Source organism: Lissotriton vulgaris, chromosome 6 (assembly GCF_964263255.1).
Source record: "Lissotriton vulgaris chromosome 6, aLisVul1.2, whole genome shotgun sequence".
Lineage (NCBI taxonomy): Eukaryota > Metazoa > Chordata > Amphibia > Caudata > Salamandridae > Lissotriton > Lissotriton vulgaris.
Window position 1 is genome coordinate 823,678,896 of NC_141694.1, and position 72,089 is coordinate 823,750,984.

The following is a 72,089-nucleotide window of genomic DNA, read 5'->3' on the forward strand; positions in this document are numbered from 1 at the left end:
TTGCTGGTGGCCTGATGACCTAGGCCCTCTACCTGTAGTTAAGGATAAGGTTAAAAACGCAGGCAACTGGTTTGATGTTAAGTTATCCTTTGATTCTCAGATCTCTGCCCTTGCTGGGAAATGGTTTGGGATATTGAGATCCCAAAGGAAAAGCCTCCAGTTGCTCCCAGAGTGAACCCAGAAAGCTGTGACCAAGCATGGGTGATATCCAGACTTGATTTTTGCAATATCCTATATCTGGGTGTGGCCCAGACCCGTTTTAATAGATTACAACTGGTTCAAAATCTGGCTGCTCGAGCACTGGTGAAGCTCCCCAGACAGGTTCTATGCAACTCGTGTTGCGGAAACTACACTGGCTCCCGATAAGGCATAGAATCCATTTTAAAACTCTTTGATATTGCTTTAGGGCTCTCTCCTCCCAGGGTGCACACTACCCTCAATCTCATGTTTCCTATGTGCCCACCAGAAACATGAGATCAGAAGCAGCTAAACTGGCCATTGTTCCAAAATTCAAAAAGGTAAGAGTGGGAGGTAACTCTTTTGGCCATTTAGCCCCTAAAGCATGGAAGGCCCTTCTTGTGAAAATTTGACAATCACCTGCTGAACTCCTATTCCAAAAGAGACTAATAACGTGGCTTTTTAGGTTAGAGTGAGCTTTCCATCAGACTAGCTGGTCTAGTGTTCATTGTTCAGCACCTTAGCTCTTAGACACTCTGTTGGGAGTACCCATGCAATTTATACATCCAATTACCACTACTACATAGTAATTCACACTTGACAGACAAGTTTAGATATGCATACCAGTAACGCACCCTATAACTCGTGGAAAAATGAGCAATTCTATAAAAATCCATAATAGGTTGATGCCATTGCTGGGGAGTATTTGGAAATGCTATGCGTTTTCAGGTCTCGGCTAGTAACGCGCTGAAAGCGCGTTCTCACCGAGAACTATAGTCGGCGTCTCAGCAGTCTGAGAACGCCGAAGTGAGACAAGACCTGGCCGCGCGCAGCGTTTCCCCATAGGATAACGTTGTGCGCGCGGCCAGGTCTTGTCTGTACAGCATTGCTTTGCTGACCGGATCGCGTCGCGCGCCTCTCTGGAATGCAGGGGGAGTCTGCAGAGGGGCGCGCTGCACTGTTCACGAGGCGCGCGGCGTTCATAAACAAGCTGGCTGCCTCTTCTCTCACCCGCCCTCCCGACTTTAAGGGGATTCTGTTAATGTAATTTGTAGGAATTCTTTGACGGTGCTCTGGTAGTCAATGTATTATTTTTATTTAAAACGGATCTCCCTGCGAGTGTCAAAAGGAAGTCCTTGCTTTCCTCCATTTACATTTTGACTTTCTCATTCTTTGACCGGCAAGCATCGCCGTGAGGGCAACGGCTCTGTTACTTACCCACCTGTTGACCAGCGAGCGCCGTGAGGGAAACGGCCGGTCCACCAGCAGTCCACGCCACCAGCAGACCACAGTTCCCAGGTGCCCCAGCGACAGAGGCGCACCCGGGACGTCAGAGGCGGCGCCCGGAGGCGCAAATAAAGACCGGAGCGCCGAGCGCTCTGTGGGGGGCATTCTTTGACCGGCAAGCATCGCCGTGAGGGCAACGGCTCTGTTACTTACCCACCTGTTGACCAGCGAGCGCCGTGAGGGAAACGGCCGGTCCACCAGCAGTCCACGCCACCAGCAGACCACAGTTCCCAGGTGCCCCAGCGACAGAGGCGCACCCGGGACGTCAGAGGCGGCGCCCGGAGGCGCAAATAAAGACCGGAGCGCCGAGCGCTCTGTGGGGGGCATTCTTTGACCGGCAAGCATCGCCGTGAGGGCAACGGCTCTGTTACTTACCCACCTGTTGACCAGCGAGCGCCGTGAGGGAAACGGCCGGTCCACCAGCAGTCCACGCCACCAGCAGACCACAGTTCCCAGGTGCCCCAGCGACAGAGGCGCACCCGGGACGTCAGAGGCGGCGCCCGGAGGCGCAAATAAAGACCGGAACGCCTCCCGTCCCGCGGGACGCGCGCGGGGCTAAGCCCGGGCAAAGGGCGGGCCCTCTGTGGCCCTCCGAGGCCTGAGGAGTCTGGTCTGGGCCAGAAACGCTGCTTGGACTGGGTAGGCCCCTTTTTGTTGTTTGTTGATTCCCAGTAGCAATTGAGACATTTTAAACATTGTGCCTACAACTGGTATGGTTCTGAATTAGCACTGTTTATCTTCTTATTGTGTGTATTTTACTAGCTCAATGTCAAAGGCTAAAGTAGGCAACATGCCACTGGGACAGATTGCCATTGATAACTATATGGTTAAAAAGGTCGCCCAGATAAATAGCGATCGACGTGCCTCATTGGGGAGAGGTGACACCACAGTATGTACACAGGATGATCCCCTGATTGAGGTACAAGACACAGAGGCTATTAACAGGGCTAGTCTGTCCAATATAGAAATGCCCCCTCTGAGGGCACATGACCAGCCACCAGCCATCCCACCAACATGTATGCTGACACAAACACCCAACACTATAAATGTTGTGGCAATGGTACATTCAGGAGAGAGGGAGCAACCCGATATAAATAGTGAAGCGAGCGAGGGGGTATCACCCAAGAAGAGGCCATTCAGGCCGTGTAGAAAGACGGCATCACGTAAAGGGGCACAACCAACTAGCAATTTAGCGGTAGCAAACCCTACCCACACTACTGACAACATCTGGGCAGCAGCTAACAATCCCTTTGTGTTCACGGGAGCTGATTCAGGCCCCCCCAAGCAGAATGCCAGTATTAACATTACTAATGAGCAGTTTACTGCCTTAATCTCAATTATGGAGACCAGCTTGGGGATGAAGATAGAGGAGGCCCTCAAACCACTAGTGGAAAAAATAGATTCCCTTGTAAAAGAAGTAGATAGGCTTGGGGGGCTTCTCTCCGCGCAGCAAAAGGCCGCTGGAGATACTAGCACTATACTTAAAGAAATAAGGTCCACCCAAGCTGTACAGGGGAAAAATGTGCCACCAGTAGTCAATCCGGCAGGTGCACAGAATACACTAGGGAATAGACCCCAGCGGCCAGCCCCTGTTAGTCTCCCCCAACCTAAAACAGGAATCCCGCAGCCACGGGTAGGCTCACCTCCAATTACAAGTAACAAGATAGACTCTAGACCTGACAGAAGAAACCGCTATTTAAATCTTCCTCCGGATTGTGCGCCTTTTGTGGTGGTCCTAACAAATGTCCCTGCAGTTGGCACCCATCCGGCATCTCCATATGGCGAGTCATATGACTCACTAAAAAACAAGACAGTCTCATGGCTAAATAAGAACTGTGGTTTCCCTGTTGGGTACTCAGATCAGATAACGCTAGTTAGAAGGGTAAACTGGGTAGGGCCTTCTAACAAAGTGGGAAATGGGGATTGCATTGTGGTTAATTTTAGACACCCCCAACATGTGGCAACTGTGCTGCTGAGAGCTGCATCCTTGGTTTACAATGAGGGTAGTATTTGTGTTCGTCCACTGGGCTATTGTTATGCTCACCTTTGTACGGCATCCCCACAACTGAGTAGGCCAACATCTCGGTTTGATACTCTGACCCCGAACATTGGGAATAATGGGTTGCAATTTACATACAATGTAGTTAATTCTGGCGGGCTAGGTTTTCCATCTAACCCAGGGAACAGACTTGATATTGGTGGGCAACGCCAGATGGCCTATAATGTCAACACACATAACAGATACAAACTCTTGTCCGGTCTTGATATGTGTGACTGACATAAAGTACCTGTGGGCAAGGATGGATTAAATGTAGCTGAACTTACATGCAATATTGACTCTACCAACCCACAGGAGCCCAATAAATGTATGAACATTGTGTCTTGGAACGTTGCGGGTCTAGCAACTAAAATGGCAGATGAAAAATGGGTTTCCTTCATTAAACAATTTAAGGTTATCTGTCTCCAAGAGACTTGGGATGTGGAGTGTGAAATGTTCTTAGAAGGTTATAAAGCGTTCTCTGTGCCAGCAACTTCATCTAATAGAGGAAGACCAAAGGGAGGATTGGTGATCTTTGTTTCTGTTCTGATAACCTCAAGTATCCTCACCATTAATGTCCAACGTTTATGTGTCCAGGGTATTGTTTTGTCTGCCAAAAGTAATAGGGTTGGACTGGTTAACTTTTACAATGCTACTAATACCACCCTAGCACTTAACGAACTGACTGTACTAGATGAATATATTAATGTCTCCATGAAGAAACACAGTCTTAATCTAATGGTCATGGGAGATTTCAATGTGCACCTCTGTGGCGATCCCCTTAGGAAATGTATACGGGATCTAAACTGCAATAGAGCAGATGGGCTACATTTTGCTCATACAGCAGAGGGTGAATTTTGTAATTCCATGATGAATGATTTAGTTTTAACAATGGGCATGGAAATTAGAGATCCCGGTAAAAGCTTCGACACTCCGACTTTTAAGGGGCATGGTAGAGGCACCTTTATTGACCACATGCTATTTTCTGAAGTTTTGTTGCCTTTCTTAGAATCCTTTGATATTAGCAAAAGTGAGTTTAGTGATCATAACCCCCTTGTGGTATGTCTCAGGGGTTTTGGCCTCTCAGATGTCATGCCCTTACGCCTTGAAAGCAATCTGACTACGACTGAGGGGAGGCGGCGCTTAAAGTGGTCAACTATCACCCCAGACCTTCTGTATAAAACTATAGAGGAATCCTGTGCAGATGAAATTGTTAACTGTACAGGGACAGATCCGGTGGGGGTCCTTAATGCGTATCAAGCTCTGGCTGGGAAAGTGTCAGGGTTACTCACGAAACCATCTAAGGGAAACTTAGAGAAATGCGGGCCAAGGTGGTTTAACCAAGAGTGCTCAAAAGCTGCCCGTAACCTGAAGGCAGCATTGGCAGATGTACCACGGAACCAGGAGAATATCCGACTCTGCCGCAAAGTTTATAAGTCCTCCCTTAAAACACATAAGGAGACTTTGCGTGTGGAGGCCTGGAATGAGCTTTTGGACCCAGAAACTTTAAATAGTAGCACGAAGTTCTGGCAGTTAGTAAAAAAACCATTCCTGTCAGAACAACCGGGGGATGGGTTGGAGTGCTGTATAATGAAAGAGGACTGGTTTCGTCACTTTGAATCTCTGTATTTTTCAGCCGTCCCTGGTACTGGTGAGAGCTATCCCAGTGAATCTAAAGGAGTACTTAGGTTTGAGTGTGGCGAAGTTTTTGAAGCCATAGAAGGTCTGACATCAAACAAAGCTCCCGGCCCAGATGGCATACCCCTGACTTATTTAAGTCCAGACCACACTTCTGGGCCCCTATCCTGTTGGCGGTTTTTAATGCTGCCACAGTGGTAGGATGCCCAGTGACCTGGGGGGTGTCAACCATTGTCCCGGTTTTCAAAAAGGGAGACAGGGGTAGCCCATCGTGCTACCGTCCAATCTCCCTAATTGATTCAAAGATTAAAGTTATCGGGAGAGTTCTGTTGAGGAGAATCACTAGTTGGGCAACTGCAAATAATGTCATGTCTATATCTCAATATGGATTCTGTGAGGGCAGATCTACGATTACTCAGTGTCTTAATTTATTCCTCATACTCAGCAAATACACGGTGGCCCAGAAGGGCACGATCCACCTCGCCTTCATGGACCTGTCGTCAGCCTTCGACTGTGTTAACAGGGGGAGGCTGTGGCAATACATGAGGGCGAGGGGAGTCGACATTGGGATTGTCGACTTCCTGGTGGATATGCACCATCAAACTAGTGCCAATGTAAGATATTCATCTAATGGGGACACCACTGACAAGTTTATGATAAATAAAGGAGTACGTCAGGGATGTATTCTTGCCCCTTTTCTTTTTAATTTTTATATTAACGATTTGGATGCAGCTCTACAATCTATACAGGCTGACTGCCCTAGAGTAGGAAGAAGGGGCATCCCTGTGCTGTTATACGCGGATGACGCGGTTTTAATTTCGCGTACGGAGAAGGGGCTTCAGGCACTTTTAACTGCTTTTAATGTTTTCATGTCTGATAGGGATTTAATGGTCAATAATTCCAAGTCCTATATAATGCAGGTTGGCCAACGCCCAAGAAAGAACTTTGTATTTAAGCTTGATGACAGCCCCATTCCGGTAACAGAGACTTTTTCCTATCTGGGTGTGCTATTTGACTCGAAGTTAAGTTGGGCCCCTCATCTGGTGAAGAAGAAAAATGATATGTTGAGGGTTAATGGAACTATCCTTAATCTTGCGAAAAAGATAGGAAAGAAACCAATAACTGCAATGATTAAGTTATATAATGCCAAGTCTGTAGCGACGGCAGTATACGGTAGTGAACTGTGGGGCTATGTGTCAAATACTCAATTACAGGTTATCGAAAACACCTTTTTTAAACGATTACTATGTGTTCCCACGAGTACCCCGAACCTTGTTGTGCATGAGGAGTTAGGGACACCGTTTTTATGCGATAATCTTGCACTGAAGCCCCTGACCTGCTGGGTCTCTCTGTGGCTTAACAAAGAGATACCACTCACTCACCAGATTGTACGGGATGTAACATCTCAGGATAGCTGTATGCGCATCCCCTGGCTAAAATACTTGAAATCTTGCTTTGAAATGCTGGGGTGCCCTAAACTGTTCTCCGATCCGAGTGGCATTGTGAAGGGGGACATAACAGCGGTCAAAAGAGCCTTTCTCAAGTTCAAATTGGCGGACAGAGAAAGTGTGGAAGTGCTGAAACCAAGTGTCAGAAAGTTTATCATGCTAAAGTCGTGTGGTGGAATGGAGCCCTACCTGGCTTGCGCCTTTAGCTCACATGAAAAGTTCTTGCTGACCAGGTTCAGATTTAACACTTTTCAGCAGCTTTTAATAAGACCCAAATCAGACATTTTTAGCAAACTTGTAGCTCCCTGTGGCTGCGACGGGAAGTCTCCTCAGGACATGCTACATTTTATATTTTTATGTAGGTTTTATGATTATCCCAGACGTTACTTTCTTGTTGATTTGCTGAGAACATTGGATTTTAAACAAATTAGACCTGCCCTCATGTATTTGCAGCTCCTGCATCAGGATTGTGTACTCCATATTTTGTCGTTTTTAAAACTTGCACTGAGAATAAGAACTTGCTTAGATCTATGATCAGGACCAGTAGGACACTTTTGCTACCTAACAATCATGATGATTTTTAACGATATTTGTGTATAATGTTTTTAATAATGTATTGTTGTGCAATTTTGAAAATGTAATCAATGCATGTACTTTTTATGGTTTGAAATATTAACCGAAATAAAGTCTTATTTATTTGACTTTCTCCGTGTCCACGCACACTACATACCTAATATGTTAGAGTGAGTTCAGTTTTAAACATGCAGGCAGTCTGTTTGTTGTTTTATTATGCAACATTTAATCTAGAAAGGTGCAGAAAAACCTAGAAACTGAGCTCTTTGAAACCTCTCCTACTGTTACTACAATTACCTGATAACTGCCTAATTCCAGAAGGTGAAAGTAGCACAGGATATGAACATGTGTGGGTATAGAATCCTTTCAGTGTGTGTGTGCCCATCCAAAAATGGTGCTAACTCAGCTATGGGATCAAAGCTCCAAACTAACATTACTGCTATCTCTGTATTTTCGTATAAATCTCCTTCTCAGTCTGTTGAAATAAAGTTTTTCTAACTCCGAAAATTCTTGCCTGTCTTGTTTGCTGTGGTTAAAACCCCTCATCCTACATTGAAAGGCGTACAGAGCAGCTGTTGCAGGAGAAAAAAAAAAGTTTTTCTTCTCCATTTCTACTTTGCATGTGATTACTATTTGGCTCCACCTGATGCTAATGTGCAAATGCGAAATACTGGTTTTGTGAGCCTTCGTAATTTACGAACACTTTGTACAGGATTTAGGAATGGCAAGTAGGTCATCACTATTTCTATTCGCAAAAATCGCATATTGGATACTGTTTGCTTCAAAGTGTTTGCAAATGGAGAGTCTAAGCACATTCATATAGGGCAAATACACATTTTGCCTGTCACAAAGCATTCTACAAATTATTTGTGAGTTGGAAAACATTTGTAGATATGGCCCAGAGATTGGCGAGGTGGGTGCAGACTGGAAGAAAGAGCACACATTTACTGAACTCTGTAAATTACAAATCCCCTCCATCCCTAAAGGAAGCTCTTCACCGCCCACATTTAAGACCAGAGGATTTCACTGAAAAAGCAATATTTCCATGAGTTATTCTTGCTACTGCTCTATGGGAAGTAAATGTGAGGACCTGCCACTTCAATTTGCCTTGTGCTTTGACGATCTGCTGGAAAAGAAAGGAAGGCATTTGCTTACTGTAAACCTCAGTGGACATTGGCGGCATCGGAAATTATCAAAATAACCGAACATTCAGTTGAAAGACACAAAACAATCTACACTAATACAAAATATTTACATAATAAAATAGTATGATATAAAGGGCGGAATGAGAAAAAATATTGTAACACAGTAATATCACATCAGAAATATTGTCAACAAAAATATCGAGTTCCCATCCTTTGCATATAAACAACAAAAATATTCTAAAAATATTGTGAAACAAAATATCGAAAAGGTAAGTATGTTCAACCGCCTCTGCCACAGTCACATCTGGGTCGGTCCTCTGGTGTGTCACGAGCAAGAATTCCGGCATGTACAGCAGGGTGGAGGGTCTTCACACGCCCCCCTAACATCTCAGGAAAGCCAGTCAATTCAGAAACATCCCTGTGACTAAGTGTAAAGATCTTCCAGAATCTGCCATCCATGATCTGATAGTGACAAGCATTGCTGTCAAGTACACCCAGTCCACTCTGTCTGCTATGCCAAGGATGGACAGGTGGTTGGCATTGGAGCAGGGCAGCAGTCTTGTATCCACTGCACAAGGTTAGCAGGGGACAAGGCCAATAATTGGTGGCTGAGACATCACCCACGGGTCCTTCACATGAAGTTCGAAGCTGGTGTGAAGAGGACATATATATCCAATGCCATTGGCCATCATGTCACTGGTACCATTGGTAAGGATGCTGATTTATTCCAATCAGGGCGGACTGGGACCCAAAACCTAGGCTCTGGAAAAGTGCTCGCCCCCCCCCGGCGGGGGGGGGGGGGGGGTGGAGTGTTTGGGGGTGCCGCCGATCTCTTTGCCAGGGCCGGTTTTCTGCTGATTTTGTTACAGGGACAATTTTGCAGCTATGCTGCAAAAACGGCCCTGTAACAAACGGCCCCCAGGGGCCCAAAACCGCCCCCCACCCGTGCAGGTATTCCGAGCAGAATACATGCTTGCAGTGAGAAAAGCAGGGGTGCAGTTCATCCCTGCACCCAGTGGCCGGCACCTCAAGGTGCCTGCCACCGGGTGCAGGGATCCACAGAGGGACACTATTGGTGCCCCTAGGCTGTCATTCGGCAGCCTTGCACCAATGGGGGTCCTCCTGGGGGCCCCCAAAGGCAGTTTCCGACTACCTTTTTGTGCCGGACAGACCGGCACAAAAAGTCAGTGATAAACTGCCATCATACTCCCTCGGTCGTATAGAGACGACCGGGGGAGTACTGAAGGATTTCCGGATGGCAGACGGGCTCTCCAAGTCCGTCGTAGGCCATCCGGAAATCCGAGTCGGATTCCATTCCGACCGAGCCCATCGGAATGGCTCTGTCGGAATGGAATCCATCCGGCACTGGCCGATTCGGTCAGAAGGGCTCCGAACATGGTTCGGAGCCCTTCCGGCCCGAATCGGAATCAGCCCCTAAATGTAAAGTTATACATCATAATACTAATATCTAGTAATAATATATTAACTAATATATATTACATTAATTAATAAATAATATGTCATACAAGTATATTCAAGAACCAATATTATATACCATAACATTTAAAAAGACAATACTACACCTAAAAAACTATGTTCTTCCTTTCTATATTTTTTCCTAATACATTTTGAGTTGATGATATTTTTAATATGATATTCTTGTATCACAATAGTTTTTCGTCAATATTTTGGTGTAATATCAAAATTGAGAATGGTTAGTCCAGTTTTGGAGAAGTTGCCAAATGAGGTCCACTATGAAGAGCACAAATCATATATAGATTTCTGATAATTGGAGCATAGAATAATTAAAAACTCAGAGGGCCCTAACCACAGCCTACTTTTGGCCAAAACTCTGTGATACACTAAATTGTAGGCTTAGTGTTCACAAAAAGTCAATGGCAAGGATGAGGGGCATGAATATGCCTTTACTCCTTTGTAAATCGAAATGACATGTACCAATGCTCTGAGACTGCAACTGTAGCAACTAAGCATTGAAAGGTTACTGACCTCTCAGACAGTCCTTAGAGATTTGCTAAATGATAGCTGCCTGTGATGGACTGCTTCCGCTCTGTAAATCACAGCGGGGGTTTAAGAATTATTAGACGGCAGTTCATGGCACCACTGCGGCTGTTAAATTCATGTTTGCTCAGAATAGGACAACTTTAGGGCATATTCACAAGCAATCGCTGAACTAACAGCACTTTATTGCAGCAAAAGTCATGATAAATGTAACTCCCCATTCACAAGCAGGTGCTAACAGTCCACAGCACCAGTTTTCTCACGATAGCAGCCGCAAAAAACATCGCCACAGAGGACCCCCGCAACTATCGCTAATGAAATGCAGAGTAGGCGTTCCCGTGCAAAAACCGGTGACAACACCACACCTCAACATTCACAACAACTAGACAGAGCGGCGATAATAACACAAAACACGCTATAAGGCGCGTTAGCAGCAGGAAATGTACACCTGCTCTGACCTGGTGTAAAGTCAGACGGCAGCCTGCACCACAATAGAGACCCCACCCCAGGGCGTCATTGGAAGGGCAACAGATGCCATGGAGCAACTGTTTATGCCCGCCGGACACCCAAGAAAGCCACAATACCGACCGCCACCACACCCAGGACCCGCCCCCCGTGCCTGCCCAGGCAAAGACATGCCACATCAGCTACACCTAAACATGTACCAAATAATCCGTCTGATGTCGCACTATCACAATGGTGACATGCATGTGTTGGCACAGAAATCACCGTCACACATTCACTATCAAAGCAAACAATTAAATGTTATTGAAACAACACAGAAATCAAATTAAGACACATGGCAGCTCCCCTCGACACATTCCGTAGGTCACAGCCTGCAAGACAAAAAACATGATGAGAAGGAGTGTCCTGCGTACATCAAAGGACAGGGGAAGAGCAAAGGAGAGCAAAGAAGAGATGGGGAGAGAGAGAGTGAAGAGAGGGGGAGAGAGAGAGAGAGAGAGTAGAAGAGAGGAGGAGAGACAGAGAGAGAAGAAGAGAGAGGGAGAGAGAGAGACAGAAGGAGAAAGTAGAAGAGAAGGGGAGAAAGAGATAGAGAAGAAGAGAGGGGCAGAGAGAAATAGCCCACCCTGTGCACCCAGGCCACACAGCTCACCTGCTGCCACCGGTGTGTCTCCAACTACTTGCTGGTATGCATAGCAGCACCCCAGGTCCTACATCTGAGACAGAGCCATCATCTGACACAGAGTCCAGAGACATGACTGGCACAGTACACACTTGCACAAGACAACATTGCCCGCCCACCCATGCACACCCAGGCAGAGGCTTCCCAGCCCCTCCTGCCACCCATCGGAGCATGCCCGCTTATGCACACCCAGGCAGAGGCAACCCAGCCCCTCCCGCTGCCCATCGAAGCATGCCCACCCATGCCCACCTGGGCCACACTGCTCACCTTCTGCCAATGGTGTGTAGACTGCAGGTCATGCCGCTGCAAGCCACAAGGCCGGGGCCCACAGACATGGCACCGTCCGCACCATGCATCCATGCTGTGCTGGCCACCAGGTAATATGTCTGGTGCTGGGATAATAGTACACCATGGCATGGTGTGAACCAGGACACCCGGCAACATCGCAGCCTGCACAGCCGCTCAGCCCAATGAGTGCCACTAACTCTGTGACCCCGGAAGCAGGGCCACGTTGCGGTAGGCCCACGCAGGACGCTGGTGCGGCCTACAGTGCGGTCCAGCATGGCACACAAATCCTGGGCAGTCCGAACCGCCAGGATGGGCCATCATCGCTGGCTGCACTTCCGCTCCGCAGCTCAAGGTGCCAATGACTCCGTGCACCCTAAGACATCGTCCCATGGCGGGGTGCCTGTGCCGGCTGCAATGCAGCATCTGCCACAAACCCTGTGCACACCCAGTCAACGCCACGTGGTGGCAGGCCCGTGCAAGCCCCAAGGCCTCTGGTCCGCCATCCAGTCACCACCGGCAGAGGGGTATGTGATGTCATCGGCCCCTTATATTTGCGGGGTCACATGGCCTGTGACACCCGTGCTGGGTAGGTGTAGTGTGTGTGCAGATCTGACCTCAGGGAGTGGCTGTGACATGCTGAAAACTAGACCAGTGACCTGCACACCACCAGCGAGTACGCCTGTGACGGGTAGCAAGGAGGCCGCCCCTGGGAGCGTGAGCGGAGTGGTCTGGCCTGCCGTACACCAAAACAGGGCAGGGCTTGCAAATATGACGTGTGGGCACTGGGTGGGTCCATGTCGGAACAAGAAAGTGGCTGATGTGTGTGTTCCTGTTGTGGTGTCCACGGGACCCGTAACACAAATTGCCATGTTGCACCCTCTGACTGCCATCCCACAGGATGTGCATCATTGACGCAAGGGAAATCACTGTCCCTACATTCATCCACACATACATACATGAATGAGAAAAGACATGACACAACAGTGCGTCACTGGATCTTTATTGCAAATCCAGTGCTTTTCCACAGCAGGAGTGGTGCAGGGCACTGCCGAATACACCACACTACCTGGGCCCGTGGAGGGCCAGCCAGAGTCCATCCGTGGAAGACAAGTACTGTGGAAGAGGAGGGGTGCAGTCTGCAATCTGGTCGCCCTGTCATTGGTCATCAAACAGGATGTGGCGGTCCATGTCATTGTCCAAGGTGAGTGTATCTGAGTGAATCGGGGGTCAATGAAAGGTCATGAGGCCACATGTGGGACCAACCAGGAACAGGCCATATGGCGGAAATGAATGCTACTGAGCCCTTCTGATCACAAGCCCAGCCATGTACTCATCCCCGGATATGTGCCCTGCTCCACCTGAGAGTGTTGCTGTGCCGGCTGCGGCACAGGGAGTCACTGACACCTCAGGTGCCAGAGGTGGTCTATCTGCCGCACTGTATGTCACTGGCACCTCAGGTGCCGGAGTGGTTAGGCCTGCCGCACAGGGAGGCATGGCCACACCAGGGGGCGGAGATGTGGATGGCGTGGGGGCAGCAGCATTCAACATCACCCCGCCTTGTGGCAGCAATGCCATGATGAGGATCACTGGGCATGGTACATCCCAGCTACATTCCGCGGTGACTGCCATCCTTTCCGCCTCCATTCGCACCATGTCCTCCATGAGCCTCCACATCTGTGGCAGCTCACGGCAGGTATCGCTGGAGCCACTCTGATCGGACAGGTGTTTTTCACTCTAGGTCATGACTCCAGCGATGACAGTCAGGGCTCGTTGGAGACCATGTAGCGGAGATACACACCCATGGATGGCATCAAGTTTGGTTGTCATATTGCTGAAGCCAAACCACACCTGCTCTGCGGTATCCCTCTGGCACTGCAGCACACGGAGTTGGAAGGCCATGTGTAGTTCCGGATGAGGTCCAGGATGTCTTGGATGGCTTGGGTGTCGATGCTGGTGTTGTCCTACTCGTCATCAGTAACTGTGGCTGGGATTGCTCTGCAAGAGGTGTTTGATGGTGCCCCTGTGATGTGAAGGCGAGATGGTGTAATACGATGTGTCCACATGTATGTAACCACATGGTACATGTTGACATTCAGACAGCATGACATTGTGCATTGTGACAGTCTGTAGATCTGGGTGAGGACCCAGAGTCATTGTGGGTGTGCACTGTGCTCTGCTTCATTGTTCATGTGTGCCATTGTGCCCATCTCCACCCGTCCCCCCAGTACCTGGTGGTCACTCACCCTGTTGTGGTTGTGTTGTGTCCTGATGAGCAGTGTCCGATCCCCCGACTCTGTCCACAGTCTCCACACTGATGACTGTCAACACCAGCTCCTCCATGTCATCCAGCTTGAGCTGCGGCGAAGTACCCCCACCTCCAGTCTGCGTTGCTGTCTTCTGGTTGAGGCGGAGAGTTTCTCCTTGGTCTGCCGCTTGATGTCATTCCATTGCCTCTTGACCCTGTCCATTATCCTCTTGTGCTCCCCGACGGCATTCAACTTGTCCACGATGTCCCGCCATATTCTGTTTTTGGTGCCCAATGACACTTTGGAGGTGACGAACTGTTGTTGGTGGTGTTCCATCACCTCCGTGACTATGATCCTGTCCGCCTGCGGACTGAACTTCGTCTTCCTCTTCTTCTTGTCCTTGCCCTTCCCTATCCCCGAGCTTGTGGGGTTGCGCTCATCCTCTATGCCTGCTCCGGCTGCCTCCATGGTGCTTGGGTGTTAGTCAGTTTGTGTTTTCTCTACTTTTATGGTGATTTTTCCCGCCTGCCAGGTGTGTGTTGCAGGCCTGGCGCTGCTTATCGCTGGTTTCCTCATTGCGCTTGGGCCCATCGCAGGATTTTTGGCGTTGTGGTTTGTGTCTTTGTCTCCATCGAGGTGGTTGTTTCGCGGACATTGTCTGCGGTTTCGGCAGACTATCGCATGCTACCGCCATGTTGTGAATTCCACGCTGACACTGGGTTATTTTCCCGTGATGGGCTGCGATGTTGAAAGTTGTGTTACGCTACTCCTGCGGTAGTTATCACACCTTCTTGTGAATATACCCCTTTATTTGTACATGGCAGGTCCTGCCCCTTTTAGGGACAGAAACGTCCATTTTGGACTCTACAAAGTCATTTGCGTGTATGGAGGTCTTACTCCCCTCGCAGGCCTCTATTTCTGCATTTGCAGGCATGTGTAATTATTCACAAAAGGATTCATAGGCTTATTAATATTAATGGACAGGGATTCTTTGATTCCCACCGCGTGCCATTTTTGTCCCTTTGATATCTCGGCACATTCATAGAAATACAACAAAAATTGTGGTTTGCAACATAGATGCTGTGTGAATAGGGCGAGACACAGAGCTAACGTTTCACACATTCAACATATTTCGTGAAATGTATTTTTTCATCAGCGAAGGATCTGACATGAACACGCTTACATCAAACAGTTCCCGTGATTGGAGAAAAATTTCAAAATTCTGGCATGCTCAGACAAGATGGACCATTCCATTCACATTCAGAAGTGACATATCTTCACAGTTGGAAATACCATTTCAAGTGCTTTTTTTATAAGTAATGGCTAAAATGGGAGTCATGCTTTCTAATGTGCCAGGATTATGTCACTTCCCCATTGTATTGCACGCATCTTTAAATGCGTGGTCATGTGTGCCCATCAAGTGGAAAGTCAAAGTGGGCATGTAACTAACACATAACACTGGTCAGTGGCCAGCACTAACTGAATGATTTAAGTAAATTCTTATTTTCCAAAAATGGAGGGAAATCCACAGAAATGTATGGTCGCTTTCAAATGTAAAGTTGCCTGGTGCAATTTTCAAATCATAAACCGCAATGTATTGTTGTTAGTGGAGAGAAGAGGTGGTCTTACAAGGAAAAGAAGCATTGGAAATGCAATAGGTCTCGCCTTTGTGTAAGTTAAAGCAATTTGTTTTGCGAATGGTATTGTTTTTTTGCTTTGTTTTAATTTGTTTATGTTGTTATGTTATGTTGTTAGAATTGTATCTGTTAGCTGTGTTGTAGGTAAAGCATACTTTTATACGAGAGTAGAAGTGTTGAAGATTTGTGAGGGGAATGATTAGAAAAATAGCATGAGGGTGAATGAAGTATAGTAAGGAGTAGAATATTATTATGGAGAACAAATGTTTGGGGGTAGAATAAATATTGTGAAGGAAGGAAGTGTGGAGGAGTATAATGTTGTTTGGAATGTTGAATAGTATGGACAGTAGTAAAGTGTATAAGAAAGGATAGAGTAGTATTAGAGCAGTAGGTGTGTTATGAACGGAATGTGACATGTAGGAGAATAGTGTGAGTGAGTTTGAAGCAAGGTAAGATTTTTTTCTTAACATTAGATATAAGGAAGTATATAGGTGTAGAAGAGCACTGTGAGGGAGTTTGTAGGAGTTGGAGCAGGAGAAGAGAATAAATCTTACGTTGCTAAACATTCTTTGTAAACCTAACACAAGAAGCTCCAAACTTATAAGAATAATTCAGACTTTGTTAAACAGTATTTATAAAACGTGGGCTTTCTTGGGACGACAACATGCTTCTTCAAAAAGGTTATTTCAGATCGTATACTGCGAGAAGTCTGAGTCAAGCCGGATATTTACGATTGCTACTGGAGACAGTCAATCCAAGGTTTGGGGGGTGGCGGAGCGACAAAAGGCCACAGCTATCTTTGGTGGGAAGAATCCTATCGTGTTATGCCTCAGTCGGGGTGGGCACGGCCTGCATCTGGCTCCCTGATACTCTGCTAAGCCAGGCATGTCCTCTGCCTGCCCATTGTGCTCCCCGTGGTCCAAGGGAAGTGGCGGGGACGGGGAGATGCGCACTTCTCGCATGACACGAGCTGAGAGAACCTCAGCATACGGGCATGTAAGGGGTGCAATTATGCATCAATTCTATAGATTAGACACTTGAAATGCCAATAGATGGCATGTAAATGCTGCGCTTCATGCAAAGAATGTATTGATTTTCTACGTGTGGAAAAGAGATTACGTCTGTTACATAATAATAAACGGGATCTTGTTTCACAATAAGTCATGTATAGGTGTTGTACACACACGGCATAATAAACATATTATGCACGCACTATTTGCCAATAACCCCATTATGGGATATATTATCACAAGGCTTCCTATACACGAAGCATGCATATTCACCATGTAACTCATGTTCTTTACCTTTCATCAACACTTCTGCAGGAAATACGTGTTTATTCAGGGGTTAAATGCGCGATGGATAACCTAATCCTATGACACATTTAAATGTCAGAGGCAATTAATGACATTAAGGGACTAGGCTTGGTTGACCGTATTTTCCCCTCAAAGGCTGCGCACCTTCACTTGGTATTTAAGTGAAGTGACCGTCAAGGTTTTAAAATAAACATCGACTCCATAAACGGCCACATTAGATTACTTAGCAGTGAATGTCTACAGTAAGGACGGACAAGAAACCCTCCTCAGACGTGTAATCGCCACAAGAAGAGAGGTCTTATTGGACTAAGGGCATAACAAGATTTTAATAATGGACACACAATAGGTTTAATGTACTAAACATGCAACAGTTGTAGGTAGCCATCACAAGTGCATGCAAAAGGTGGAGAGCTGGCTGCAAGTACTAAGCAGGCCCATCCATTTCACAGCACAGACTCCAATGGAGGTAGTACAGCCTTCTTACACACTTGTACATGCAAGTAAACGAGGCGCTGCATCCGTGTTCACGCACCGCACAAGAACCAAGCCTCATCGCACACGAGTCCGCTAGTGGTCTGTACACGGTTGATTTTCGCAAGATATTCCGACAGATTCCGCTTTCACAGCACATTGGTTGACGTTTCAAGAGGTCATCTCTTTTTTACAAATGCAAAGTGAGCAACTTGCATGGCCTCGATTCCCAATTAGAAGCCCTCATATATCACGGTAACAAATATGGCGTCAGCCTTTTGAAATGGCTGTACTAAAAGAGGACAAGGCGATAACAAAATAGCGCAATTGCCAATCACGTGCCAGCATTTAACATAAATGTTGGCGCAAAATAATCAAAAAGAATGGTGTGGCATAAAGACCCCTTCTCAAATCGTATCGATTCCAAAAGGTTCTCGCATGGCGAGAGTAGCGAATGCGCGCTGCTAATGCCTGGCGAGACCTAAAAAGGAGGCACTGGGATGTACAATCACCTCTCCACAGTGGATATGCAAGTACAAGCTGTGGGCTGCACGTGCCTAGCATTGCTAGAGTGTTTGATAGAAGCCCTTCCTAATAGTAGAGCATACAAATGATAGCTGCACATTAAGAAGGGCCACTGGAATTAGGCCATTTTACAGAGCAGTGTTTTCAGCATAATTATAGATTTGCAGCTCTTGACATAATCCGTCCTCTTCTGCATAGTTGGCAAACTTTAAAAAAATTATTTCTAGCTCAAATGGATCAGAAAAGTGCTTGAAATGCTACCACATGTGTTGGCTCTCAGTGGTAGGCCTTATTTCTATCAGGGTAGATACACCATTCAGTTACTGATTGCTGTATTTTGGTGTTAAATAGGTCTTGGCGGTGAACTCTGCTCTGTTCGCAGATTTTTCTGCACTCTGCGCTATGCGTAGCTCGCAAAGTGCTATGCGGAGCAGAGTTTTTTCCCCACCCGCGCTCACCAACGGTAAGTTGGTGAGCGCAAGCTGCCGCTCGGTTGAATTTCTACCCGAGCAGCAGGAAGATCAGTGTGAACTGGAGTTTGCGCCGCATCCTGCCACTACCAGAACTGTGCAGAGTTTTTTGTCACTATGTGGATTTCTGCGGAACTCCACGAACTCCGTCAAGGCAAAGTTTCAAACTGCTTTTAATGAAATGAAATGTTTTGTCCATGCATTGTTGATGTGTAAATATGACAAAATAGTGAAGTAATACTGCTTCAAATGTGCCACCTTATGCTTCATAATTTGCTTTAAATTGCCGCATAATTAGGTCGTCTGCAGTTGTATAATTCGAGTGGCTCTAACTATAAGTAAAGAATGCATTTCCAGATTCTCTCAAAGATGTCTATGCAGTAGGCCTGGGCGGAGTTCGCAGAGTTTTGCTGCACGGAACTCTGCAAAGTGAACAAAAAATGAAGCCATGCTACGTGGAGTTCCACGAGAGGCAGAGTGCATTACCTTGTGATGTTTGTGCTGATTTTTAGTGCTGGGTGTTTGTCCCGTGCTGTAAAATCCATGCGAGCGGCAGAACGTGCAGCGCAAGAGGGCACTGCTTCTTTATGCTGCTTGAGTAGAAATTCTACTAGAGCAGCAGCATCCTCAACGAGAAAGGAAGGTTTCACAACTCGAGTGGTAGAGACCATCCACGACCACCCACATTAAGAAATCTCACTGGAAAACAGTTTAGCGTTGGATTTTGCTCTGTTCACCGAGTTTACAGAGTCCTGAAAAACTCCACTACGCATAGCGGAGCAGAGTTTTTTCCTCGCTCGCCAATGGTAAGTTGGCAAGTGCGAGCCAGGAAAAAACTCTGCTCCTCTATGCGTAGTGGAGTTTTTCAGGACTCCGTGAGCTCGGCGAACAGAGCGGAGGTCACCGCCCTGTCCTACTATGCAGCCCCACCAAATGCTGCGTGGTGTATACTTTGGAGTATGATACGGAAATGGATTTTTCCACAACTCAGCTCCATGCTCCATGCTCCATGCTCCATGCTCTGTCGGAAGCCAACATGTTCACCACACCCTTGGCATCCTTTAAAACCTATATCAGTAAAATGCCCGAGAAGCAGGAGCAGCACATTTGATTGACAAAGGTTTTCAATTGTGCTTGCATTACCTTTTTAATGCATACCCAAGGCAAAATCCTTTTTGGTATTTACAAAGCAATGCAAATGACTATTAACTTGATTACTAAAATAGTAACGCATCACAGCATTGCACTGCCTTGAGATACTTTGCGTCATTGAGGTGTTCCATGGGTGGTGCACGGGCAACCCCATGCATCCACTCATGAATTTTAGTACAAATCCATATCTACAAAGACTTGTAGACATGAATGTGTGCCAATATCCTGCACCCCCTCTGTGGTTGCATTTTAGACATGAATATATTAATGAATGAATGCTTGTTTTTATGTTAGGTTAGGTTTAATAGAGATAGTAAATAAGATGATTGTAGTTGAAACGATTTCAATTGAATGTGCAGAAGTGTATTTATTAATGTAGTTTAATTGTGCTACATTTTCATAAATTTGTCATATTAGTTCATATGGATGCTGTTTGATGCTGCACATTACCCTACTGTTCCCCCCCATCCACCGTATAACCCTGGGATTTTGTCAATCTCTAAAATTTCCGGCAAACAATAGACAATCTGATATTCAATTGTATTTTTCCAATGTGCATGAATTGGTCGTGAACTTTCTACTGTTTGTTAGAATTTGTAACACGTCAAGGTCTTTCCGTTTTTCCATAGTACTGTTACTGGCTCTATCACTCTTTGGTTGGTGTATGATGATGTACCCTGAAGCTGCCCGATATATCCTTAAAAAATGGGATATTGCTAATGTGCAATGTTTTTACTTGGATTTTTCTGATTTGTCAAAAGCAATGATGCATGAGATCACACCACGCTGAAACTGATTTTGCTAATTTCATATGCAGACTTTACGTATATGAACTGATTGAGTATGGGGTGGGCTAGATATCTTTCCTGTTCTATTAGGGACGGTATTTAGGAGAGCTTCCTGAACATCTATTCTTATATCATATCTTCCAGGTGTTTGAAAGCTCAGCCGTCTCTTCAAGCAGGCCGTTGGGCTGTGGGGTGCCGCAGGGCTCTTCGTTGAGCCCTACACTTTTTAATGCATATATGAGGCCACTGGCTGGGATTGTCCGTCCGCATGGTATTAACATCATTACCTACGCGGATGATACCCAGCTAGTGGTCTCCCTTGTGCGAGGGAAAGACTGTCAACCACAGACCAACCTAACGACTTGCCTGGAGGAGGTTAAGAGTTGGATGACGATGTCTTGTCTGAAACTCAACGATGATAAAACGGAGCTCATGCTCCTAGGCCCTGCAGCCCCCACCACCTTGGAGCTGTTATGGCCTCTGAGCATGGGTGCTCCCCCCTCTCCCAGAGATAACATAAAAAGTCTGGGAGTGTGGTTGGACAAATCGTTGACCTTCAACACTCAGGCAACCAAGGTATCGGCAGTCTGCTTTGGCCTCCTTAGGACGATCAAAAAAATCCTTCCTCTTCTTCCCATTGAGGCCAAGCAGATAGTGATTCAAGGCTTAATTCAATCTCGCCTTGACTTCAGCAACTCCCTGTACCTCGGGGCCCCGGAGTACAGTCTGCAAAAACTACAGCGGACACAAAACTGTGCAGCCCGCACATTGCTGGGAGTCCCACGTAGAGTTTCGATAAGGCCTGGCCTAAGAACTCTACACTGGCTCCCCATTAGGGATAGAATTAAGTTCAAGACACTGTGTATTGCTCACCAAGCCTTTTGGAAAACTGGTCCAGAGATTAATCACGCCCTGATTCTACCCTACCAGCCTAATAAATCACTCCGCTCATCAAATGCCTTTCTGGCTAAAGTCCCTAGGATCTATAGAGCTAGATCAGGAGGCCGCTCTTTTGCCTATAATGCTTCCAATTTTTGGAATACTCTTCCTTGTCATCTGAGAAGCAATTCCAATCTGGCGAGCTTTCGTAAACAGCTTAAGACCTTTCTGTTCAACTAAACCTTGACTTTCCCTTGATCGTCTCCCTGGAAGACACTGTTCTAGTCCTAGCGCCTGGACGCCTCAGGGCAGCTGTAGCGCTCAATAAAAACGCTTTTCATTTCATTTCATTTCATTTCATTCATTTCATCTATTAACTAGAAATACTGCTGTTTCTCATGTGATTCTTGCTTTAAATTGGGATTCTGGTTTCTTGGCTATCTACTTTGTATTTGAACCTTCATGGCCTATATTTTGCATTTCTCTGAATTGCTTTACTGAGATTTTGTAATAAAACCCATTATCTTTCCCTAATCTAGAACCTTCCCTGCTGCTATTTTCCTTTGGAATCCTGGACCTAGCACTTTGGTCTAGGGAACTGAAAGGCACTCTGGAAGTACTTGAAATTAACTGCAGTTTGCACATAACCACCTCCCTGCTGCTATTCTCCTTTGGAATCCTGAGAGTAGCACTTTACACTTTGGTCTAGGGAACTGAAAGGCACTCTGGAACTTAGTACTTTGTATGTTGTACTTTGTATTGGGCATCCTGTGGGGTTCTAAGGGCCTAAGGATCTTTGATAAGTGAGAGTGCATAATTGTATTGTTTAGTTAGGCCAAAGGGCTGTACATTGTGACGCTAAGGCCCTGCTAACTACTGGAAGGGGAAACATGGGGAAAAGGAAGCAAGCAGACTGTGAGCCAGACACCCAAAGTACCTAGCAAACATAGGAAATTAAATATGACACTTTTAAATTATTTAACTGTGGCTGTTGGAGATATCGAGCGACAGATTAATAGCGTAGAGGAAACAATAAATAATGAATGTGTAACTCCCCTTCCCTCCCAATCACAGGATCAGGCTAGCAGATTGAGTAGCGATGCTAATGATATCATTCTCGTAGGGAAAGAACTGCCGATTAATGTTTCTCACACGCAACCCTATAACGGAGGCGTGCAGGAAATTGCCGATAAAATCCTAAATGATTATGAAGAAAGTAACAAAATTCCACCCTAGAAGAAAAGTTGTAATTCCTTAAAACTCCTGGCTGCTAAAAAACCTAGTAGAGAAACTGCAATAGTACATCAGGCTCCGGCAAATTCCCCCAGATTTTCCAAGACCCAGGTAAAAAAGACGGTCGGGATTGGACAGGGGAGCAAGAGTAACACACAAAGGAGTCAGGCCCCTCGGAAGGGCAAGAAAGTGTTAACTGATACACAATGAATTTGTAGAGGTCTGTAATGCCATAAAAGATCTAAAGGAGTATGTGATGCAATCCATTAATACTCTTGGTTTAAGACTGGAAAAAATCGAACTTAGCATAGAGACTTTCTCGGGGGAAAATTACAATCATATATCATGTCAAGATGGGGTAAACCGGTACTCCCCGGCTGGACATCTCCACTCTGCTAGGTCCAACGCAGAACCTATCCCAGTCGTGAAAAAAAAAAACAGGAGGATACCGGGCGGAGCGTGCACCAGGAACAGTGAATCAAAGCCTCTAACCCCTCTGACAAAAGACATATCCAGCGCGAGGCCCTTGTAGGATTACATGTACCAGACAGAGAGATTGAGGAGTCAAGGGATAAAAGACATATCCAGCGTGAAGCTCATGTAGGATCATATGCACTAGATAGAGAGATCGAGAAGTCAAGGGTAGAACAAAGGGTTGGAGCCAATAGTAATAAGGGAGGCAAACACGGTCATAGAGAAAAACCTGATGTTCAAATTTGAAACCTCCCTCCAGCAGTGACACCTTACACTATTGTTTTAGTCAATACCCCACAAATCAATAATGCAACGGTGGAAAATTGGCCTGCACTAAGAAATAAGACCATTAATTGGTTAGGAAATAGGACGGGCCTTACAACCGCCCTTTTTAAAGAATTTAAGATGGTGAGGAGGGTGACATGGGTGGGAAATAGTACTAAATCATATGAAAGAGACTGCATAGTCCTATCCTTGGGCTAACCACAGCTAGTCAGGGAAGTCCTGTTACGAATGCATAATACAAATTCATTTAACCCTGGCATTCAAGTGCGGCCGCTGGGATTTTTCTATAAACCATATTTTGTTAACAACCCAGGGCTTCATAATGAACCAGGACGGAATCAAAAAGGGTTACATTATAGAGTGTCTGTGTCAAATAGTTTTGCCCCCCTCTCGTTTTTAGACGAGAATGATTGACATCAAATCGAAGGGGGCCAACATCCACATGATAAAAACACCTACAATGCGGATGTCGTGGCAGACACTATCCTACAGACTTCTGCTTTAGAGGCACGGATTGATGGTAATATAGGAACCCTCAGTAATCCTAACATCTATGGAGGTGGTAATATGAACCCAATTGAAAATCAAACTGGTCTATGGAGAATTCTTTTTTGGAATGTGGTGGGTTTAAAGAACAAGGCTAATGACCAAGTTTGGCTGACTATTATTAATAATTTTGACGTCCTGTGTCTCCAAGAGATCTGGGCGATAGATAGTATCCATATAAATAGGTATAAGACTTTCCATACCCCTGCCATTCAATCATCTAGTGGTAGGTCCAAAGGAGGGCTATGCGTGTACATATCTAACCTATTAGCCACACATAGGAGTAAGATGGTTAGTTCAGAAATATTTTTTCAGAGTGTTTTACTGCAGTTGGATTGTAATTATGCCCTGTTATTGGTTAATTTATATAACAATACTGAAAAGTCCAATTTGGGAGTTCTAACAGAGAAGTTAAGTAAAGATATCGCCTATTCAGGTCCAAATTCAAATTTAGAAATCATACCTATTTAGGGAGGGGATTTTAACACTAATTTGTGTCAAGCGGTGGAAACTGAGAACTGTGGCTTAACCGTGGACGGTGACAATTCATCATTCTACTTCCAACATTCCATCAAGGGTGAGCTCCTAAACGAAGTCACGTTTAGGAACGACATGGGATTCTCAAACCATATGTGTACGCCCGCTGTGGATTTTGGATATACTTTTATAGGGAGAGGGGCCAATACCACTATAGATTTTATTATTATCCCAAACCGATTTGCAGGCCTCCTGAAAGTTCATGACATTCACCCTAATGAGATGAGTGATCATCTGGCCCAGAGTGTGAACATAACAGTCCCTAGTGGGGCGACGAAGAGAAATGGCAATAAATTAGCATGGTTACAAGACATTACACTGGGAAGGAGGAATGGGTATGCTGTTCGCTGGGGGGCTAGGGACCCGAAGAAGCTAAGTACCAAAATAGTGGTTAAGGCATTAGATCCTATTTTAATATGCCTAAGCAAAAGCCCTATGCATGATGAGGTTTTAGTTGCTTTTAATAGTATCATAGGGATTGTCAGAGACATTCTGTTCAAAAAAATCGAAAGGCCCGCCCAGCAGCACGAAAGGTTGGTTTGATAAGAACTGCACACTTAGCTATAAAAAATAAAAAACTGCCTGAGGTGAGAGATACGCCCATGATTAGAGCATATAGGAAAACGTATGAAGAAGCTAGGAAACATAGGATTATAGAGTTGAAAGATACGGCTTGGAAGGATCTAATGTAAGCCGCAGAGTCCAAGGACAGTGCCAAAACCTGGGTGGCGGTAAATGCTCCATTTCTTGTGAGCATAATGGATGTACCAACCGTCGAGTTAGCGATTAGCGAACAGATCTGGATTAATTTTTTCTCTAGCGTATATGCAAAACAGAAATCCAATGAGGGCACCCCAGAGAGGTTAGAGTCCTTGAATACCGAACAACCATTTGTCCCTATTAAGCTTGACATCTCATTGCAGGACGTTGATGCCGCAGTAAAAGCCAGTAAAAGTGGGAAGACGGCCTTTCCTGATGGGACACCGATTGACCTCTACAAGTCAAACTTGGAGGTCTGGGGTCCCATTTTAACCAGCGTATTGCAAGGATGTTGCGAGAGAGGATTCATTAAAACATGGTCCGAATCAATTATAGTCCCTATTTTCAAAAAGGGAGATCGAAATCATCCTGCCTGCTACCGTCCGATATCCTTGTTGGACTCTTTGCTGAAGGTTGCAGGCAGGATCATTTTAGGTCGTTTGCAGGGATGGACCGAAGAAAATGAAATTTCAAGTGATGTCAATACGGTTTTAGGGCAGGCTTAGGCACAAACGAGCAGATTTTAAATTTAAGTATTTTAATTGGAAAATATACCAAAGCAAAATCCGAGCAGTTTTATCTGGCCTTTGTAGACCTCTCCGCAGCTTTTGACTGCGTAGTTCACAAAAGGTTATGGGGGGTGCTAGAGGAACTAAAAGTTGACTCCGTTTTAATTCAATTTTTAAAGTATCTTTACACTGTAGCTAGGGCAAAGGTCCGCTATGGAAGCACGAGAGAGTGCACTGCCCCTTTTAAAATTGAAAAAGGCGTGAGGCAGGGATGTGTGTTGGCACCACTCCTGTTTTCTTTATATACCAACGCTTTAGAGCAGGAGTTGGTGTCACAAACTAGGGACCCGCCCTATGTAAATCCCCCCCTTCTTTACGCCGATGATGCAGTGCTTATGGCCCGTAGTCAAATTGGACTACAGAGGGCGCTTTCCTTTCTACTCCATTTTTTTGGACAGGCTTGGCCTGAGATTGAACGCCAAGAAAAGCTTTATAATGTCCTGTGGAACAACTAAAAATAATTTAAGAAAATTTCAGGCGGGGGGGAGCGAAGTTGAAACCACTAATTCATTTAATTATTTGGGTGTTCTTATTGATAGGACATGATCCTGGGCACCAGCAGTTAGAGCAAGGAAATTTTTATACATGAAGTCTATAGCGGCCCTTTTTAACTTCTCAAAAAAGCTGGGGAAAAGGCCCTTGGAAATCATGCTGAGTATTAACCGCGCAAAATGCGTGAGTATAGCCCTTTACGGGGCAGGAATTTGGGGATTCCAAGATTGTACCCCAATCCAGCGTACTGAAAATGCTTTTTTGAGGTCCCTATTGAGCGTCCCAATTAGGGCATCTGTTTTTAACTGCCACTCTGAGCTGGAAGTTATATACATCTCTGACTTGATTAGGGCCCAGCCAGTCCTTTTAGACCACGGAGAATGCCACTTTAAACAGGGAGATAATGAGGGGTGCCATGAAGCTAGATAATACTCGTAATATTCCATGGCTAAAATACATGGAAGATTTTATGCATGATATCGGCCACAATATTGTTGTCTCAAATATCGTTATCAATATTATAATTTTAGGTGTTGTATTTAATATTGATGTATGTAATACTGATGTAGCTCATATTGTTGTTAATATCCTTTTTTAGTGGCAAATAGGGTTAATATATTATATTTTTCTTTTTATGATTTTCCATTTATAGTAAATGTTGATATTTTTTTGTAATTTTTTATAAGAATTTCTTTTGTAATTTAAATTGTGCACTTTTTTATCATTGAGTATAATTTCATTTTTTAGTATTGGGATGTTGGGTTTATAGGGGATAAGGGAAAGGAGTATTAAAAAAATTGAGTAATGTGCATTTTGGTTATTTTAAAAAGGGAAGTATTTTAGAAAAAAAGACATTTTAGGAGAGGGATGTTGGGTTTATAGGTGGTTATGGGTGGGGAGTATTTTAAATAATTAGGAATATTTTTTTATTTTTGATGTGTATTCATTCAATATAAAAAATAAAAATGTAAACTTTTTTGGAGTGATGTGTTGGATTTAAAGTGGATAATGGTGTGGACATTTCTAAATACTATTTGCAGAATTTTATTTATTTAAAAAAAAAATGAAGGGGCTGATTATGATGCCGGTCGGACCGACTTCGGGTTTCCTGTCGCAGTTGATTGGACCACTGTGGCCACGTGAAAAGCAGTAGTGCTGACTGACGAATTAGAATACACGTGAATGCACTGAAATACGACTGCTGCGGTCCCTCCAACTACTGCAAAAAATTCCACCCGCCGGAAAGGCCGGAAAGGCCCATCAATACTAATTGGAGAGTTGAACAGCCCGCCCAATTACAATGCCCATTTCCGACGAGGTGGCCGAGGCAGTCCAACCACATCGGGTGAGCTGATGGAAAAGGAGGAACATAAGGGCAAAAATCACCTCCACACAGGTGTGCATTTGCTCTGTCGACATCGATCCTGCATCACACGTCCTGATGCTGCTGTATCTGCTTGATGATGAGGAAAACCAACAACGTCGCAGACACAACTGCTGGTAAGTGACATACCGATCCCTTCACTGAGATCCCATAGCAAATCGATGGGCCAACCTCAAAAAGCTGGAGCCCACCCGTGTCTGCCTGTTGTTTTTGTTATGTGACTAACATGTGTCCCAGTCATCATGCAGGAACACCTTGAAAATCTATTTGTGTAGTGAAGATGCACATGAGAGGGCTTCAGGCCCGGGTTGTGCCGGTAACAGGAAAAATGTTGTGGTTAGATGGATATCCATAGGGCTCTCCTTTCTAGCCTTCACCATATGGATTCACAACTACACAACTGACGTCAGCAGCATTACCACCTGCAGTACCTGAGAAGTCACTCCCAAAAGACTCTTCATGACACACTTACAGTTTCATCAGCTCTGAACATAGGCACTTCCAAAATACACAACAAAGCCATAAGTACAAAGACAGAGACCAGTGTTGCACCACATGTGAATGAAATGACAATGTTAACACATGAATTTCTTGTAATTATAACAATCATTCATGAATGGTCCAGTGATACTCTTTGTTTATCAAAGCTTCATATAGAAGTTCAAAAAAGACCAGCCAACATGTTTCGTCCAATAGAAAATGAACTTCTTCAGGGCAGAAAATCACTGGCATCAATTGATTCCAGTTATATCCTCATACTAATGAGAAATGCATCCTGTATGTGAGCCATCTCTGAAGCGATATTTCTTTAGTGTATATTAGTATTTGCACAATTTATGGACAGGGTTTTCAAGTAGCCATCCAAATGTCGGGCTTGAAATATGAAACAAGCATTTCAAAAGGGGAGTATCCACCATATTTCGGGCAATTAGATGGGTGCCGGGATATCGAGAGAGCTAAAAGTTGCCTCCAAAGTTCGGCGTCCAAAAAAATACACAACAAAGCCATAGGTGTTGTACATTGTTCCTATGCAACTCACAATTCATCATAAAGCCAAGATTCCTAGATTGGCCCATGTGTGAGGCTACTTGTATCAGATATCTTGTACACGTGACAGAAGCTTACAAATGCGTGTCAGGTGGCACCCTAAGATAAGTACAGATGCACATCAAAGGTGTCATAAGACACAGTCACAATTACATAAGGCACGCCCTACTCACAGACCCCCCCAGGTAGAATCTACCCACTGCAAGCCCTACGTGGCCTGAAGGCTACTTAAGAAAACAGCGATTAGTGTGAGTTGGGTAGCAGGTTTTTAAGTGCCCCGTGGAATGTCCTTCAGCAGTCCTGGTAGGTCACCAAAGCAGATGCTCATAATGCCCTCAATGCACCGTACATATGTTACACATACTGAAGGTGTTAAAAAACAAAAATATGCCCAGTAACACCTTTTACAGCCGCAGATGGTACAACAAACACACTGATGGCAGTTCATCCTTACTGTTCGCAGGTCAGAACTGCATCATCACCAAAAGTAAATGGAAGTAGGTCAGAGTATGGTCTTGAACAACTAATGCAACTAACAACCATTGGAAAAGGCAACTTTCCTTGCCACCTGTCGATGAAAAGTTGTATTCTCAGATAACAAGATGTAGTGGCTCTTTTGGAGCATGGGAGTAACAGATACAAACCTACAAATCCACAGCACTGTACATGACCATCACAACATAGAAGCCAGACAGAATGTGTATATGACAGTGGGTAGCACAAACATCCCAGTTGCACATCTACAGACACTGTAGGTCACCTGACTGAAGGCAGTCAACACCAACTCTGTCACCCAGTAAACATCAATAAAGGTGAGGGGACACTACATCCCACCCCCCAGGAGCCACAACACAGTAGACAAGGTTAGTGCCATTGTATCACTGGTGATAAACAATCTTTTGTAGCCCTGTACACAACATTCCGTAGAGTCTGTTCCCATCACACCTAACTGGTTACTCATGTGTTCAGATCAGTGACTCTGTGCAGGCACACATTTTAAAATCATACATGTGTGAACATCCCAGAAGCTGATGTAATGCTGTATGCCATAAACATTGCCAACACACTGGACAGTCACACAATTTACATATCAAACATCACCTGTGACAGCCTCTAATACTTCATGAGCTACGTTATGGTGTCACCTACATTAAACATCATTGAGACTGTTTCTGAGAAAGACAATTTTCCTCTACTGATGAACTGTATTGGGCTAACACACAGCACCCACATGGAAATGAAAAGGCTGCTAAATGTGTTCCTTTAAAGTTATAGTCATAGACATTTGGCTCCCACATTTTCAATACTCCCTGCTGATTATGGTCATCGCATGCTGGTAGACTCTTGAAAGACAAGGCCCCACTGCACATAGCACCTGCATCAATTTCTCTATTTGCATAGGATCTGAGGCATGTTGAACAATAGGTACAACCAATCATCTTTCCAAGAGACGTACACATGTGGCTAATGTGTAAATGCAAGAAATTTTGTTTGAAAGAACACACATGGAAATGCTCACGTGTCTCCAAAGTAACACATTGCATGAACAGGACCACATCCCCATCTGTGCTGTTACAAAAGACCTATTGTGCACACATTAAACACATTTTATTACTACATATTGGGTAGGACTGCAAGCTAGCAGACATGGACATTAGCTGAAAACAAAATGCCATTTTTACCATAGCAGCCACATCAATGCAGTGCACCAACAGTAACTCTTTACAAAAAGGGGGTGGTGATGAACAGAGTGTCTGAGTTAAACAGACCACTCTTACCCAGTCCAAAGATCAGGGCTTGATCCATCACCGTTATTTATCTCACTGCCCCATCCCAGCTCAGAACCTGGCTATATGCAAATCAGTCTGTCCCTGGCCCAGTGCATCATGGGAACAGGGCAGACTAAACTACCAAGCCAATTCTTCACCAGAAAGGAGACAAGCTACCGGGGACCGGTTTCTGGCATTTCAGCCTTCTTCGGCCCGGCTTGCTTGAATCCTGATGGAGCAGTGAGAAAGGGACTCATGTCTGAGTATACCCTGCCACACCTATAGTGGCCAATAACGATTTACAAAAAGGGGGTGGTGATGAACAACAGTAACTCAGCTCAGATATGCATCCACTGAACATTGATCCCCGCCCTCTGTAATTCCATTATCTGACCAAAGGGCAGAACGTACTTACCACTGCAAATGGATCATCAAGCATGGTGAAGCATACACAACTAAACTCTCACAAGCCTACAGATACATTAACAACAGTCTGCAGCATTAACAAGGGCAGGACACAGAGCTACCCAGAAATAATAAAGAATTTTATTACAACAAATGCATTACTGTGTAAAGATAAAGGCCAATGGCTAGTCCAAAGGAGGAAACATGTGGTCCAACACACTGCTGTGCCATGAAATTTGCCAGTCAGAGTGCTGCCAGGGAAACCTGGATTGGAGCATCAAATGAGCAGGCCAGGCACCTCTGAGAAAACGAATGGGTGGTATGGATTTTGGTGGGTGGGCTGGATTACTTGTTGGGCGAACTGGCCTCAGGTTTGGGAGGGTAGGTTTGCGCTGTGAGAAGGGCGGTCTCAGATTTGGGAAGGCTGGTCTGGGATGTGGGAGGTGCGGGTTCGGGCTGCAGGAGGTTCAGCTTTGGGGTTGGGAGGGCTTGGGCTCACTATCCTTGTAATTTTGTACTCCGTAAGGGTGCTGGGGGGTATAGACGGGATGGAGCCATCTGTGGACCTCTTGGTCAGATGCTTTGCTTATTTGGGGCAGGATTGTGAATCGCTCCTTTTTCTTTTGGGAGGTCTTTTGGGATCACAGCAGGTGGATCTCCTACCCTTGCCCCCTTATGGTATAGTAGTTGTAGTAGTATGTTGCTGGACACGTTTTGAGGTTTTTGGGTCGGAAGTGGTAGGATAGGGTATTGGTGGGAAACCAACCTTCTTGAGTTTGTGAAGAGGATGGGCATCTATGGCAGGGAAGAGGTCAAGGGCAATCATGATAAGGGTACTGGGAGATTTTGGAGAAGGTGGGTGAGAGGTTGGGAGTGGGTGGTATAGGAATTTGAGATGTGACGTGGGGATGCAAGTTTTGCACAGCCATGTCTATGAGTGTCTGTCTGTTTGGCTGGTGTATGTGTGTGTGGCTTGTTCCTGTGTGTAGCATCTGTCTCTGGTGTTGTGGGTGTTCCATCTGGATGTAAGAGGATGGTGTTATAGGTGTTGTCTCTGGCTGTGCATTGTCGTGTGTGTGTTGGTGGTGTGGTGGCTGCTGTGTTTTTTGCGTGTCTTTGGGAGGGTATGTGGCCAGGACTGTGGGTATGGTTCCTGTGTGTGTCAGTGGATGTTGTGGGGATTGTAGGGAGTGACTTGTGTGTGCCTTTGCTGTGTTTTTGTCTCTTATCTCTGTTGGGGTGTGCTGTGTGTGGTATGTGATGTTGATGTGTACTCAGGTGTGCGTGTGCGTTGGGCAGGTATGGAGCTATCAATGCTGGATAGAGAATGGACAGGAGGTGTGGTGGAAGATTGGAAGGCCTGGAAGGCTGCTGTGAGTGTGGATGAGAGAGACTGAAACAATCTCACTAGCTGAGTTATACCACAGTGAATGCCCTCCAGGTAGGCAACTGCCTGGGTCAGCTTGTTACCATGCTCCTGGAAGACATTCAGCACTGCTGTTTCACTAACATAGATCTGTCTCAGGCCATCTATTGTCTTCACACTCAGGGCAGCAGGGGAGACAGTGGGAGGGGCTTAGGTGTCTGGCTCAAAGGAGATTCTCCTCTGCTTAGAGGACTGGGCCCGGACACCAGGTTGGGGAGCAGCAGGAAGGATGGATATGGAGGGGGTGGCAGACAGAGATATAGCTGTTGGTGTTTGAGCTTGGTCTGCCACTACTAACAAGGTGCCACTGGATGGTGGCGAAGTAGATGACGTTGATGTGTGGTCATCTTGATCCTCTAGGGCACTCGAGAGGGGCCATGCTGTGTGGAGTAGGAGGTTGGGGTGGGGTACACAGGTGGTGGGGTGAAAAAAGAAAAAAATATTGAAGTTGTTGGTGGTGTTATTTTCTGTGGGGTTGAGGGGTTTCTTCACCATATATCGGTACCAAGAGAAAAGCTGTTCGGACAGAATTTGCGTATAATTGTTGAAATGTTTATCTTAAATGTTTATAATTTCAAATGTCTATTAGTAGGGGCCTTAAAATAATTTCTTTCAATGTTAATGGTCTAAATAACAATAAAAAATGCGAGCAATTGAGTCATGGATCAAAACTGAAAATCTTGCGGTAATAATGCTGCAGGAGACCCATATTTCAGCCTCCAAAATTGATGATTTTTCCATGTTTAAGATATGGGCCTTATTTCGGGGGTTTTCGTCCTCTACAGTATCTCAACAGGGGGTTGCGCTCTTCTTAAATAAGAATTTGAATGCTGAAATTATACAGTCAGAAGAGGGGGTCTCAGGACGATAGTGTTGGGTTACATGTTTAGTTAAGAACAGACATAGGCCGATAACCTTTGTTTGTTTTTATGCCCCAGTGGACGATAACCCTCAGATTTATGAGGATTTGTTTCAATCATTGCTAATGGTGGGAGGGGTTATCGTTATTGGCGGGGATTTTATTATTGTCGTGAATACAAAATCAGATTCTACTACGTCCTCAAAAAAACAGCCTAAACCTAAATCTCAGAGATCAATCACTAATAATATGACAATACTTGATCTGTGTGACCCATGGCGTTTACAAAATCCACAAAAAAAAGATTTCACCTGCTGGTCGGGCAGGTTTATGTCCTCCTCCCGCATTGACTTTTTTTGGCCTCTAGGCAATTACATTTTTCCTATCAGAGATTTTTTCATAATGGCTTTTCGGATCATGCGATGTTAGCCATTGATATCAATTTGGGAGAAGATATGAGAGTCCCTAAGCGATGGTTATTTAATAAGACCTATTTACAAGACGAAAACTGGGTCACTTCACTTAAATTGGAGATTATAGATTTTATTGCTCGAAATTCTGGTAGGGCTCCTCTTCATATTATTTGGGATTCCTTGAAAGCTTTTATTCGGGGTATAGTGATAGGTAAGGATGCAGCTGATTGGTCTGCCGCCAGGAAATCTAGGAATTCATTACAACAAAAAAATTCAGGCTTTAACTTTGCAACGACAATCTAATCCCTCGAGTAATGTCCAAAATCGATTAAATGAAGCAAAACGGGAACTTAGTTCTAACCAATTCGCACAAAGCGAAGAAATTTTCCGTAGACAATTACAAAAAATCTATGAGGAAAGTAATTTTACCGGTAAACTCTTAGCCTGGCAGGTTAAAGAGCAAGCCGCTGCAAATCAGATCCGTTTTTTAAAATGCCTGTTACACATAGTGAGATATCACAGTCCGTGGCAATTGGCTCCATAATGCTCTCTCATTATCAAAAGATCTATAGCAAACATCACGACATAAACCATCAAAAGCTCTCTGATTTTTTGGGTAGATATGCGATGCCCTTTCTCTCACATGTAGATCAGGAGACAATGATGAGTCTATTCTCTAAGGAAGAATTGGAATTGGTGGTTAAGGACCTTCCAATTGGTAAGGCTTGTGGCCCGGACGGGCTCCCTGCCGAATTTTTTAAGGTCCTTTTTAGTTCTTTTTCTGATTTGTTTTTGCAATTGTTAACTTCTATGCTGGATGGTGGGCAAGCCCCAGATTCTTTTCGTGAAGGTACGGTAGTGAGCTTTCTGAAGAAGGGAAAAGAATCTAAAGATCCCAATTCATATAGACCCATTACATTATTGAATTCAGATTACAAAATTACTACAAAACTACTGTCAACTCGTTTTAACACTATTGCTGCCGATTTAATTCATCCGGATCAAAATGGCTTTATCGCAGGTCGTCAATTATTACGAACACACATTATTTGACTGAGGCGTTAGACTACTTTGAGACACGGGGTGTTTCAGCTTTAATTTTACTGTTAGACGCAGAAAAAGCTTTTGGTTTGGTGGTCTGGGCAACACTTTTTATTATTTTAGAGCACTTTAGAATACCGCGACAAATTATCAGTTTAAATCAGAATTTGTACACCGGCGCTAAAGCCAATATGATTATTAATTCTGTTATGGTGGGGTCATTTCCAGTTAAACGAGGCACGCGGCAAGGATGCCCTTTGTCACCTATTCTTTTTGCTTTTTTTATTGAGCCACTAGCCGTCGCTATTAGGAACTGTGTGAATGTTGCTCCCCCGATTATTTCTATGGCCAAAATCAAATTATATGCCGATGATATTATGTTATTAATTAAACCCAACTTGCAATCTCAATCTCATGCTTTACAGATTTTTGAAGAATTTGAGGCCTTAGGTGGCTATCGCATTAATAAAAAAAAGACTGAAATTTTGGTTTGCGGGGGCTCAGACCCAAAACTACATCCAGACTTAAGCGGCTGTATCAATTCAAGACCCAAACGATATCTGGGGGTCCTGTTCTCTGCTTCAGTATTAGATTTATATACACTTAACTTTGATCCTCTTCTTCAGAAAGTTCGCTCCATGTTTTTCCAGGTGAAACCCATTGCCATTATCCATCTTGGGCCAGGTTGCACTGATTAAAATGTCCGTACTTCGGCTTTTTAATTTTTTTTTTTCCACCATTCCTTGCTTTTTGCCCTGCACTTTCTTTTAAAAAGTAGAATCTCTGTTTTCAGGATTTGTGTGGCGTAAAAAAAGTCCTCGTATTTCAATAGGTACACTTTATGCAGATACAGAGCAAGGAGGTCTTTCGCTACCAAATCTTAAAGACTACTATAATGCATACTTTGCACAATATATATATATATTTTTTTAACTTTATTTATACGTTTTTCAGTATACAGGGAATATCTAAACCCAACAGAGTAAAACAAAAAAAAACATAGAATTGGGGAATTATACAGGCATTACAAATAAGACATTCAAAATAAGCATTAGGGGTCAGTGAGGCATTGAGGTAAAGTCAGAACATCTGCTGTACACAGTATGCTAATTATTAAACAGCAATATTACAATGACATGAATACGGGACCAATAAGAAATTAGACTCGTTTGTCCATTACATCCGAGACTTAAAACATAGCATCGCTTTCCAACATTTCCACCATATCAAACAGCAAGATGTGTAATTTCCGCTGGCAATGATAATGTATACACCGTCACAGAGCAATCAGTCATTCCTTACTCATGAGACTGTACTATAACTTATGTCGTTTATGCTTGCACCATCAAGTGTAGGCTACAGCCATTTGATTTCTAATTATATCACTTCTTACACTGTCAGGGAGGAGATAGTTTCTGCACCCGGTGTCACTTCCCTGTCATTGGAAGTATCCGCATTGCTCAATAGATACATCTGAAGGGGCCCCCACATACCTTTAGGTCTGCATTTCAATGGTAACGTATCAGCATATATCGCGTGTTGCTCTTCGCAGTGTACGATGTCTGCCAGCCAATCCTTAAGTTTTGATGCCCTACCACGCCCCCATCGACATGCCACTCTGCTCTTGGCGAGCAATAGTGCTATATCAAAAAGTTTACGATGTTGTTTGGGTATCTGCATAGTGTATCCCAACAACATAATCAGTGGGTCTTTATCGAAGGGACATCCAGTTATTGCCAGCAGAGCCGTATGAACTTCCGTCCAATAGTCCCACACCCCAGGGCATTCCCACGCTAAATGTATAAACCCTGCTACCTCCGCCTTGCATCTTAGACATCGATCGTCCTCTGACAACTGAAATCTGAGCTTCAGCACCGGCGTATAATACAGCTGTTGCAGGAACTTGTAATGTATAACTTTAAGCCGACAGCTCGCCGATATGCGGGCAGTCATAGCACAGCAATAGCACCACTGTTCCTCTGTAATTTCATTACCAATATCCATCCCCCATCTCATGCGAGCCGGGCTATCGGCCTCTTGGCTATATGCTCTTATGTTCCTATATAGTCTTGACACTAAGTGCCCGTCTGCACCTGAGCTCAGCATCCTGTCCAATGGGGTGGCTATCTCGGGTTCAGCAGGGTAATTCGGAATTAACCTTCTCAATCCCTGCAAGAGGCGTATGTAATAGAATACGTTGAGTGGAGTGGGCTGAAGTTCTTGGAACAATTGTTCCTTCTTTCGAATTTTCCCATCTTGGAATAGATCTCCCCACTTAACGATCCCTAGACATCTGCACATTGCTCGAAATCCCGATTCCTGTAACAATGGCATCTGAGGGTGATATGTGAGTGGCATCTGTGGGAAGTATATCAGCTGCACCTGTAATTTACGTGCTATGCGTTGCCAGGCGTCTATTGTGCACGATACAGTGGTGTGTTTAGTGTCTATCGCTGTAACTGGACCATGTATAAGGCCAGATAGTGGGAGTGGGTGTGCCACCCAGTCCTCTGCCGCCAGTTGCGGCATGTATGGTGGAGGGACCATCCAGTGATATGCATATTGCGCCTGTGCACTTAGATAATACACCTCAAAATCTGGTACGTCAAACCCGCCTTTATCGTATGGCAGTGTTACCGTAGTCCATTTTAGGCGCGGGCGCTTTCCTCCCCAGAACAGTCGCAATAATTCTGACCGCAGTGTTGCGAAGAAGAATGCACCCGGATAATAGGGTATATTTAAGAATAGATAAAGAAATCGTAGTAAAACGACCATCTTTATAAGTGATGCTCTACCCGCTAAGGAAATCGGTAATGAGATCCAGCGTGTTATATTATCTGTCAATTTGGTGATCGCCGTCCCATAATTTAATCTTATCCTCTCATCCTTATCTGCAGATACTTGTATTCCCAAGTATCGGAGGTCCGAGCCACACCATTCAAGTGGGTAATCTAGCTGAAATTCCTTAACAGCTGCAGTGAGTGGAAAAAATTGTGATTTGTTCCAATTTATCTGTATGCCTGACAACCTCTCATACACCAAGAGCTCTCTTAGCAGTGAGTTGAGGTTCGTTTGGGGGTCTTTAACGTACAACGTTAAGTCATCTGCATATAATGACACCCCTATTTGCCTCTGGAAGCAGTTAAAAGTGCTTTCCTTATGTAATTGTCTTATCCGACAAGCTAGGGGTTCTATCACCATGGCGAACAGTAGGGGGGAAAGAGGGCACCCCTGTCGAGTTCCTCGTGTGATCGAGAGGTGTGTGGACAGCCGCCCATTAATTAGAGCTCTAGCTGTGGGTTGCATGTATAACAACCGGAGCCATGACACAAACAATTTGGGGAATCCCATTCTATATAGGACAGCAAACCAAAAATACCACTCAACCGAGTCGAATGCCTTTGTGGCATCTAGGAATACTGCAGCGACCGGTAGTTCGGGCGCTATGGTTTGTATCAGTGAAAAAAGGGTTTGAAAATTGTGACTTGTGGAGCGTCCCGGGACAAATCCCGCCTGGTCCGGGAGCACTATTTTGGTCATAAGAAGGGAAAGGCCCGTTGCCAATACCTTGGCCAATATTTTGGCGTCGCAATTGATAAGGGACAGCGGACGATAAGAATCGCAGTCCGCGGGATCTTTCCCTGGCTTCATCGAGCAAGGCAATTTTCCAATCTCCAATGATTCTTCGTAAACTTCCCTAAGGACTGGGGCCATGATGCCTATATAGTGCTTGTAAAATTCAGCCGGCAGTCCATCGCTGCCTGGTGCCTTGCCATTTTTTAATGACATAATCACCTCCCTAATCTCATCCAACTCTAAGGGGGCCGCTAGAAACTGTCTGTGCACGTCGCTTAACCAGCATAGCGCTATATCGTCAAAAAATTCTTCGATGCCCTCTGTTGTGTGCCCATGAGTCGTATAAAGCGTTCTGTATTGTGTGTGAAATGCTTGGAGAATTCCTTCCGTGTCTCGGTGTCGCCCATCATCCCGCGTAATGACCTCTTGTACAGTGTTTCCAAACCGAGGATGTCTAATGATTTCCGCTAGTGCTCGTCCTGGTCTTTTCCCCTTGCAGTACTTTCGGGATACCCAGTGTTTTCCCCTAAACTTCATCTCTCTGTCAGCTTCAGCTTCAAATTCTGACAATTTTTGTCTAAATTCCTTATGGAGTCTACCATCATCAGTCCCAACCATCCGTGCTTCCAAAGCCTCCAACTCTTTCTCCAATTTGTGTATAGTGCCCCTGATGTCTCTTAATATCCCGAAGCTCTTAGCTATACAGAACCCTCTCACTGTCAGATAAAAAACGCCTCCCATATCATCTCCACACTATCCACTGATCCTTTATTCTGAGGGAAAAAACTGGCAATTTAATCCCCCAATTCCATACTGAAGGCACTGTCCAGCAGGGCTGTGGGTTGAAATCTCCATGATGGTCTGACTCCATCATATCCGGGAAGCCTCAGTTGCACTAGTACAGGACAGTGATCCGAGTAAGTCCTGGCCAGATGTAGGGCCTTACCCATGTCTATGCTCAGACCTTTAGAAAGGAGGCAGTAATCTAGTCGGGCAGTGTTGGTGTGTGATGTGAAATGCGTACCCTCTTTCTTCCCAGGGTGTAAGTATCGCCAGCTATCAATCAATCCTCCTTCTTCTAATATACCACACATAACATCTTTGGATTTCATATTATATTGCATACATCCATCCACTCTGTCCAATGCAGGTACCAGTGCCACATTGAAATCCCCACCCCATAGTATGTGCATTGATCCGATATCAACAACTCTCCCCCACAATGTTGTAAAAAAACTCTGGCGTATCTACATTTGGTTCATAACAGTTTACAATGGTAATTGTATCAGTACCAAGCCTACCCCATAGTATAGTGTACCTTCCGTCTGCATCATTGAATTCTCCCTGTTTTGTAAAGTGGAGGGTCTTTTTAATCAAAATAACAGTACCTCTGGAATAGGATGAATAGGAAGAAAACACCCTAACAACCGCCCATTTACTCGCAAAGGTATGATTCAGACGAGGTGCAAGGTGGGTCTCTTGCAATAGTGCTATGTCCACCTGTTGGCGGTCTAAATAAGCTAAAACATATCTGCCTTTTCTTGCATCGTTTAATCCTCAGATATTCCAGAAAAGCACGGTTTTGTAATATCTTCCATTATTGTCAGCCATAGCCTTTTAGTATCATATTAAGCATGTCGATGAAGGACTCCTCCTGTGCCCCATCTTTATGACCCCTCGAATACTTGTAAACATGGATTTGTGTCATGCCTATTCCCTCAGAATATCTGTCACTCCCTATCTCCTCACTCACTGGCTGATTTACCTCAGTCATAGTGGCATTTAGGCAAGTATGCCTTGGAAGGTGTGTGGTCTGCCCTGCCTCATCCGATAGCATCTTTCCTCTTGCTAGTAAGTTATGTAACCCATTGGCGATGCCTCTGTGACTATATCTGTCTCGAAAGTAAACTCCGTAACTTTTCACAGCAGCATGCAATGCCATGCAATTCCTGATGAATCCTTTCCCTCCCCCTCCCACTGAAGCCTCCCCAACTTGCCAGAATTCCCATCCCTCCCCCCTCCCCCAACATTAATTAAACACCCCAACATCTGCAGTGTAACAAACATGAACATTGGGGTATTCCCTAAGGGAGACATCCAAGGTATGCACATATCCACCCCCTTCGCCTTTGCCCTTCGTCCTGTTCCGCCCTATGTGGGCTTAGTCAAGGGAGGGGGGTGTTGCCTGGAATACGTTACCACCAGCAGTCCAATATTCGTCCATGGCACTCCCGCCCACAGCGCCATCTGCTCCCAATAGAGGTCCATCTGTGGATCGCGAATTATATGGTACTGGGGCATCACGGTACCCCGTCAATCAGTGAGTCAATTCAGAGATCATCATCCAACAACTGCTCGCCCTCCTGCCCGTCCTCATCTTGGTTCCTGTTACCTTGCCTTGCTCGCCGCAAAGTTTTCAATAAATCTTCCACTTGTTGCGGATTTACGAAAAAGTGTTGTTTGCCTTGGTGGGTTACTCTCAGCTTCTCTGGGTATAAGAGTGCATAGTCAATCTTTAGAGCGCTGAATTTCTTCTTAACCTCCAGGAACTTACGTCTCTGTTCTTGTACTATTGGCGTAGAGTCAGGGTAAATGGAGAAACTAACGCCCTCACAGGATAGTGTTTGTTTCGTGCGTGATGTCCTCAACGCCACATCGCGGTCCCGATAGTTGAGGAGTCGTGCAATGATGGGTCTTGGTGGGGCCCCAGGTTTAGGCCGCGGCCCAAGTGAGCGGTGCGCTCTCGACTATGAATTGCTTGGAGAACGCCTCAGGCCCGATTGCAGTAAGGAATATCTTTTCCACATATTCCTCCATTCGTCCCGTGTTGGTGGACTCCGGAACGCCTATTACGCGGATGTTATTGTGCTGGCTGCGCGCTTCTAACTCCTCGTTCTTGGCAGCAATTACTCTGAGGATATTGTCCATTCTTGTGAGTTGTGTAGTATGTGAGGCCGTGGCGTCATCATTATCAGAAATCCGTCTTTCTGTTTCTGTGATCCGCTCTTCATGTACATCTAATTTTTGTGCGATAGCGTCCATCCTAGATGACATGCGGTCTACTTTATCCACAACTGTGGCGAATCCCTGTCTTATTTCCTGTACCAGCTGCTGTATATCCGTGGTCGAAGAGCTAGAACCTGATCCCGCCGTGGATGGGCTTTGTGATCCTCCCATATCTGGTACGTTCCTTGTCCCTTTTTTGGCAGTCGTGGATTCAAAGGGCAATTTAGATTGCCGATTGTCAGATTTACCCATGCTGATTCTGTTGCTGGGACTAGCTGCGCTCGATGGTGTTCGTTTTTGACGCGCTTCGCGGGGTAGGCCAGAGCCTATATTCATGTGTACAACGCAGTCCGCCTATAGACCCTCGATTAGGGTGCACTCGGAGTTCCTGATTAGATGACACCAGAATCTATGTCCAGGCTGAAGGATTCCGTCACGTATCACTGCTATCTATAGAATTTTCGCACTGTTCAGACCTGCGTTATCTGCGATATCGTTGTCGTGAAGGCGAGGACGCAGGAGCAGCCAGTGTTCTGTCCACCTCTACCGTAGCAGACCCGGGGGAAGATAACTGGTATATCAACCGCAGTAGGAGTAGCATATATGTGTGATCCGCCAATGACGGTTCACTGCGCAGTTTCTCAATGAGTATCAGTGAAGGGGGCATCCCGGTGCTTTACGTTTAGGAGACGTCTTGCCTTCAATTGTGTGTATGGATGCTGGTTGTCTATAATCCGTGCCCCCTTAGGCCGCACTTTCCTGAGACTGAGTGTAGTGCCTCTACATGTCCTGTAAATGAGATGTCTTATGGCAGGCCGGCGCCACCACACGTTAATCGTAGCCTCCGCTCAAATGTAGTGGCACTCCGCACGTTTCTCCGCAAGTTTCACCAGCTCTGCAGGGCCGCCACAACCGCAAGCCGTATTATTAGACAGCGGACCGTTCCGCCACAAAGCGTAATATCCCCAGTAGTCCTATTGTATGTTCTGGGCATCACCTGCACATTAGCCTTTATGAGCCCTGCCAGCGGTCTATTGACTTCAACCATGCACCACACAGTCTCTTCCCACGGTCTATAATTACGATCGAGTCAGGTATCTGCCCCACGAGAGATCACAAGTCAGGCAACACAGTTCACACCGGGTCGAATTCTGCAGCGGGCCAGACGCGGAGCGGGTCAGCAGCTTCTCCACTATATGTGACTCTCTCGAGTCGTGCATGCGGGTACAAGTGTGTGCAGTCCCTACATTACGGGCTCAGCTAGCTCCCCACTCGATGGCGGCACGGATAAAGCCAGCACAGCTTTCGGTCGCGCTTTGTGCCCCAGTCTCGCTGCTTTACCTTTCTTTTGTTTTAGTCGGCAAATTTCTTCCTGAAGTATTGAACAGCAGGGTACTACTTTTCGTGCCTCTTCGGTACCGTTTATGCTGTGGTATTGGGAGAGGTTATCTGTCCCGAGTTCACTGCGACGTCTTCTTCCACCGGGCCTGCACTTCCGTCGAGGAGCCTTGGTGTATCGTAGCTCCCGGCTGCCGCCCCCTCGCACTTTCACTTTGTGGCGTTGCTGTCGGTCAGAAGTTCCTCTGCTGCTTCCTCCGTATTGCCACGTCGGATCTTCGTCAAACTTCCACCGAGTCTAGAGATCTGTATACTCGCCCCTTTCATGTGCTCCGATCAGGCTGCAATGCTGGTTTTTAAGGATAAGTGAAGGATTATTATTCCAGGCTTGCAGGAGCCTCACTCACGTGCGGCCATTCTGCATGTGTGCCCTCTAGCGCCCCTACTTTGCACAATATTTGGATAGATTTAAAATTGAAATTCACGGGCAGGATATATTTATTAATTTCTTTTTTGATCAAATTTGTCGTGAGGTTCAAATTCCCTCCCCCCTTCAGGTACCTAAATCACCTAAACTTGTTCGATATAAGATTATGAGTTTGTTTTTTAAAAGACGGGATGCCATGCTTAAAAGATACTCTCTCCCGCAGATTAATTTAATGACTCCTTTAATGAATGTTTTCATCTTTACAGGGATTAGAATTGGATCAGAAATAGTTGTAAATTGGGAATGTGCTGGGTTCAATATATTATCAGATTTTTCAAGGGAGGGAACGTGGATAACTCAGGGAGAGATGTCACGTTTAATCCAGGGCAATTTTTTGTTAATAGGTTCTTATAGTTTGATTCATAAAACATTGGCGTAATTGGACCCAAGGTACATTAGCACCCCCACTCAGTTATGGAACGATCTTTTTTTGACTGTACGGGTTAGAAAACCCGGTGAATGGAAACGGTGCTTAGCACAGAGTAGGGAGGAGGATTTGAGTTTAAAAGCAATTAAAAAATGGCAGGAACAAGAGCACCATGGACTATCCCTTGACACCTGGAAGACCATTATTAAATTCAATTTCAGTATATTGACAGTGGCCAACTGGCGCAGAATGCTATTTTTTAGCAAATGGCTTTTATATAGTACTCCGGCGGCCATCGCCAAAATGTATACTAATACTTCAGCCAACTGTTTTAGATGCCTGCAAGTGGCTCCAGCCAATTGGTCTCACATAATTGCACATTGCCTTAAAATTAAGCCATTTTGGAATGAGATTTTCTTTTATCTTCAAACGTATTATAAGATTAGGATTACTTACAATATTAAATTAATGTTGTACGGTTATGACCCCGATCTCAAACTTGCAGACCACTTGGTAAAATTGATGTATATAGTGATGGCAGTGGCAAGATCATTGATATTACGGAATTGGCGGTCAACACAGGTTCCCTTGCTCCCGGAATGGTTTAAAAAAATGAAGAAAGTTAGAAAGAGTGAATTACTTTATGCAGAACGAATAGGAGGGGTGAGAAAGTTTGATAAAATTTGGAGATCATATTTTGATTAATTATGGACAACAGTATTAAGATCAAAAAGTATGTTTTTTTCCCTTTTTTTTCGTAAATTTTGCCATATGTTAACATTTTGTAGTTTATGCCTGTATGCTCTGTTTCAATGACCCCAAGAACTTCAATAAAAAATTTTAAAAAAAAAAAAGATCCTCCAGGGCACTCCCCTCATCCTCAGGACCAGTGGTTAACTCCTAGTCACTGTAGCGTTGGAAACCACTGTGACAAGCTGCAACCCCAACAGTCTTGAGCCGATCTCCTTCACTGCCTTCTGTAGATGCTGGAATAGGAGTACAAACAGGTGTTAAACAAATGCTTTAGACCAACATGCAGGCATATCGTCACAACACAAATTTCACATAACCACAGACAACTAGTAGTACAAGGGTCAGTATATCAACTGTTCCTTTGGCAGGAGAACATGCATTAATACCACTTTACCTGAGCAAAGGCAATCATCAGGGTGTCAGGACCACTGTCAGCTCCAATACCACTTGTCAGACTGTCCAAATTTACCCTTCATGTGTATAGCAAGAGTCAACATTACCCTCCCAGCAGTCCAGCCTGAACTGCCAAGCCAGGTCTTCCCTTGACCGGAAACAAGCATCCTGAGATTCAACCCAGATAAGTGACTGGGGATGACTGTCTTAAACGTTTCAGTGCTCCAATCCATCATCTCCTTGTGTTTGCTTTGTTTTCTCTAATTTGGCAGAGTATGCCCAGACGCGGATCCCTTTCTCAGTTTGCCACTGTATTCAAGCTAGCCTTGCTGATGAGGGGTGTTACCCAGAAACTGGTCCCAGGATGCCTGTTTCGAGTCCTGAGAAGACCTGGGTTGCCAGTGCGGGCTGGATTGTTCCCATGAGGAACAGGGTCAAGACTGTTAGGCATATCGTTGGGTCTGAACTGGGGTGGCGAAGTGAGCTTAAGAACGATGATGGATTCAACCCAGATCAGTGACTGGGGTGAGTGTCTGCAAGGTTTCAGTGCTCCATCCTTCATCTCCTTGTGTTTGCTTTTTCCCCCTTAAGTTGGTAGGGCATGCCCAGACGTGAGTCCCTTGCTCACTTTGCCACTGGATTCAAGCTAGCCTGGCTGATGAAAGGTGTTACCCCGAAATTGGTCCCAGGATGCTTGTTTCCGGTCCAGGGAAAACCTGGCTGGGCTGTTCGGGCTGGACTGTTTCCATGAGGAACAGGGTCAAGATTGATTCGTATATGGCTGGGCCTGAACTGGGGTGGAGGAGTGAGCTAAAAAACGATGATGGATTCAACTCAGATCAGTAAATGGAAGAGAGTGTCTGAAAAGTTTCAGAGCTTTGTCAATCATCTCCTTGTGTTTGCTTTGTTCACCCTAAGTTGGCATGGAATGCCCAGACGTGGGACCCTTGCTCACTTTGCCACTGGATTCTAGCTAGCCTGGCTGATGAGGGTTGTTACCCCAAAACCGGTCCCAGGTTACTTGTTTCCGGTCCCAAAAAGACCTGGTTTGACAGTGTCAAGGCTGATTTGCATGTGGGTGGGTCTGGACTGGGGTGGCGAAGTGAGAACAATGATGGATTCAACCCAGATCAGTGACTGAAGGTGAATGTCTGAAAAGTTTCAACGCTTCATCCATCATCTCCTTGTGTTTGCTATGCAATGATCAATAGACAGAAGCAAAGTTATAATGTGTGTGAACACAGTGAATAAAACAAAGAGTTTCACCATCTTGTTGAGATAGGTTATGTATGCATACAAATAAAAGATTATAACAATTGAGAGTACGCCTAGGATGCTAACCCTAACCTACGTGTCTAGGGTGTGAATGCATGATCTGCAAAGAAAACCCCTAGCTTGATGCAAGTTGCAACACTGACCTGCTAACACCATTAAGTTGTTTAAATATTTGCAATCACCCGGTTGTTTTACCATAGCCTGATTTAAGGAATATCTGTTGAGAATACTATTTCTCACTGGTCGAACTTGGCTAGTGTACACTTTTTCTACACAATACCCCACGTTTTTCTTGTCCTTCCATGGTTTGGGGTCTTTTTGTTCATATTTAACACCGATCGGGTGTGGTGACGGGTACCTTAACAAAAGTACTCAAGACAATCGTGCAGTTTCTCACATGTCCTTTCTTTTTTTTTTTCTTTTGGTTGTAAGACCTTTATTGCAGAAAAGTGCAAATTAACACAGCGTTGTGCCTACAACTTTGGAGACCGGCCGCAATATACAAATACATCAAACAGCGTTTTACAGGGTGATACAGTGGGATGGCCGACAACCTGGGGTGCAGAAGCGTTATAAGGATTGCATAGATAGGACGTAAGCATTACAGCATAGTTGGTGTCTCACAATTTTTTGAAGAAAAAAAAAACTTTTAATTGCATATATCCTGTAACAACAACAGAGAAAGGAGGCAAAAATAGCCTAAAAAATTAAAAAAATTAATTAAAGAGAATTACATTCACAGTACCACAGCATTCTCCCTCCTATCAACTGTGCTATTATAACTGTAGCCTAGTTGCATTTCAATCTACAGATCGTCCGTACTTTGCGTATTTTGTTCCAGTGAGTGTGTGGTAAGGTAGTTGCGTAAGTATGACCAATAATCTTTAGGGCGGGACCTGAGTGGAAGTTCTTCTTCATATGTCGTCAGCGTATCCTGACAGTAAACCAGGTCCTCCAGCCAACGCCGCATTGTTTGGCATCAGGAGAGCAACAACACAAAATTTCCGCTTTTTTGCTCTGATATGTGGCACCAGGCCCAGCAAACACACCTTTAATGTGCAGTCAATTTGTGTCTCTAGCAGATCACTTAGTGCATTAGTCACCTGCATCCAATAGTCTGCAATTTTCAAGCACTGCCACGCCAGGTGTATGAAATCAGCACCTTCCTGCCTGCATCGCTTACATCTAGAGTCTGTATTCAGTCCACATTTATATAGCCTATATGGTGTATAATACATTTGATGTAAGTATTTATAATGTATGATCCTCAAATTTCCATTCGGGGTCAACATGGTAGTTAGCATACATGTGGTTGACCACTCCTCTTCCGTTAAGGGTTCTGACATGGCAGTATTCCATTTGAGCCTCATGGTCTCAGTATTACCTGCAATGTCGTCCTGTAATCTGGAGTATAGTCTGGACACTATGTTCGCTGCAGTAGGCGCAGTTAATATGAACTGTAAAGATGTCATTTGTTGCGGCTCTGCAGGGTATGTTTGATAGTGTAGTTTCATTGCTTGCTGCAATCTATAGTACATGAAGGTGAACAATAGTGTGGGGTTGCTGATGTAGGTAAGATCCGCTAATTGTACATATGTCCCGTTAACATATAGATCTCTCATTGTATCTATACCCGCCTGTCGGAGTAGATCCATCCCCACTTGTTCTTGGGTAACCGAGCGTGCTGGGTGGTGTGGCAAAGGCAGCGCCGGAGCATATAAGGGCAATTTACCCGCCTTCTTACCCATCAGTTGCCAGGCCTCGTTAGTTGTATCAATGGTGTTGATATCACGTTCATGCAGCCTTGGTCTCTTGTGAGGCAGCACAGCCTTTAGCGGAATCGGGAAGGCGTCTCCCGTCTCAACAGCAATGTGGGACATGAAGGGTATTTCGTGATACCAGTAGTGCGCAAATTGCGCTTGTGCACACAGATAGTAGAGTAGAAAGTCAGGCACTTTGAATCCCCCCTGGGGGTATGGTAAGGTCATCGTCTGTAAGTTTAATCTAGCTTGTTTGCCCGCCCACAGGAGATTAAGGACTAGTTTGTTTATGTTTCGAAACACCTCAGCAGGTGGTTTAATTGGTATGTTGTTGAACAAATAAAGTAACTTCGGCAGAAGCACCATTTTGACTATGGCAGTTCTGTCTGCCAGTGAGAGAGGGAGTTTATTTCATCGAGCTACTATGGCTTCCAGTGCAGTGATGACTCTACCATAGTTTGTGCGGATGACAAGTTCAGGATTTCTGTGGAACCAGACTCCCAGGTAGCGTGTGGGTTCCTCCTGCCATTCTAGTGGATAGTCTAGTGCAAATGGGAGCGTACTGTCTGTCAGCGCAATAATAACGGACTTAGTCCGGTTAATATGCAGGCCCGAGTACTGGCCAAATTTTATGTATTCCCGCAACAGGGAATTGAGGTGCTGTTCCGGATCTTTAACATACAACACCATATCATCTGCATAGAGGGAGATATGGAGAGGGCGTGTCGGGAATTGGAGGGCCGAATGGTGATGATGTTGTCTGATTTTACACACCAGAGGTTCTAAGATCAGGGCAAATAACATGGGAGATAGGGGGCACCCCTGTCTAGTGCCACGGCAAATCTGGATGGGGTCTGAGACATAGTTATTCACTTTTATGCGGGTCGTTAAGTTAGAGTATAGCATTGAGATCCACTGCGTGAACAGAACAGGGAAGCCCATGCGTATTAACACAGCATGTAGGAAGGGCTATTCAATCGTGTCGAAAGCTTTAGCAGCGTCTAATAGCACCGCCACCGCCTTGGCCTCTGGTGTCAGATAGTAAGCTAATGCAAACAATGTGCGTGTATTGTGTGTCGTGGATCTTTCTGGGATGAAACCCGATTGGTCTGGCCTCACCAAGAGGGGCATCAGGGGCTTAAGACGGGCTGCAAGTAGACTCGCAATGATTTTAGTGTCAACATTTATAAGCGACAGTGGCCTGTAAGAGTCGCATCGATCGTGTTCTTTACCTGGTTTTAGTATAGTTATCAGCATTGCTTCGCTTAGCGATGGGGGGAGTGTTTGTGCTGTATGCGCTGCACCGTACAGTCTCCCGAGGTGTGGGGCAAGCAGGTCCGCTAACGTTTTATAAAATTCACCCGTGAAGCCGTCAGGGCCAGGCGCTTTGCCATTGGAGAGACTTTTAATGACATCAGTGACTTCCTCCACTGTTACCGGCCGGGATAAATACTCCTTATGAGCGTCAGCCAGCCACGCTACCTCAATGTCTTCCATGTATTGTAACATGGCCGTTGTTGACATAGTTATTCGGCAACTCATACAGGCTGCCATATGTGGACATAAATTCATCCAATATGTGCCTTATGTCGTGATTGGGGGTGCCCTCAGAGTCTCTTATTGTGTCTATATGCTGTGGTGCATGTCCAGTGCAGATTTTCTGTGCATGTGTTCTGCCAGGACCGTTTGAATTTCCCCCAGTATGGTAGAGTCTCGTGTGTGCTCGGAATTCTGCTCTAGTGTGCGTAGTCTACACTCTCGGCTATAAATTTGTAGTCTGATGTCTTTAAGTATGCCCACTGTGGTGCTTATGCATGTGCCTCTTATCGTTACTTTGAATGCTTCCCATAATAACCCTGTATTGTCAGTAGTGGGAAGGTTATGGTCAAAGTATTCTACAATCGCTTTATGAATAGTGTCCGTGTATACCGAGTCTAGTAGGGCTTTGGCGTTAAACCTCCATGCAAACGGTGGTGGGACATAATATGGCAGTTCTAGTGACAGCAAAACAGGGTTGTGATCAGAGAGTGTGCGTGGCAAGTGCTTCAAGGAAGCGGTCCATAACGATATGTTGTTGGTACCCAGCCAATAGTCAATCCTAGACCAACTGTTGTATGCCGCGACAACATGCGTGGCTTCAGTGTTAGCAGGGTGACGGACTCTCCAGTGGTCGCTAAGATATAGATCCGCCATGGCGTCCTGCAATGCCGTCCGTCCCTGTTTGTGTGGTTTGGTAGTGTTAGGTGATCGATCTAACCCATCTCTCAAAGCAATGTTAAAGTCTCCGCCCCACAAAAGGTTTGTGACCTGTAAGTCAGTGATGGTGTGCCATATCTTGGTGAAGAAATCAGGGTCATCCGTGTTCGGGCCATATGTGTTAATCAATGCCATGTGTTGGTTGCGTACAGTGCCTACAACAATTATGCTTCTACCTGCTGTGTCTTTTAGGACATTTGTGATCTTGAAGTGTACCCCTTTGCGTATTAGAATGCTGACACCATGGGAGTAGGAGGAGTATTGTGAGTGGTGTGCCGATTCAGCCCATCTGGCCCCCATAGTGGTTACAGCATTAGCCGCTATGTGCGTTTCTTGGAGGAACGCCACATCTACCTTTAACCTGTTGAAATAAGCAAATATTTGACGTATCTTCTTAGGGTTACTCAGGCCCCTCACGTTCCAGGTGATAAAATTTAGGCAAGTGGACCGGGACATATCAGTGGTCATCAGCGTAGTGGCATAGGAAGGCAGCTGATCTATTCTGCACTACCTTGTGATGTAGCGTACAGACATTTTCACAACAGCTAGTAAGTGGCAATAATTTCAGTGGTACTGAGCTTGCAATGCGTCTTAGGTACAGTGATGTAAAATAAACATTCCCCAAACCCCCCCTCCTCCCCCCTCCCACTTCAGCATCCCAACTTTGCCAAAGCCATGCCCCTAAAGTAACCAAACATCGGAGATAACTTCGGTAGGGGAACACCCATTCGGAGGGTCCACTAGGTGCACACGTCTCCATCCACAGTGTGGACGTGGACGGGTGCCTTACATGTTACATGGTACATTGAATCAGTGTCTTAGGCTGTGTGGTATCTTATGTGGATGCCATGTTCAAAAGTATAGTTGGAGACAGTTAGGTCTGATAAGCAAAGCATTAAAATGTGTCAGAAGAGAATAGTATTACGGAACATTATGAGCATTGGTTGCAAATAGTAGAGGTGAAGACTTAAGTCAATATGCTGCACATGCAAGTACTGTCTATTAATCTACATGGTGGAAGGCAGGTGCCCAGGTATGCAGAATGGAAGGGCAGATTAGCAACGCCCCGCGCTCAGTGGGCAGTGTCGTCCCGTAGCCAGTAAGTGATATCTGCCCTTAATGGATGACAGTTCCCTATAAATGCATTTGGGCAAATGAACTAACAGCAGGCCACAGCAAAAGTCAAGTTCGTGTCCCTGCCAGGTAGTCATGCACCTGCATAGTGTAGCTCTGCAGCTCAGTGTAGCTGAAGAAGTAAGAAAGCAAGGTTACCTGGGATGAGCTGCTCATTCAGTGTCACTGTGTAGATTCTCTCGCCCACTCGCTCTACGTCTGCGGCCAAATTTCTTGAGGTAGTCTTGTGCAGCCTGTGGCGATAGCAAAATCGTGGATTTACCTGCATTGGTGACTTTGAGTTTCGCCGGATAGAGCATGGCATACTCAATACCCAGGTCTCGTAATTTTTTCTTTACTGGGCCGTATTCTTTTCGGGCCATTTGAACCGCCATGGTGTGGTCCGGGTAGAATTCAAGCTTGTTACCTTGATGGGTGATGTCACCTTTCTCACGTGCCAGCCGTAGGATTGTATCACGGTCTCTGTAGTTGAGCATTCGGGCGATTATATTCCGTGGCGAAGCGCCCGGTTTCGGACGAGGTGCAAGGGATCGGTGTGCTCGCTCCACCAGGAACACCGATGACAGATTTTCACCACCGAATAAGTCCTTCATTACCTCCTCCACATATTGCTCCATTTTGCCTGTGTTGGTCGATTCCGGCAGGCCCGCTATGCGGACCTTGTTGCGTCTAGATCTGGCTTCCTGGTCCTCAACCTTAGCACGTAGCGAGTCCATTGATTTTTTCATGATCGCGCAGGCCGTGGTCGTGGATTTTGATTCGTCCTCGACTGCAGATAGTCTAGTTTCTGCCTCCACAAGGCGTTCGCCATGTTTGTCTAGTTTGGCGGCCATGTTGTCCACTCTGAGCGCTAGACTGTCCAACTTGCCATTCATTTCTTGTAGGCTGTGTTGTATCGCCCGGAAGACATCTTCTATTCCGCCTCCCCCTTACGCATCGTTGTCGCCCTCAGTGTCTGGGAACATGCTTGTGTTCTTGGACTGTTTTCTGGTTTCAAACTGAAGCTTTGCCTGTTGCTTCTCCGGCTTGCCCATCGTGGCGTCCCGGGAAGTTGAGTATACCGATAGCAAATCGGCCACTACTATGCTCTGGGGACCTGCAGCAACGTATGCCGCTATTGCGCCGCTACACACTGCCTTGTAGGCGTTCACTTAATGGCGCAGTTTGGGCAGAGGGCCAGGGTGACAGACGAGTGGTAGTGCGTTATCACTTAGTGCAGCCCCACGCACCGCAGCGCCGCCATCTCCCCAGCGCGGGCCAGAATCAGTGACAGTAACAGGTGCAGCGCACTGTGTCCAGATTGTTGTAGCCGTTATCAGCGTCTCTGCGATGTGACAGATCTTGATGGGCAATGCCGTCTTGAAAGCAGTCAGGAGTTGCACGTGGCTTGTATTTAGATGCGTGGCAACAGTGCATGCCTCAGCGCCCGCGACTCACTAGACAGTTGGCTCCCAGGTCCACCACCCCCATGCCAGCGAAGGGCAGCCAGAGTCAGCAGACATGGTGCCTGAGGCATTAGCGCGCCGTGTGGGGAAGTCAGCCATTTTTCGCATTCATGCGCGCAATGCCCAACGCTGAATACTCACTCCGTGGTCCAACATGGCGGTGTGCGGCCAGCCAGGATCCTCGCGTCACCCCAGCCGCAGCGCTCAAGTGCAGGCACCTGCTTTATTGTGGGCAGTGTTGGCTGTGTCCACGCTCGTGTTTAAGCGGGAATATCAGTTGCAGGCAGTTCAGCTCCGGCCACCACGCGCCGCTCCACAAGCAGCGTCTTCAGTCCGTGTGAGTAGCCGCGTCGCTGCCATGTTAGAGGTCGACCTCACAGTGCGGAGCGTGCAGACAAAACGGGCTTGGAATGCATTCAATGTAAAGTCTTTCCATACCGCTCTCAGCAGCCGTCAGTCGGGGTAAGTTCCGGCTACTCTGTCAACAGATCTGGGCTGTCGCGGGCTCTCCGGCCGGGGTGTAGCATCTACCGGACTGCGATCCCGGGCGCCGCCATCTTGTTTTGCCGGGTGCGAATACTGCTTATCTTCTGATAACTTGTTGACGAAATCGTTTTCGGGGCCAGAGGTCCGCTCACTTCATAAGGGACACATTCCGGTTGCGAAATCTGCCTTCAGTTCTCGCCAAAGTCAGCTGTGGCACCGTTTGTCTGTTGATTAACGGCACCCGTCCGGCGGAGCTGTCTCAAGGGGCAGCCATCCCGCAGTGCGCCCTCTAGCGCCCCCACCCACATGTCCTTTCTTTGTCTCCCTTTTACTGAGCCTCCCTGTGGAAGGAACAGGATTTCGTTGAGGGCGGCTGGGGACGGTTTCCATCAAGTACCGAAACTACCAGAAGGAGGATGTATACCAGGAAGGAGGAGTGCATTTCATGGGCCCTATCCCCCAAGGACTTGAACTTTAAAAAAATCACCACCATTGCTACTTACATACGGCCTCCGCATCGGTTTATCTGGCCTGCCCTCCCACAGTCACGAACTGGACACCACTCATGGAGATGTCAGTCAGCTGCTAGGAAAAAGCTTCAGCATGCAGGGACACCTTGAGATCAGCAGAAGTGTTTCCTCTGATTATGCTAGGAAACAAAAGGTTATATATAAAAAATGGCATCCTTATTGTGATGAGGCAACCACTGTTTTGTGGTCTACAGATAGCTGTGTCGCCATATGGATGTAATAATAAACACATTTGTAGTACACACTTGAAAGGCCTTTCACCTAATGCCAAGGCAGTGTGATAGTATTCTCATAAAGTGGTCTGTGTCAGCAAGGTCGGTGTTTCTACGAGACTAGTCCAAGCGCCACTAATGCAAATGAGTGCCAAACGTCAATGTTGTAAAGAGAAGGCATCTTTAGGAAAAAGAATTGTTTACATGAAAGAACTGCACTAATTCCTACTGGACCTAACTCGGGCACATGACAACAATGGGCAGCGATGGCAACTGGTCTCCTGGTTTGCCAAGGCTCTCCCACACGCAAACCAAAATCCCTTAGGATCGCTCAAGCTGGTATGGGAACACTAGCCTTGCTGATAGGCCAAGGGCAATCACAGTGCATTGGAAAGCCGCAGCATTGCCTAACATGGACCACCAAAGCATGCTCCTACCTTGGGCCTCGGCAGAATCTGTTGCTCTCTACTAAAAAGAAGTGCGTGGGCTAAAAAAACACCTGATTGCTGCGGCGTGTGATAAATTGACCTTCGCACACCGAGGAGACTTAGAAGGGGAAGATAGCTAGACCTGAATGAGACACAATGTGCACACCCTAGACTCTTACCCCATGCCATGGACATGCTTGGTTATTTTTTCACCACTACCCAATCCAAGGACACGACTGGCCCCCACACTACAATTACATGCTGATGCATAGAGTACAGTGCCAAACCCACAGCCTCTCATTGTCGCTAAACAAAGATAGTCGCACCATAACACATTCATCAACAATCGATGGACATGGGCAGGCTGACAGTTTAGTACAGTTCTCACATTGTTCCTTTTTTATGATTCAACCGATGGGACAGTGAGTTCTACTGATCCCAGATGCTGTTCCGTGAGGAAAAAGATATATCATAATACATGTCATGTGATATTGTGTACATAATGATGTACCCATCATTAAAAAGATGGTTTAAAAAAATAAAAGTGTAGGCAAAGTGTGCCTCCTTGTAGTCTTCATCAAAGACAGGTGATACCATTATTTATGGCAGAGATACTACCCGCCATGACTTTTACATGCTGCTCTTTGGTAAACAGCTGCCCTGGGCTGCTGTTTACTTGACTGAACTCGAAGGGCAAACATTTATGGACATGTTAACTGAAGAAAAAGAAAAGAAGCAGAAGGTGTCCTGCAACGCGTATCTTTAGGAACATTCATTTTAACGACATCTGATAACAGATATGTAGAGATATGATAAAGCCTTTTCAAACTACAAAAAAGGATACATCGTTAAATTTAAGTTTTACTTTGTGCATCAAATTAGATGACTGCATGATAGGCATTTATTAAAAGCAATAGTTTTCAAACATGTACTTAGAAATAACCATGCCCCTGCCATGACAACAATGTCATTTGTGAACCAAGAAGCAAGTCAGGTTGCTATTACCCATAGAACAACCTTTTATAAAATCAAACACAAGAGAAAGTTTTCTACAGTGTAAATCCTTTATTTATGTATTTCACCTTTTTTTAAACTTTGCTCTCATATGTGATTATGAAGAAAAAGTAGGCAAAGTGAAATGAAACAATTGCTTAGGATCACACCATTTGGTTACGCTGGGACGTTGGGATCGATTCTAGGTTTTCTGGTTTCACATTGTGCAAATTCAGCCACTAGATGAGTATCACTTTCCTCTCTCACTTTACGTCAAACGTTACTACTGTGTCTATAATTCTTGATGAATGAGGCTTGAGTGTGGGTGACAGACAGAAGCCTCATTAAAGCTCAGTTTGTTTTGGGTTTGAGACTACCAGAGAACCTCGAACTGAGACAGAGACAGGAAGCTGGTTCGAGCTTTGCTCGAGCCTTCCTTATCTTGTTTACCTCTATAGCATATGCAAAATTAAGGGGGAAAACATGTACCAGTACCATGGTGCAGGGCTCCTTGTTTCAAGATTCATAACTTGCATTCAACACCATGTGTTACTGAGTTGACTGTGAGACTGTGTGTTCTTCAACGGTAAATGTCGTTTACAATGCGGTGTTTACACCGCACGACCTTTACCACGCTGCCATTACAACGCAAGTCGTTACTGCGACTTGCGCTGGATGGCGCTGTTGGTTAAGGAATATTGTAATTTTATATTCCATCACCTTCCCTACTGTTACGTGGACTGGTGTTGGAATATAAAATTATAACATTCCTCAATCCGCGCCCTCCAACGCAAGTCGTTGTAATGACTTGCGTTGTAAAATCTGGGATGTAAAGTACCGCGATCAAAATGATCGCGTTGTACTGACATACATCCCTCTTCAACATGGGTAAAATCAAATGATTGTTTGGTTACAGTTGTTTGCTTATCACATACTATCAGTGTTTAGGGTGATTTACATTTTTTCTAACTTTTTAAAAAAAGGAGCAGAGAAATATGTTCAGAAAGTGATTACCCAAGAGCTCACAATTTGTCGAAACAGGAGGCCGAGAAAAAACCTACCTTTGGTTTCCATAGTTTCCAACTCGCTCAATACACAACAATTTGGTATTAGTAGTTCTGGTGGTGGGACTTGGGGACTTTTCTCATCAAAGGAATGCCACTATGCTATGGAACCTGTCCAGACTTCAAATGCTAATTTCATCACCATGTTATTTTGGCAAAGTGGTAAAGCCAGGATTAAACATCAAGTCCACTACTGCCGTGGCTGAAATGTTCCCACTGTCACATGTCGAGGCGTGGAGGTTGGGTGTATATGCCTTCCCATCTCAGTGATGCAAACCGAGTTGGGGGATGTTTACCATGGATTTTATCTAGCCTTAACAGAGGCTGGTTTTAAACATTCCTAAAGTTTACAAATAAGAGGCTAAAGGCATAAGGGGACTATGAGGCCTAAGATTTTAATTTATTCCGATTCAGTGATCAGGTTACTTCCTTTGTACTGTTGACTTTCCAAAGGTAGCCAAAGCAAGGAGCGAAGGCTTACCCAGACTACACCAGAGGAATTAAGACTCAAATACCCCAAAACATAGTAATGTCAAATCTATGACTCTTCCAGAGACTAGGAGCTTAATTTAGAGGGTTGTATGAGTTGAAGCCCTCAAAATAGCTCCACGACTAATTGTGCACACCATGTAATTGCTTCGCTACCACTTCTCCCACCGCCTCCGACCCCCACCCTTTCGCCATCAATGCAGCCCTCGTTCATGCCACTGACCTTACTATTTGGACCCTGAGAAAATATTTGCGAGTACGCATGCTGTATGGTCTCTCCTGATATGGAAACAGCGTTTACAACGCTGTCATTACATCGCAAGACTATTGCAACGCGGTCGACCGCGTTGTTAGTACAAGATGCATTTACATCGCAAGTCATGACAACGACTTGCTGTAGGGGGCGCTAAGGTATTGGAAATTAATTCCAACCCCTTCCCTACTGTTCGGCAAACTGGAGTAGGAATAGTAAATAATACTACTCCTATGTCCAGCACGCCCCCTACAGCAAGTCGTTCTAATAACTTGCAATGTAAATGGAACTCATACTAACAATGCGGTTGTTGTAAAAGCATGCAATGTAATACACCGCATTGTAATGTACTATATTCATCTTGGTAATCTGGCACAAAGTTCCTTCTTTAGTTTTTATAATAGCTTTTATATTATATGTGATCACTGCTAAAACTTTTAAAATAAACAGTTAGCAGAATAGGCCTCTGCACCCTTTCACTTACATTCTGTGAAACCATGCTCATTGTTTATTAATAATAAACAAGGTGAGAAATTATTAGCTTCTATTAAGCATTGTTCATAACTAGAAGCAATTATTTAAATAGAGTGTGATTTGATTAAAACTTAACGCTTTGAATATATTCAAGCAGACTTGATTATAACCTAAAAATGAATAATGGTATGAATAAATGTGCACTTTCTATATTTGAAATTTATATCTAAATACCCAAAATACCTAATTCAAGAAGAGGGATACATATCAGAGAAACACATGATAATTATAACAGGTATGAGAGATGCTGCTGGATTGAGTAGTGTACCTGTAGTCAAAGAGGAGCAGAGGCACTCCATTAGAGGGTTGCGATGTGTATGATCAGAGGAGTGTACGAGTCTGCCTCTAACCTGAGCCATACAAGTATGTTCCCCACTCAGGAAGTGAGGGGAGTTGGCCATTTACCGAAGAAAACAACCTAAACACACGAGCAAGCTTTACTTTGGGTATGGGAAAAGCTAAAGGAAACCGGGAAGTGTCTTTGGTGGGTACTGGTATTTACCACTATTGTCTCAGGTACTTTAGCTTCAATTTGACAATCCAATTTATCCTTTTGTACTCTAGACTCACCCAGGGCAGCAGGGCTCCTCAGACAAGATTGCTCCAGGAGGCAATAGTAGTTTTGGAACCCAGATTCTGCCCGATGCAGCAATTGCCCAAACTGTATTCAATGTCCAGTCAGAGGTAGGTCTTCTAACAATAATGGTTTTTATTTTGCTATAGAACATGCAAGGTAGATGAAATGCTAAGCAGCAAAACAGACCAGAAGGTTTTAACTCTTTCTGCAGCTGAGATAGAACTCCAAACACTTTTTGGCACTAACACAGTAAGATCCTGTCATTCAAATGGCACAGACATCCATGGTCAAAGTTATTCGGTGGGTCAGGTTTATGCATTACTAGCTACCTTGAGAGGCTTCAGCTTTCGTTTCACACACTGGCTTTTGTTAACATTTTCAGTCCTTAATAAGTGGCTAAATGGCAGACAAAATCTTGCAATGAATACAATATGCTACAATATGTCAGCCCACTGACCTACGTTCTCAGCTACCCTCAATAAAGTGGATTTGGTAACAGTGTGCTGAGGCTTTGCCACAAATATTACAGAGCCCAAACGTTTATAAAAAACAAAAACACACACCCCACACTAACAAATGAACTGAGATTCTCCTTAACTGACCTACACTAATTAATGCTAGAAAGAAACCCTATTTAGATCCAATATGATAGAAAAGTGTCAGCATTGCAGAACGTCTGTTGCATAGCATAAAGCCACACAACAAGAGTAGCTCTTAGGGGTCTGTACCTCTCCTCGTCTGAAAGGAATCTGAACAAAGCTAAAGATTATTGCCTAGTTAAACTCATAGAAAGAAGCTTATATAATCTCCTATCAAAAGTCTCATTAGTGTCCACCTTCAAGCGATACTCTGCAGTAGGCTCACTCGCAGTGCTTAATTTGCAGAATATGAAGTGCAGGTGCTCAACTTTTTGGGGGAGGCCACACCCACTTCCCTCTGCTCCACCCACTTCCACCAGTGGCTCCACCCACCTACTTTAGTTGCTCCAACCACATCCTGAATTGGCACTGCTGACTACTTGGGAGGTAATTTTCTTCTCTGGATTATGGCTTGGGAGGCCCAGGCTACTCACTGCACCTTTACTCTCCATCACCTCTTCACCCTTTTTTTTTTGCAGATTATTTTAGTGATTTACATGAGCACCAGTTACGTTACACTAGGAGACATTCATTTGCTTGATAGGCAGGGGCCCAGAATCACGGGCTGTTGAGCCGTACCCGAGACTCAAACCTGAACCTGGTACCCTAATTCCAAAGTGGGCAGCTGTGACCATTATGCCACATCCTCCACCCTTGATATGGAATCAGAAATGCTCCTTTCTGTTCCCAGCACTACCACAGTGTACATTACAACGCATTCTCCGTTTTGGTCTGAAGCTCTACCCAGTTTATGACTGGAGTGAACGTCCATGAGCCCTTCTCAGGTGCACTCGTCTCTCTCCATCATGTAAGAAGCTACTGAAATCCCTGGTCCGGCCTATTCTGCAATTACCACACCAGACAGTGTTGTTAGACCATAACAATGGCACACCCGAATCCACAAATACCATACAATGTATCAGAACTGCACAACAAAATCAGAAGCGGAGGAAAAATACCTATCGGCCACTAATAAACATAGACGAGACAATGGCCCTTTCTAGTGTCCAGTTAATTAGAGATGCACTTGTGCAAATACCATGTCACAAACAAAACGTTCCTTACAGCTTGCCTAGTTTCATTTTGTAATTTTGTGTGCGTTTCCCATCATAACATTAATTGCTGTTTTCGAGTGCAAATTTTAGGACAGTCACGCATTGCAATCCTAAGGCCAATTGATGCGTAAAGCAGAGCCAACTTTTAATGGTCAATAAAAGATATTTTTGCTGCAGGAGCTTCTGCAGATGTTAAGCTTTTAAACATTTTTGCTAACATGATTAATCTCCAGAAAGATTCTGTACCGCCTGACCTGGTCTGAAAAGTTTAAGTGCTTTCAGCACACGCAATATTTTAAGAATACCTGTTTTAATGTCAGCTAGCAGTGTCAAAGGGCGGCAGTGGAACACAGGCTCCATTACCTGTTAATGTCCAATTTTTAAACTGTGCTAAACAATTAAGTAAATAAAACATATACGCAAGCAGCCTTGTAGGGTGGTGAGGGGACAGAGAGGAAAATTCTAATAGGTAACCAGACATGCTCTGCACTTCAATAAGTATCACCCAAGAGTTACCAACCATCCTACACCTCACAGATCTTGCATGCATTCTGACATTTTCCTAAGCTACCCAAGATGTTCTGTGTGTTTGTCTCATACCAAACTGATCTGTTGTTTTTAACCCCCACTACTCCCTGGCTGTGACCGGTCTACTTTCTGAACTTGTTCAGCATCTTTGCAAGCTTGTCTGGCTGGCACCATAGTTTAAACAAATAAAGATGACAAGCATTGACAAAGAGGTGGTGAACGGGATGGCAGGCGGGGGTTGTGAACTGGAGGGTAGGGAAAGGGAGTGCGGGTGAGGGCGGTGACGGTAAGGAAAGGCTGTTGGTAAATCGGAGGGTGGGAATCAGGTCTGACAAAAAAGCGTTCACCCAAAATAGGTCCAGTTACTTCAAAAAGAATACCAGATTTTGGTACAAGTATGACACTTAGTACTATTTCAAGCCCCCAAAGCTATGAGAATGGCTTGGGCGGCAGGTAATAGCCATTTTTTATGTATATAGAATTAAATATTAACTGTTGTTGTGGCCATCTCTAAATTAACCAGGCAGCGCCAGCTTGTGGCAGACTGTACCATGCCCCGGTGTTGACAATTGAGGGCCGGTGCTAAGCACTGGCTCAAATTAAGCACTGTCCTTGAGCTAAGGAGCCTTACAATAGGGTGTCAAGGAAGGGCAGATACTGAAGATATTGACATAGTATAAATATATATCATATGCATCTACCTGGAACTCATTACGTAGTGGTTATCCTAATAATTTGTCATGCACCCAGGACTCCTGAAAATGTGCCAGGAACCTCTGCCATCAAAGCTGGTTTTGCAATAAGGCCACTATTGGCAACTACATTACAGTGCCAACAGAAATGGCTGCAAGAGGGTGCCAGATTACAATAACAGATTTGTGGTTATGGGAGAGGGAGCACTCCAAACAGAAAAATATCATTTTGCGTTCGCAAAATTCACATCAATCCTACCTGTCTTGTAACAAACAATGTCTAACTCTCAGCAGTTTATATTCTTGAGCCATTGGCTCTGCCTAATCCTAAAAACTCTCTTTCAACTCTAAAAAGGAGTCTGAGCTGAAGGTGAATTTCTCCTTTGTGAAGTATGTGCCTTTAATGTAAAAGACTCTTGAAGTCACACTACATGTGTCAGTAACAGGCGCATAACAAAAAACATGCTGCACTGTGATTATGTTAATTGAACTTTTGAAACCATATCAGCCACTTAGACCAATTTACCCGTTACAGCTAGGCATTTCTGCTGAAGGAGCTAACTGCTTGAATTAGAACTTGCTTTCTTATATAGCTCTAAACATCACAGATGTTGCGTTGTAGCACTGTAAAAACAAGTATTATCATACTTAATATATCGGCCCTTTAATGGATGGAAAGTTAAGCGGCCCTTTCTGGCATTCAACTTTTTTTTACCTATAATTTGCACACTGATTTCTGCAGAGGGTGCATTTACCTCCTGAGCTATTTTATTCAGTCTCACTTCAGTTTATGGCATATGGAGAACTGTCATGTGCAGAACAGCTTCGTATAAGAAACAAGGCCTCATTGTCCACCTTGGTCGGTATATGCAAACAAGGCTTCAGTTCTTGGGATCTCAACAAGGTAGGAGCTGGTCTCGGTGGTTACAGATGTATAGGTGCGTGGTAAGCATTCGGACAATGCAGCCTTATCTTTCAGCCAAGTCCAGGTAAACAAGGAAAATGGGGAATTTGAAAAGTGCGTAGTTAGCATCACAGATGGAAATAGAAAAGCCTGGAAAAGACATAGTAAGGTTGCCGTGGGCCCTAATGAAAGAAATAAAACTGCATACCTCCTCAGTGAGTCCATGGGTGTACAGAGCAAGTTTTTTCCTTCCATTGTGAAATTTGTAGTCACTTTTTTCCCTTTGAAAAATCAGGACCTCCAGTGCCACAATGCAAACCAAAAAATACCTGGACTTACTGAGCTATTCACACATGGGCCCAGGGCAGGCCTTTGCTCCACTAGCACACCGAACACAACCCACTTAGATGCCCCCACACAACTTTTGCTGAAAATTTTGCTCGTACCCTCTACTTCTTTTGCATGTGAAACTGTCATAAACTCCCTCACTTATAGAGACTTTAGTGCAGAGCTGCAGGATAAACAAGCACTGGCAGGCTGCAGCTAAACTGTTTAAAGAAAGGCTGTTGAATGACCTGTACACAGGGAGCTCCATTTATCCCTCTACATGTCGGCGGCCTGGGCTCGGTTTGCCCATGCTAAAGGCCGGCCCTGCATGATGGACCTCAGTAGCTTGGGAGCCCTGCCGCTGCCATAGCCCATCCCATCGCATTCTTCAGCAAGTCACCTGGTTTCGTGTGACGAAGAAAGTCCCTTTTCTATGTTCTCTGCAAGAGGCCTATCCGGATGCTACGAGTTTTTCCTGCAGGCCAATGGGGTTCGAACCACAGTACTACCCGCGCATTTAAGAATGCCATTCATTTCCACATCTAAATACTAGTTTCCTATTTTTGACAAATATGACAAACCGAATTAAAACTCAAACATTTTGCACATTGGGTCATATTGGATAAACAGTACTCCTGTGAAAATGTCAGTGCAAATAATGGTACTGCTTCATAAGGAATTGTGAAAAAATTTGCTCCGGTCTACATCAAAGACATTTTCTGGCGGCAATGCAAAAATTAATCTGCTTTAGATGTATCCAGGTTGGAAAGATTTTATCAAGTAACCAAAGCCAATGAAGAACCCTTTCCTTAAACCAGGATTAAAGTGATATTGCAGTGTATTTGCTACTTTTGTAATTAACAAAATCAACCCGAGTTTGCTTCGAACAGTCAATCGTTCACATTTAAAAGTTTAAAAAAACAACGCAAGCATAGCAAAAAAAACACGTGGCCATAGTTGTCCTGGTACAATTACTGGATCTTGATTAGGAAAGCCGAAAAATGAAGCGAACTGATTTCCCGTGATCTTTAGCCTCTGCAAGCAAAGTGCTCTGCAATATTCAATACACAAGTGGAATAATGCGCGATACACTCTGTACTATTGTGTACACAAGATCTGTAGTATATTGTACTGCGTCACATAATAAAAGTGGCGGTCACTTTTGAAAAAAGAACTCACAGCGCAAGGAGGCATAGAAAATCACACCCACCTCAATCACGGTGTGCCTCTTCCGACCGACCCCCTCTCCTACCTTCCAAAACATGCCAATAAAACCGTATAATAGTTTTTTCTCTCCCTTTCTAGTAAGGGTGCCCTGTCACCGAGCAGCAGAACTCCTCTCCACCCCTCGGTTCGACTGCAAGTTAAATCAACTTCCGCTTTTCCCTCCGAGGCAGAGATAATTAAGTGGGATGTTGGAAATAGAAAACAGACCACAATAAAAACTGTGTAACTAGCTGCCATCAAGCATTGGCAAGCCCAACCAGTGTCCTTGAGAAAACTTAATAGACCCGGCCCTAAGAAATAAGTGCTGGTGCTAAGCACCGGAAAGCACCGGCACAAATTAAGCACTGCTCACTCGTAACTCTCTTCTTTGATCCACGTATTTGAAAAACATCCTTGGATTCCATCCCCTCATTCTGCCGAGGCAGTAATCCTCTCTTGGCTCATTAGTCTTATTATCCTTGCCAAGAATACTCCCTTTGAGCTTCCCTATCTAGTTCACACAATGCGCCTTTCTCTATCCATTAGCTCATGCACAACAACTGCAGAGTTAAGAAACACCTTGCACCCAAAGCAAATATTCACGTTGAAGGTTAAATGTTGCGAAATCCAAACGCTTTAGGCTTATGGACAACTTTAGCATAATAATCATCACAGCACTTGTTGTAACTGCATAATTACAAATACATAGACAGTCACATTCATAAATGGAAAAGACTATTTGAGTCAATATGATATATGATAACTGCAAACTATTATTTAAATGGGCTTCTGGATACAGGAAGATCAACATTGATATTCAAACCACATATGTGCAGATATATAAAAGAACTGCACTCACTGTTACTTGTGAAGAAAACTTTAATATACACACACATAAATGTGGAGGTTACATGGTAAATTGACTTTCTATATTGATTCAAGTGCACTATACTTCATTCATTTTTAGATCAAATGTTTGTGAGTGCCCATCCTGTAGGAGATCAGTGAATTAGTGAGGTTAGATGCCTTCTTTCCCCAGCCCTGCAGTAAACTTGAACTTTATATTGAAAAACCTCAAACGTGAGAAACCTTTAAAACCTGGCCACCTTTTTTTGGGTAGGCTTGGCACCTGTCACAGACCTCGAAGAGTTGAAAAAATGTCAAAGCCCACATTCATCTAAAGCTGAATATCTGGAGAGGACCAAGATAGCAGACTGAGCCGATGTGTCTCCTGACTGCTGTCTGCCAGGTTTACAGGCAGCCTTGGTCTGGGCATTGTTGTTGGAATTATTAAGTGTGTGCAGCCAGTGGCACACTAACAAAGGCACATGATCTGAAAGGTGTTCGGCGGTCACAAGAGTGGCATTTGATGAAATTAATGAAAATAGGCATATTTCCAGGGCAGAGTGGCATATGATTTAAAAGTGGAGAAACTCGCAGTTTCAGTCTGTGACCCCTTCGATCTGCCAATGACTGATCAATAATGGCAATGTAGAAATTGGAGAGCAATCTGGAAGACTTTAGTACTGCTTATGAAGTTCAATGGAAACGGATTCTGGACTATATGTCAGAGGGCACCACATTGCTTACCCTCCAACCCAGATGGATGGATGGTTCTAGACCTTTTCTCTTATGGGGAGAGAACTGGGCATAAGAGTAAAAATTAGGCAGAAAGGGATATAAGTTGAGGGTTGACGTTCAGAGAAGTATTTCTTGATGAAACTTTTCATTCTTGTGGTGCCTTTGAGGAAAGCAATCGACACATTTTTCACCCGTACTGTGTAAGAGATGACACAGCATTTATTTTTGAGATCATTGTTGTTAGACCTAGCATCCTTGCTGTGATTTCTCCTGACTTTTTTGCCTTCAGACATCCCTGTTTTTGCTGACTATGTTTTTGCTGGCTTTAGGACTCTGTGCACTTTACCACTGCCACCCAGTGCTGAAGTGCATGTGATCTCTGTTTTAAATATGATAACATTGGCTTATTCACAATTGGCATATTTAATTTACTTATAAGTCCCTAGTAAAATGCACTTCCTGTGCCCAGGACCTGTAAATCAAATGCAACTAGTGGGCCTGCAACACTGATTGTTTCATCCACTTAGGTAGCCCTTCAAAACGTCCCAGGCCTGTCATTGCAGGCCATGTGGGAGCAGTTTTAAACTGGTATGCAGACTTGGCACGTTAACCCTCTTGCCAGGCCCAAACCTTTATTTTTTTAAACATATAAATGGTTCTTAAGGTAGGCTCTGGACAGCCCAAGGGCAGGGTGCAGTGTGTTTAAAAAGTAGGACATGTACTTTTAAGTGTTACATGACCTGGTAGTGAAAAACTCTTAAATTACTTTTTCACTACTGCTAGACCTATCTCTCCCATAGGATAAAATTGGGAGAACGTTTTATAAGTGTAATTTCCAATTGGGTGGAGGTGGAACCTCAAAGTTTGGTGTCTCTGGAATCACAATTTAAAATCACACTTTATGGTGAAGTTGAATGACATTTTAATTCTAACAATGCCACTTTTACGGCTTCCAACTTGAAGTGGAATGCATACAGGGACCGCTGAGTCAGGTTGCGGCCATTGCCTCTCTAAAATTTGTCAACACGTATTCTTTAGTGCACCTATGACAATGCAGTTAGTTCTTCTGCTTATTCATTCTGATTCTCATATCTAGGAGTCCTGGATCTTCATTTCCAACATCTTGTTCTGATGATGCTCTCATAGATTCACTCCAGAAGTGACCGAAACGGCAACGGCCTAACCCATTTTCCTTTTAATCTCTGTACCTGGGAGAACTTGATCCTATGTTTAGGACAATCTCCATGTTGTTTACTTTTGGTAATGGGTTTATGTGCATTGATGACTAGTGAAATCGTAGGGGCCCATTAGCATGTCGGGCAGATTGCCACCGCCCGCATGGCAGTGGCGATCCGCCCGACATTTGTGCCCGCCCGCATGCTAATTCCCCTCGCCATATTACTATGCCGGGGGACGCCCAGCGGACGGAAAGACCCTCCGCTGGTAGGCAATCCACCCGATTGCCTACCGGGTGGAAAAGCTGGTAATATGGTGGCAGTGTCTGGTAGACACCGCCATCCATATTCGTATGCAGGCGGGGACATGCCTTTCGGTGGCGGCATCGCCGCCATGGAAAGGCATGTGGTTTATGACATTAGGGGCCCATAGTGGGCCCCCAGGGATTCTGGGGGTGGGGGTGCAGATGGGGGGTACCTATGGTACGACCCTGCATTTCAATGTACAACGTGGCAGGCACTGCACGATGCCTCTCATGTTGTGCATTGAAAGGCACAACTGGCTTTTGTGGTATTTTGGCGGGCGGTGCTTCCAGCACTGCCTATTGCCATTTTACAAATGCGGGATGCTCCGGGCTTTGCTTTCAGCACTGCCCGTCGCAATGTTACAAATGGGGGATGCGCCTGCCAGTGTGGCGGGCGCATCCTAATTGTAGGTGCGGGACCGCCGGAAGCATTGCGGGCGGTCCGGTTTCCCGGTGGTATGGCGGGCGGACAAAGTCCACCCTCCATATTAATGACCCACTAAGTTTTATGATCTGTTATCAATGCCTTTGGAGTACTGTCTTATTTTTGAACCCCAACATGAAACCTTGTCTCTTTGAATGCAATTTTATGAATTAAGAAATGCACCTGTTTGCATTGTTTCATTCTTTTACTTGAATATATATAGGCAGTAATTTGTTTTTTTATTCATTGTAGATGTCATTAATTGATATCTATTAGTTGACTGTTAATTTAGTTTTATTTAAACATATCTCTAAATATATCCCTTGTTGGCACAATTACCTGACACTTTTAGAACGTTGAAATTTTCATACTTTAACCATTTGGTATCTTCTGCCTGTTTTTGAATACACACCTGGGGTGGGTGACTACTGGACTTTGTGCATTCTCTCTGGACAGCCACACACAAAGAGAGCTGAGGTGTGGCTGATGGGCCATCCACATCCTGATGGGCCATCCTGGGCAGGATGGGAGCGAGGAGCTGAAATTTAGGCCTGAACAGTGCTGCATACCCCCTGTAGCAAGCGTGGAGCAAGGACAGGAAGAGTAAGGACTATGTGAACTGTTATGTTATGTTATGTTATACAGGTTTTTGTATAGCGCACGGCTACTCGGAGAGTGTCCCGGCGCTTTGGTTTGCACACCTATCTCATAACATAACAAAAGAAAAAAGATAAAACAGAGAATCCTGAGAGAAAATAGAAACATCAAGTAAGCAACTAAGAAGTAAAAAGCCAAGTTTTGAGCCCTTTCCTAAAGGCCAGTAAGTTTGAAGTGCTGCGTAGAGCCACTGGCAGCATATTCCATAGCTGGGGGGCCAACAATCTGAAAGAACGGCCTCCAATACGAGCCTTTCTGACACGGGGAACAGTGGCAAAGAACAAGGATCCTGACCTCAGGGGCCTGGCCGGATGATAAAAAGCCAGCCTTTTTTGGAGGTATTTCGCTCCGGAGGCATGCAGTGCCTTATGCGCCAAAGTCAAGGCTTTGAAAATTATCCGCTTCCGGACGGGAAGCCAGTGCAGTGCCTGCAGGAGGCCCGAGGCTCTGGCACGGCGGGACAGTCCAAAGATTGCCCGTGCTGCCGAGTTCTGGACCACCTGCAGCCGTTGAAGCAGGTATTCTGGCAAGCCGAGATAAAGAATGTTTGAATAATCAATTCGCGAGCCAATTATCGCCTGCACCGTAATCTTCCTGTGCTCCTCTGATAGTAAAGGGAGAAACTTGCGCAGCATCCGGAGCAGGCCAAAACAAGTGCCAGTAAGGCCGATTATCTGAGAGCGCAGTGTGAGGCCATTGTCGATCTTAATCCCCAGGTTTTTAGCCACCTGGGACGAACTTGCTGGTGGGAACATGTTCTCTGGCCACCACACCTTCCAGTCCGGATCTGAACTGCACCCAAAGAAGAGGACCTCGGATTTATCCGAGTTGCACTTGAGGCTGTTATGTTGGAACCACTGAAACACCGCCTCAAGGCAACCCCGGATCCTCTCTCCGTCGAAGTCCGCACCCCTCTCACAAGTAAAGAGGAGCTGGGTGTCATCCGCGTAGGAAACGATCTGAGCCCCGAAAGACTCCGCCAGAGCCGCCAGGGGGGTCATGAAGATGTTAAAAAGGGTCAGGCTCAATACTGAGCCCTGAGGGACCCCGACACCCAGTGGCGACATCTCGGCGGAGCAAGCAGAGGCCCAGACCGTTTGTCGACGGCCCGTCAAGAATGACCAAAACCAATTGAGCACCGTCCCCCTAAGACCGATCTCAGAAAGTCTTGCGAGGAGACCCTCGTGAAGGACGGTGTCGAAGGCCGCCGACAGATCTAACATCACCAGCATCGCCCTGCCACCTGAATCCAGCACCTCATTAATCGCCTCCGAAACTTCCAGGAGTGCTGTTTCAGTGCTAAGATTGGTGCGGAAACCAGATTGAGTGGGGTGCAGTAGATCATGGGACTCCAGATAATCGGCGAGCACCTTATGAACGTGTTTTTCAATGATCTTTGCGAAAGCCAGCAGAAGCGAAATAGGTCTGTAATTCGCCAACACCTCCACGTCCAATCCGGACTTTTTGAGCAGGGGGATGATCATCGCCTGCTTCCATGACTGAGGAACCACACCCTGTACCAGGGAACAATTCAGCAGGGGGTTCACAAAAGGATTGATGGCTGCTGCCATTTTCGCCATAAACTTGGCGGGGCAGGCATCCCGAGGAGAGCCAGATTTTAAGCAGGCCATCAGATCCAACGAGGAGGCCATAGAAAGAGGAGGAAAGACTGCTAAAGCTGGACCTACACTAGGCAGGATGGTCGGGACATCCTCCACTTGGAAGGGCACCTCAGGCTCCTGCACAGGGAAGGAGTCCTGGATCAGTCGGATCTTGGAAATAAAAAAGTCTGCGATCGCTCTGACCCAAGGCTCAGGGGGGGGAGTCTGATTCGATGTGGCGCGTGAAGTCGTAAACTCCCGCACAATGGCAAAAAGCTCCTTACAAGAATTGGAGGCAGCTTCGATTTTCCTAGCGAAATAACCCTTCTTCTCAGAGAGGATGTCTCGATGATAAATTTTCACTAAAGACTTGTAAGCAAGTTTAGCCGCCGGGTCATATTTTGCTCGCCATGCTCTTTCCACTACCTTGCATTGTCGACGTGAAGCCGCCAGCCCTTCCGTGAACCAAGGGGCAGATGCACGTTTATCCACCTTGCGAGGAAGCCTCACAGGAGCAAGAACATCAAGCCTCTCTAGGAGCCATGCCTGTAACCGCTCTACATCCCCGTCTAAATCCCCTGTCAGAATACAGGGGTGGGCCGCACATTCCTGTGCTAGTAATTCCGGGGTGACCCGATGGAGTGCCCTACCTCCCAGGGAAGCCTGACGGGGGGGACAGGAGGATTTCCTGACCTCCTGAATATAGAATTTGACCAACCTATGATCTGACCATAACACCTGGATAGGTGTATGCATCTCTATGGGGATTGTAGAGAAAGTCAGATCTAGGGTATGACCCTTCTCATGGGTCGGTCCCTCATGATAGGGGACCAGGCCGAGAGGGGCAGTAACATCCAACATTTCTATTGTGTCGGCGTCCGAATCGTCGTCCATATGGACATTAAAGTCACCAGCGACTATACAATGCTCCGATGTAAGTAGCAAAGACGAGGTTACCGACTGGAGCTCCTCGAAAAAAGTGCCAGTAGGCCCTGGAGGACGATATACGAGGAAGCCTTTCATAGATTGGTGCGGTGATAAAACAACAGAAAAGGCGAGGGATTCACAACCCTTAATCTCGTCCGAAGGAATAGTAGTGCACGTGGCAATTTTGTTTACTATCAATGCCACCCCACCTCCGCACCCCTCCCGTCTATCCTGCCTGAAGATGTTATAATCAGGAGGGATCGCAGCAGTGATATCCGGGTTGGAGGACTCCCCGAGCCAAGTCTCGGTGAGCATCAGAATCAACGGTTTTTCTGTATCCAACAGATCATAGATGTCCAGTGCATGGCGGCCGAGAGATCTAGTATTGAGCAGTAAACACAGGTGTTTAATACTAACTGCCTCCTTCCGCGGCACGCAGGCCAGATGTTTCTGCGGGCGCCAACCACACTCAGGGCAGCGTCTCTTACCTTTGTGACGCGCAGGGAAAACCGTACGACAGGAGCCACTAGTATATTGCCAAGTGCGGAGCTCCCGGCCCGAGTAGTGCAGCATGGTCATCAGCACATTCAGCCGAGCGTGCTAACCCGTCCAGTCCCGGCCCGTCGCCTCGGAAGCCTCCGGGATGCTGACGGGTGCAGACGGGCAGGACTCTGGCACGACTCAGGCACAGGGAAGGCACGACCGCTGCGCGATACCGCTGTGCTCCCTAGGGAGCATTAAGTAGGCGTCCCTCTGGCTGTACAGAGCGCTAGAGCGCTCGCAGCTGGCGTCCCCTACGCCTCAGCACCACTCCAATATGGCGCCCAAAGTTCCCCGCCACCACCCGTGACCCAGATCCGCCAAACCAGCGGTGCGGGAGCCAATTAGTGTGCAAGTAAGGGGCCAGAAGTCTGTCCGTTAAAAGCAAGGGCTAAAGAAATTAGGAATAAAGAAAATACCAAACAGGTAAGATTAAAATACAGCAGCGCGATGTTCAAGCGCCCAGCGCGATATGGTGTGCAAAATAAATCAACCGACCCACCGGATTGGTCGCCTTAAGTAGGCGTCCCTCGGGCTGTACAGAGCGCTAGAGCGCTCGCAGCTGGCGTCCCCTACGCCTCAGCACCACTCCAATATGGCGCCCAAAGTTCCCCGCCACCACCCGTGACCCAGATCCGCCAAACCAGCGGTGCGGGAGCCAATTAGTGTGCAAGTAAGGGGCCAGAAGTCTGTCCGTTAAAAGCAAGGGCTAAAGAAATTAGGAATAAAGAAAATACCAAACAGGTAAGATTAAAATACAGCAGCGCGATGTTCAAGCGCCCAGCGCGATATGGTGTGCAAAATAAATCCTGTGAAGACATCTCTTTGAAGTCTCACTCACTTCAAAGGCACAACTGAGTATAAGTACTAGACCTTAGACACCACCGCTTGAGCACACTTCTAGACCTGTGGATATTCTGCCAGGAAGAAGGACAGCTGTGCTGATGAATGGACTGCCACTCTGCTGAACTGATACTCTGCTGGACTCCTGCTCTGATGTGCGATGGTTGTTGCTAGACGGACATCTCCAATATGGTTTAGGTCCACCGGTACTGGGAATAGCAGGACCCTGATAAGCCTGACGTTCTTTGCAAAATGAGACCTGGAACACTGTGTGCACAAGAGACTTGCCCACCTCTCTTGTGCAATTCTAACCTGTCACCTGAACCACATTGGGGATGTGCATCTAACAGCAACCTTGGCTATCACATGACCTTATAATGAGTCAAGACAAGCCAGAAGGGGGATTCTATTATCACTGGGAAGATTTACATCACTACGCGGTCTACTGACTGGTACAACATAAACCAACAATTACTTGATTGGAATGTATGTGAGACTACAAAACGCTGTGGACCTTTGTTCACTAACATAGCCTTGAAAAAGTCCAGGAGGACGCAACAGGTGTCAGCTGAGGTGTTTATGAATAATGATGTACTGGAATATGCTCTTGAATTAAACAAGATGTATTTACCGTTAGCGTTTGAACTGGGGTTAAATACTGGAAAACTGAAACTTAACGAAAAAAAGAACCACGAAATGCAAACTGGACTGTGTGCTCTGCAGTGCCATATTTGTGTATAGACATTTCTAAAAATAGTGTTTGTTACTTTATGTGTCTTGAAAACACACAGAATTTAAACCCACTGTCTTAAAAAACAGCTGCAATTTTCACAAAGTTGTCAACAGC